The sequence below is a fragment of the Muscardinus avellanarius genome (genome assembly GCF_963383645.1).
Source record: "Muscardinus avellanarius genome assembly, chromosome: 3".
In the NCBI taxonomy this organism is placed as follows: Eukaryota; Metazoa; Chordata; class Mammalia; order Rodentia; family Gliridae; genus Muscardinus; species Muscardinus avellanarius.
In genome coordinates, this window is record NC_137788.1 from 31,157,034 (window position 1) to 31,213,763 (window position 56,730).

Here is a 56,730-nt window from a genome sequence, read left to right on the forward strand (position 1 = left end):
ATTTATCTTGTGGCTGGGTAAGGAGCTTCACAAAGATCCTTAGATTAAGCTTTGGAAAACAACCGGCAGCACTTTGTTCCTTCCTATCGCTGGGTCCCTGTGGTCCTCAGCATATTCTGCCTAAAATGAATCTGAGAAGCACTTTTATGAGATGCCGTTAATAGTCTCTAATTTTCAGCCTGGTTTAGATAACTCAAGGTTGCTGGCTGCGGCCTGAGAAATGGATCCAGAACACACATGGATGTGGGAATTTAAAGTATAATTCCAAATTGCAGATAGCTGGTTAAGCTTCAAGGAGGCTGGAGGGCCATATTAAGTCATCTCTCCAGGATCCGTGTGTTTCTTATTACACTTGATATCTATCTGGCCAATGATCCTTTTGATTTTTAAGCCGTTAGACTAAATCTTTGTGTAATTCTTTACCCCCTCATCTCCTGCCCACCTCCTCCTTTTCCCTTAGGAAAACACTTTTTAGAAATGTTAACCAGGTCCCTTGGATTGTTTCCAGAAGAATAATGTCAAGTTAAAGAATCTGAAAAGTCAACTTCTAAAACCATGTGTCCAGCAGAGCTCTGTCTAGCAGAAGGCCAGTCTTGCCCTAAGGGCAGCTTCTAGCCAGCAAGACACTGAGATTTTCCTTGACCTCCTTTATCCCTCTTGTTCCCCTGTCTGCTCTAGTCTAGACTGGAAACAAAATCTTACTTCCAAAATAGAGGCTTAGGCTAAGGTACAGAAGAAAGGTAGAGCAAATACCTCCTCAAGCAACAGAGGGAGAACTGGTCAAAGCCATATCTCTGTAGCTTTTTAGAGCCCTGAGTAGAAAAAGGTAAGTCTATCAAACTCTTATCTTTGGAAAAAGCAATCCTTCTAACACACCAGGATGGAGGGGTCTTCTAGTTGCTTTAAATACCCATTTGAGAGATTTAAGAGTTGTCCGTTTTTCTTCTAGCTATAGATGGGCAAGTTACTGGAATGCCTCATCACGGTGCCCAGGACCTGGGGCCTTGAGTTTCCGTGTGCTTTCTCCTCCCCCACATCACCAGTGCACAAAGGAAGGCATGGATCAACCCAGCACAGGGATAAGCGAACTACAACCCACTGGCTGAGTACCCGCAGCCGCCTGTTTTGATATGGCCCAAGGTCTAAGAATGGATTTTACCTTTTTATTTATTTACTTCTTTATTTTGGTGCTGGGGATGGAATCTAGGGGGATTCTGCCTCTGAGCTACACACTTGTTATTTTGAAACAGGGTCTCACTAAGTTTCGGGGGGGGGTCTTGCTAAGTTGCTGAGGCTGGCCTCAAACCGGCAATCTTCCTAGATCCGCCTCCCAAGTACTGGGATGACAGGCATATGCTATGGCACCCAGCATGACTTTGTATTTTTAAATGGTTGGGAAAGTCAAAGTAAAAATAACATTTTATGACACATGAAAGTGATATGAAATTCTAATTTCAGGGTTCATAAAGAAAGCTTTATTGGCACACAGCCACACCATTTGTTTACATGTTGGGCTTTGTCTGCTTTTGCACTATGAGAGAGATGGGCTGCTGCAACAGGTGACATATATCCCACAAAGCCTAAAATATTTAACTCTTGGCCCTTTACAGAAAAAGCTTGCACACAACCCCTGCTGCAGGGTACTGGAGTGTGTCCTGTGCATTAAATAGGTGCAAAACTATTAGAAGACTCTCTAGTTGCCATTGCTTGCTGAGAATGAACGTTGCCTATTCTAATATGGATAGTTCATTTTTTCTGCCCTGGGGAGTCAAACGAGGAGGCCCCCTGCCTGAGTATAGCTGATGCTTTAGTGGGCCAGCAGGAGCTGTCTGCGGAGAGTTTTTTTTGTTTTGTTTTGTTCATTTATATTTTATTGGAGACTGAACCAAGAGCTAGGCTGGGAAGAAAATCTTACTTCCAAAATAGAGGCTTAGGCTAAGGTACGGAAGAAAGGTAGGGCAAATACCTCCTCAAGCAGCAGAGGGAGAACTGGTCAAAACCATATCTCTGTAGCTTTTTAGAGCTCTGAGTAGAGAAAGATAAGTCTATCAAGCTCTTATCTTTGGAAAAAGCAATCCTTCTAACATAACCAGGATGGAGGGGTCTCCCAGTCAAACTTGGAGACTGAACCCGAGAGCATTCTGTCTCTGAGCTACACCCCCCAGACCTTTGTATTTTTTATTTTGAAACAGGGTCTCACCAAATTGTTGAGGGTGGCCTCGAACCCACAATCCTCCTATCTCAGCTTCTCAAGTACTGGAGTTACAGAGATGTATCACCATACCCAGCCAGAGGTTGAAATCTAATGGGAAGGGGCAGAGACAGCTATGCTAGAGAACAAATCGGGTGTTGGGGGAGCAGCACAGTCGCCAACTGGTCAGTCCCCGGCCCAAGCCCTAGGAATTTTTTTCCTGATCTCGAGAGAGAAGGGGGTTTCAAGCAGAAACCCAGAGAGCCCCTTTATCCAGGGTCCCCGTGAGCCTGGCTCTAGAGACCCTGAATCAAAGCAGTAGAAGGGAGAGACTGTCTGCTTTGCTCAATCTTATTCTGGGACATCTGGGTCTTCGAGGGCTGCACCTGGGGAGCATCCTGCGACAGGCATGTGGCCAGATGTTGTGCGCACTGTGGCGGCCACGGCCACGGTAAGGCAGTCTTGAGCAGCTGCATGAGCAGTGGATGCTGCTGAGGGGCTCAGGCAAGGCAACGGAGCCTGCTGGCAGCCCCTGTGGATGCCACGCATCATTTGTGAGCACAGGTAATTCAGTTCCTGAAATCTTTTAGCACGTTTGTGAGTGGGGAGAAGGACTGGCAGGTGTTCCTGCTTTGCCACTAGCTACGTGAAAGTGGAGTCAAACTACCTGGCTGCCCACGCTAACCTCACCATTCTGTAGCTGTGTGCCCTGCACCACATCCTTTCAGCTCTTTGTGCCTCAGTTCCCCTGTCTGTAAAATAGGCATCATAACGGTATCCACCTCACAGGGCTGTCTTGAGGCTTAAGGAAAGTGTTGCCAAGAAAGGCTTAGGATGCCAGCGCAAGTGCTCTATTAATGTCTGCCGTCGTGCCTGTGTTTCCAGCTGCACTCACAGCTTCAGGAGGCTTAGGAAAGAGCAGGGAACCAGGAACAGCCCCTGCGCTCAGGAGCCAGCATTTGGCTGGTTTTGGATACAGATCTGATGGTGTGCAGACAGGTCACAGAAATGCAAGGTCCGATTCCGGTGAGGAGGGGCTGCTTCACAGAGGCACAGGAATTCGCTCTGGGAGTTAAATATGAGAAGAAGCTCTACCGAGGAGAGCGTGGGGAAAGCACATTACTGGGGAGAGGGGACGCACAATGGCACTGAAGTGCACGGGTCCATCCGTACCAGGCACCAGGGGATCACTCTGAGCAGAAAGTAGATGGGAGTGGGGGAAGGGTGGCAGAAGATGTCCTGGAAAGCTAGGTTGACATAACCAGTAGTGACCAAATGACAGAAAGACAGAGGTCAAGTTGTTTTGGACCCAGCAGTGTTTTAATTTTTTTTTTTTTTTTTTGGTGTTAAGGATTGAACCCAGGGGCATTCTACCTCTGAAATAGACCCTCCCCCCAGCCCTATTTTTTTAAATTTTGAAACACGGTTCTGCTAAGTTGTTGAGGGTCTCACTAAGTTGCCGAGGCTGGCCTTGTACCTTTGATCAATCCCCCAAGTATTGAGACTACAGGTGTGTGCCACCGTGCCCAGCTTCTTCATTTTTTCTCTTTCTTCCTTTTTTTCTTTCTTTTTCTCTTGCAGTACTGGAGATGGAACCCAGGGGAATTCTACCTCTGAGCTACACCCCAGCCCTATTTTTTATTCTTTATTTTGAAACAGGGGCTCGCTGAGTTGCAAAGGTCCTCACTAAGTAGCTGAGGCTGTCCTCGAACCGCGATCCTCCTGTCTCAGCCTCTCGAATGCTGGGATGACAAGCGTGCGCCACCACACCCTGTTATCTATGCCCAGATTTTTCAATTATCTTTGATGCTGCCCTCATTTCTCTTTCCAGAAGGAAAAAGGAATACACACCATGAATAACTATCACCTTCACAGAGACCATTTGAGAGGAAAAAAATAAAAGAAAAAACTATTCAAGCAGGACCTTTCCATTCACTGACTTCTTTCATTCCTTCAAAACATCTTGCAAAAGGCAAACTTAATTGGCCAAAGATACAGGAGAGAAATATGAATTGAGCCAGCTATGGCCATGACGCACATACAGCTCTACTCATTAAAAGAAAAAGAGTGAGCCGGACGTGGTGGCACACACTTATAATCCCAGGATTTGGGAGGCTGTGACAGGAGGATTGCGGTTCGTGGACAGCCTCAGCTACTTAGTGAGACCCTGTTTCAAAATAAAAAATAAAATAAAGCTGGGGGTGTAGCTCGAGCAGTAGCCAGGTATGGATGGCACATGCCTGTAATCCTAGTACTTGGGAGGCTGAGACAGGAGGATCATGGGTTTGAGAACAGCCTCCTCAGCAAGTAGCAAGAATCTCAGCAACCTAGCAAGACCCTGTTTCAAAACAGACAGACAAATAAACAAATAAATAAAATAGAACTGTGGGTGTAGCTAAGAGGTAGAATGCCCCTGGGATCAATCCCTAGTACTACGGTAAAAAAAAAAAAAAAAAAAAAAAAAAAAAGAAAAGGAAAAAAAGAAAGAAAAGGAAAAAAGGAAGGTAGAGGATGGAGGTGGAGTCAGCCATAAGGCAATCAGCTGGCATGGAGAAGGCTCAGAAGGATCAGATAAAGCAGGTTTGGAAAGTAAAAGGGGGAGAGGGTTGGGAGAGGAGAAGGGTGACTGTGGGAAGGCAATGAGAATGTGTTTGTGAGAAATTGAGATGCAATGGCTGTGGACATTTTGTTGGTTTGGTGGCAGGAAAAGAATTGTAAATATGCACGGCAGGCAAATACCTCGTACAACGGAATACCTCGGGAGAGTGAATGTGGGGCAAGGGAGAAATCGAGCTGTCGATCTGCGAGGGTCCTGCCCTTGGGACGAAGGCCAAGTGTACATTCAAGGCCGTGGTTGCCAGAGTCTCCTGGCCCCCAGGATAGAGCTGAGATCTGAGCCAGATGTGTTATGTGCATCTCAACCTGGCACAAGCAGCTTTTATCGGGCTTCTCCCTCCAAAGGAGGGAGGCAGAGCTGCCCTCCTCCACGCTGAGCCCAGCCCCGGAGGTGGCTGGGATTCTAACCCGTTGGCTCTAGCTTCAGTCAGTCCCAGGAACCGCTCACCTTGGGCTTGCAGGGCTATTCGGTTGAGCGCCTCGGTGCATCAGGCCAAGAGAGTCAAGGGCAGTCTGGTGCCCTTCAGGCAGTAGAGCACATACAACCAAGTGCCTGGCTCAGTCGGAAAGCTCAATCTAATGAGTAAGATGTTCAGATTAAAATGTGGTGGTCTGAGCCGGGCGTGGTGGCGCACGCTTGTAATCCCTGTGCTTGGGAGGCGGAGACAGGAGGATCACACAGGTTCGAAGCCAGCCTCAGCTACTTGGGCTCTCAGCGACTTAGTGAGACCCTGTTTCCAAGTAAAATATAAAATAGGTCTGGGAGTATAGCCTGGAGCTTGAAAGCCTCTGGGTTCCACCCCCCCAAAAAAATGTGGCGGTCTGTCAGGCACGGTGGTGCATGTCTATAATCCCAGTGCTTAGGAGGCAAAGACAGGAGGACTACAGGTTCAAGGCCAGCCTCAGCAACTTAGCAATACCCTGTTTCAAAATAAAAATAAGAAGGTCTAAGGGTGTATCTCAGTGGTAGAGCACCTCTTCCCAGGCCAGCCCTTCAAGCCTTGCTTGGCAAGAGTGGTGACAATGAGGCCGTCACAACCCTAGGGGCCATGAGAAGTATTCTCTCAAGGATGGGGACTGGAAAGAGATAGTGATGATTGGGTGGGTGGGTCAGTGAGCTGCTGCTCAGCCAGCCCCAGGCAACACCACAAAACAAACAAAATGTTGGGTTCTGCAACAATCTTTTTTTTCTTTATTTTGCAGTTCTGGGGATGGAACCCAGGTGCATTCTACTTCCGAGCTATATCTCCAGCCCTATCTTTTATTCTTTATTTTGAAACAGGGTCTCACTGAGTTGCAAAGGGCCTCAATAAGTAGCTGGGGCTGTCCGTGAACCGCGATCCTCCTGTCTCAGCTTCCCAAAATGCTGGGATTACAAGCGTGCGCCACCACGCTGGGCTTCTGCAACAATCTTTACCCTGCTCATTCCTAAGCCTTGACTCCAAGTGGCCCCCACCCCCACCCTGGCCTCCCTATCATCCCAGGTGACACAGTGGTGTTCAAGTGCCCTAACAGCCATCCTCATTCACCCACGAGGCCTGCCTGGGGCTGGCTGAGCAGCAGCTCACTGACCCACCCACCCAATCATCACTATCTCTTTCCAGTCCCCATCCTTGAGAGAATACTTCTCATGGCCCCTAGGGTTGTGACGGCCTCATTGTCACCACTCTTGCCAAGCAAGGCTTGAAGGGCTGGCCTGGGAAGGCACTTGTGTTGTCCCTGGAGTGGCCAGCTTCTCTGACAGGCTTGGAACTGGCCTGGCTGCTCTGGCATCACCTAACCCTCTCCTCTGCCCCCCAGCTTCTGCTCTGCCTCCTCCTCACCCCCAACCCTGAGGCTACTGGCTTCTTCCTTTTGGAGATGAACTCATTGTTGATTTTAACTCACTTCGATGTTTCCCAGGGAAGCATGCTGGCGGGAAGCCCACCCCAGCTCCTTGAAGAAGACAGCCAGGCCAGGGCCAAGACTGGGTGCCAGGGGTCTTGGAACTGCCAAGATGCCTCCCATTTTATGGACTGGACTGGCTCAACTTGAAGACATTCCAAGTATTCACTCAGCAACCCGGGGTACATACTGTGTTGCAGGGAGAGCCCTCAGAAGCCAGACCTCACAGGAGACAAAATTCAGCCAGGGGAAGGAACCAGCCTTCTCCATGGAACAGGCTGATGCTCAACAGATGGGAAGAATGCGTCCCGACAGCAATAATCAATAATCAAAGGCTGGCAGCACTGGGAACTGGCCCAGGAGCCCCCAGGGGCTGGGTTCTGCCTTCTTTCCCACACCAGACTGCATCCAGCCAGGAATCCATCTCACCCACCTCCCCGCACCAAGCCCCGGGAGAGCGAACAGGCAAGGGAGGAACCATTTTTCACATACTTTCTCTTTCAAAATGTAGCTGTGTTTCGCAATTTCCTACTTAAGTTCTGGAAGGCTCTAGGGCATAACCCAAGCTACCTTCTCCAGCCATTGGCTGGAGGCTTTTTAGCATCGTAGCCACCAACTTAGTAGGCTCGGGGCACCAGAGAGAGGGGGGGGGGCTCAGATTGACCAGTTCTCCCAGCATCCCCACCAGTGCTGGCTCATCCCAGGGTCTGTTGCATGCAGGTCCCTAACTCAGTGCTGAAGAAGCCCCAGCCAAGCCTCGGGCCAAGGCCTGTTTATTCTTCCCTTGCAGTTGGTTCCTCCCTGGGAGAGCCAAAAGGAGCAGGTGCACTCAGTCCTGGGAGGTGCGCTGCGTCTCTGCATCCTCTGGGGCATCTAATCTGGTCTCCTCTACTCCCCGTGGCCAGCCTTCCGACTAGCAGCACGGGACTCTGCTGCTGCTCTTCCTTATCTTTTTCTTTCTTTCGTTTTTCTTTTCCTTCCTTCCTTCCTTCCTCTCTTTCCTTCTTTCTGTGTGGGTGTGTGAGAGAGAGAAAGAGAGAGCGCAAGAGAGAGGGAGAGAAAGAGAGTAGCTCAACTGCTGCCGCTCTTTTTAGTGAATCCATTTGGTCCTTCAAAATGGAACCTGTTAGCTGGGCATGGTAGTACATGACTGTAATCTCAGTACTTGGGAGGCTGAGAACAGGAGGATCATAGGTTCAAGGACAGACTCAGCAACTTAGAGAGACTCTCAGTGGCCTAGCAAGACCATGTTTCAAAACAAAAGAATTAAAAAGGGCTGGGGTGCAGTTTGAAGGTAGAATGGCCCTGGGTTCAATCTGCAGTGCCATAAAAAAAGGAAAAAAGAAAAGAAAAGAAAAGAAAAGAAAGAAAGAAAGAAAGAAAGAAAGAAAGAAAGAAAGAAAAGGAGAGGGAAGAAGAGGAGGAGGAGGAGCAGGAGGAGGAAACTGTTCTTTCTGGTTGTCATTCTCCTTCTACCTGTTGCCCATTTACATCTGGTCAGGACCAGAGCTGGAGTGGCCAGAGGCCAAAAGCGGGCACCTGGGGCACTGGCCCTGCATCATGGGCTCTAACCAGACCCAAGAGTTGACCCTTTGCCTAAATTCCCTTCCAGTCCTCCTAAACCAAACCAAACCAAACCAAACGAACTGGGTAAGGGTGGGGGGAATCCCCAGTTTAAAAAAAAATCCAGAAAAAAACAACCTCATCACCCAGAATAATGAAACAGAAAACAAGTCCATATTCTGGAGACTCAGTTTGAAACCTATGAGGGCTAGAAGTGGGTACGGTGGCCAGAAATGTGTTAGTCTGGGCCAGTCTGTGACCCTGTAGAGGAAAAACCTGACATTTTCCAAATAACAAGACGGGCAAATAACAACCAAATATAATCACACGATGTTTCCCTAAAACTGAGAATAAGATTAGGCAACCCTATATCTTAGCATAGACTCCCTCTTTCCAGCACGCAAACATTCCAAAAAAACACAAAGTGCAATTTCTGGACCAACGCTGGTTGCTTTCAGCCCTTATGGTCTCTGCCTCAGATGGGAAGCTTCAGGACTGTGAAAATATACCTACCCTTCACTTGGAAACCAATGCCTTCTCCAGGTCAAAAACAATAGAGTGAGAAAGGCAAGAGCAGGCCCAGGGGAAATGGTATTCAGGGATCCACAGAGTTCGCTCCTGGGGTACCGATATCAGACCACATTCTGTAGATGTGGAAGCTGAGGTGTGGAGTGTACACTGGTGATCTCAGGACTTCCTAGAACCATGTGCTCCTTCCCTGAGCTGCCCAGAGCTTTGGGAGTAGCTTCCAGGTGTTGGAGGAGGTGATTCAGAGAAGCTGGGTGGCTCAGAGCATCACCAAAGTGACCCAGGTGATTAGGAGGCCCCAGCCTATTCCAGGTTCTTATTTTGGTATTGCTTTAGAAGACAGCTCCCAGCAGCTCTTCTCAATATTGAATGCATGCATCAATGACCTGGGGGACCTTATTATGAGGCGGATTCAGATTCTTTACATGTAGATGGTCCAGGGTTTCTGCATTTTTATCAAGCCCCCAGAGGACCCAGGGTTGCTGGTCCCTGGCCACACTTGAAGTTGCCTAAGGATCTGAGAGACTGGAACAAATCTGAACTAGCAATGGCTGAGACACACGGACTGGGGGCTGGTAGTAGAGGAGCGAGAGACGACAATGTGCATCTATTGCAGCCGAAGGAACCAGAAGAAAGAGACACAGAAAGGGGCAAAGAAAGAGAGAGCAACATCAGAGATGGAAGACTGGGAGGGGGAGGGGACAGGGAGACTAGCAAAGGACAGAGCCAAGGTCAGAGAGAGGCAGGGTTCACAAGAGAGGCTAGAGCTGGTGGTGGGCTGCCTAGGATCAACCAGGCCCTAGCGTGGGCCAAGTCCTGGCCAGCGGCCAAGGGGATCACAGGGCTGGGTGGAAGGAGACCTGCAAGGTAGCAGATGCACAGACCCGAGCTCACCACCCACCAGCCTTCCCACACCTGCATCACCTTCTCGGTGTCCTTGTAGAGCTACCCCTCCCCTCTCCCAAATCTTCTACCAATTTCCCCTTCTCTCCTGTGTCTGCAGCCTCTTTTTCTTCAGTGGACCCTTCCCTGAAAGTCTTCTATATTTATTTATTTATTCATTTATTTTTGTGGTTCTGGGGATTGAAAAAGCACCCTACCTCTGAGCTATCCTCTACCCCGTTTTTTTGAAACAGGGTCATGCTTAGTTACCTTGTGCCGCCCTGGAAATTGTGCTCCTCTTTGTCTCAGCCTCACAAATACTAGGATCACAAGTGTGAGCCACAATTCCTGGCTCCCAGAAGGTATTAAGCATAATCAAGTCTTTTCTACCAAACAATAACAACAACAACAGTCATTGGGGCATGGTGGCGCACGCCTGTAATCCTATTAATTGGGAGGCTGAGACAGGAGAATTGCAGGTCCAAGCCTTAGCAAGCAGTGAGACTATCAACGACCTAGTGAGATCTTGTTTCAAAATAAGAATAAAATAGGGCTGTTGCATGGAGGTAGAATGCCCCTGGATTCAATGCCCAGTCTAAAAAAAAAAAAACCCAAAAATAAACAAAAACTTGTTCCACCCATCCTCCCCCCCCTCTCCCTCCCTCCCTCCCTCTGTCCCTCTCTCTCTCTCTCTCTAGCCCCCTGGTATTTTCTCTTCAGAGCTCAAGTTCCTAAAGAAATTGTCTACTTTCACCCACCTCCCCACACAGCTCTGCCTAAGGTAGTTGGCGGCACACGTTGTACATCCCCAGTGGCTTCCTGGGTCCCTGCCCCGCAGCGTTTGGTCCTCTCCATCCTCCCTCCTCACTGGTTCTGGGGCTGCTGTTTCAGTTTTTCTACTGCCTGCCTCTTCTCCGACTCCTTTGCCAACTGATCCTCCGTGCTCTGATTTTTGTATCTAGGGAGCCAGATACAGAGCTGGGTCCCTCGCTGCTTTCTGGTTACCCTCTTCCAAACCTGCAGCCCCAGCGATCTTCACACCAATCTGTGCTCTAGCCCGAGCCCCACTTCCTTAGGCGGAGCTCTATGGGGAAGGTGGATGAAAGTAGACAATTTCTTTAGGAACTTGAGCTGAGAAAATGCCAGGAGGCCAGAGAGAGAGAGAGAGAGAGAGAGAGAGAGAGAGAGAGAGACAGACAGACAGACAGACAGACAGACAGACAGACAGACGGTGGAGCAAGTTTTTTGTTTGTGTCCTCTAGATCAGGTTTAGGTGGGTGCCTGCTCTCTGTCTTCTCCAGGGTGTATCAAAGGTGCTTTGAACTCAGCATGGTAAAAAACAAACTCATATTCTTCCTTCCCCTCTCGGCACACACCATCTGGCTGGGTTTTTGAGTCAAAAGCAAGGATTTTTGTCCTTGATGCCTTCCTCTCCTCTCCCTCCTTCCCTTCTTCCATATCCATGGCACCAACAAACGTCACCAGCTTTATCCTCCAAATGCCTTGGACTTAGTCACCTTCTCTCTACTTCTACCACCACCGCCCTAGTCCAAACCTCCAGCATCTCTCACCTGGATGACACCAACAACCTCCTAAGCAGCCCCTCTCCTGTCTCTCTTCCATGCTGCAGATGACGCGATCTTTGCAAAATGCAAATCCTGTCATGTTAGCCTGTTGAGTGACACTTCAGCAGCCTCCCGAAGCCCTGAGCCTAAAGGGCCAACTTCAGAGCCTCTCTGGGATCATCTCATCTCACCGGCCCTCCAGATCGCCCAGCTCTGCTGGCTTTCTTTCAGTTCTTTGAAATGCCAAGCACCTTTCTGCCACAGGGCATTTGCATGTGTTGTGTCTTCTGTGTAGAACTGTGCAGTCCAATGCAGTCGCCACTAGCCTTGTGTGGCTACTGAGCACTGAAATATGGCTTCTTCAGTGAGCAACTGAAGAACTGAATTTTTAATGCTATTTACTTGATTAAAGTTAGAATTTCAAAATATTCAACTCAGTTACTGGAAAAGCTAAGTGTCTTTAAAACAACTTAGGTATGCAAATTTTCCTTTTCTTTTCTTTTCTTTTTTTTTTTTTTGTGGTACTAGGGGTGGAACCCAGAGGCTTTCTACCTCCGGGCTATACTCCCAGACCTTTTTTTAATATTTTATTTGGAAACAGGGTCTCACTAAGTTGCTGAGAGCCTCACTAAGTAGCTGAGGCTGGCTTTGAACCGTGCGATCCTCCTGTCTCAGCCTCCCAGGCGCGGGGATTACAAGCGTGCGCCACCACGCCCGGCTTGCAAATTTTCCTTTTCAATCTTAATTTTTGTGAAGTCTAAATACAGATCAAGTATTTCTGATGAAAATTTAGCATCCAAATTGTTATGCTATATGCATAAAAGTACACACAGAATGTTAAGACTTAAGCCCAGCGTGGTGGTGGACGCTTGTAATCCCAGCATTTGAGAGGCTGAGACAGGAGGGTCATGGTTCACAGACAGCCTCAGCTACTTAGTGAGGCCCTTTGCAACTCAGTGAGACCCTGTTTCAAAATGAAGAATAAAAAATAGGGCTGGGGATATAGCTCAAAGGTAGAATGCCCCTGGGTTCCATCCCCAGTACCGCAAAAAAAAAAAAAAAAAAAAGTTAAGACTTAGCTTTAAAATGGTAAGAGATCTTTCTAATAATTTTTTTTTTTTGGTGGTACTGGGGGTGGAACCCAGAGGCTTTCTACCTCCGGTCTATACTCCCAGACCTATTTTCTATTTTCTATTTTATTTGGAAACAGAGTCTCACTAAGTTGCTGAGAGCCTCACTAAGTAGCTGAGGCTGGTTTCGAACCTGCGCGATCCTCCTGTCTCAGACTCCCAAGCGCGGGGATTACAAGCGTGCGCCACCACGCCCGGCTTTCCTAATAATTTTTATGTTGGTTACATGTTTAAAAAATATTTTGAGCCAGGCACGGTGGTACGTACCTGTATTCCCAGTGCTTGGGATCTAAGACAAGAGGATCATAGATTTAAGGCCAGCCTTAGCAACGTAGCAAGACCCTCAGTACACACTCAGTACACAGTCTCCGTTACGCATAAACCTTTAAGCATAAAATTAAAATAGGCCTGGGGGCATGCAATTTAGAGGTAGAATGGCCCTTATTTCAATTCCCAGTGCCACACACACACACACACACACACACACACACACCCATAATATTTTGCATACATTTGGTTAGATAACAGATACCTGATTAGATAAAGTGTGGTTGCTAGAAATTTTTATTTTTTTAATTTTTTTTGTGGTACTGGGGATTGAACCCAGGGAAATTCTACCTCTGAGCTACATCCCCAGACCTACATTATTTTTTATTCTGAAGTGGGGTCTCACTAAGTTGTGAGAGCCTCACAAAGTTGCTGAGGCTGGCTTTTAACCCCATGATTCTCCTGTCTCAGTCTCCCAAGTACTGGGATTACAAGTGTGTGCCACCACGCTTAGCTGAAATATTTAAATTATATATGTGGCTTATTTATTTATTTATTTTTGCAGTACTAGGGCTGGAACCCAGGGGCATCTACCTCTGAGCTACACCTCCACACTAGATTTTATTCTTTATTTTGAAACAGGGTCTCACTGAGTTGCAAAGGGCCTCACTAAGTAGCTGAGGCTGTCCGCGAACTTCAATCCTCCTGTCTCAGCCTCCCGAATGCTGGGATTACAAGTGTGCGCTGCCATGCCTGGCTGTCATGTATTTAGAGTAGACACACTGGTGGTCTAGAATGCTATTTCTCCAATTTTTGTCTTAAGTGCTTCTCCTTATTTTTCAGATATATATATATATATATATATATATATATATATGTATAGTACTGCAAAAAAATCTTTCTTTGCAATATTAATGACTAGTCTTCATGGATGCTAGGAAAGCCCACTATCATCTAGATACACTCCAAGTCTACTTTTTACTTCACTGTACCACTTTCTCTCTCTCTCTCTCTCTCTCTCTCTCTCTCTCTCTCTTTCTCTCTCTCTCTTCTCTCTCTCTCTCTCTCTCTCTCTTTTTTTTTTTTGGTGGTGGTATTGGGATTAAATTTAGGAGTATTCGGGCCGGGCATGGTGGCGCATGCTTGTAATCCCCGCGCTTGGGAGGCTGAGACAGGAGGATCACGCAGGTTCGAAGCCAGCCTCAGCTACTTAGTGAGGCTCTCAGCAACTTAGTGAGACCGTGTTTCCATATAAAAAATGTAAAAAAAAAAAAAGTCTGGGAGTATAGCCCAGAGGTAGAAAGCCCCTGGGTTCCATTCCTGGTACCACTAAATAAATAAATAAATTTTAGGAGTATTCTTCTTCTGAGCTAAACTCTCATCCCTATTTTATTATTTTTAAAACAGGGTCAGGCTGGGCGTGGTGGCACACGCTTGTAATCCCAGCATTCGGGAGGCTGAGACAGGAGGATCGCAGTTCGCGGTCAGCCTCTGCTACTTACTGAGGCTTTTTGCAATTCAGTGAGACCCTGTTTCAAAATAAAAAATAAAAATAGGGCTGGGGTGTAGCTTGGAGGTAGAATGCCTCTGGGTTTCATCTCCAGTACTGCAGAAATAAAAACAACAACAACAAAACCCAAAAGAATAACAACAACAACCAAAAAAGCCCAAAAAACAAAAAACAGGGTCTCCTAAGTTGTGGAGGGCCTAAGTGGCTGAGGCTGGCCCAGAACCTGTGATCCTCCTGTGTCAGCCTTCTGGGATTACAAGAGCGTGCCACCACGCCTGGCATTCACTGCATTCACTTTCCCAGCCTTGTCCGTGCCAGTGTTTGCCTGCCTTGCTTTGCACCCTTCTGCAGTTATGCATTTGTTTCTATGGTTACTTGACGAATTCCCATCTCTCCCACCAACCTCTAAGCTCCAGGAGAGCTAGGCAGCATCTGCCTGGCTCTCACCAGAAGCCACCTGCCTATTCGTGAGCCCGGTGCGTGGCCGGCAGCCAGTGCACACCACAACGCCACACAGGCCATTCTGCCACTGCTCGGCTTTGATCTTGATCTCTCCCTCCTTCCCGAGGGCTCTAGGACTTGCTATTCACCTGTCTTAGTCCCCAACCATTTCATGGAGCCCGTGTACTTCCTTTCCCTGGACTCTGCCTCTCCCAGATGGAAAATCCTCCGTAAGGCCTGGCCCAGGGCCCTCTGTTCCTCCTTAGGGGTCATCAGAGCAGGTGCTTCTCCAGCTGGGATGTGCACGCCAACCACTGGAACCTTGTCAAAGGGCAGACTCTGCTTTTGGATCTGGGATGGGACCTGAGATTCTCATTCCTAACAAGCTGCCCAGTGTCACTGCTAGTCCACAGATCACATTCTGAGGACGAAGAACGAACAGGAGCTGGCTACACCCCTTGGGTACTCCCCAAGTTTCCCGCTTGCTCTGGACCCTCTGTCATGCAGGCTATTCAAGTCTCAAGGTCTCTGAAATTTGGCCCTGTCCTTCTCACAGGCATACCTACCAATCCTTGCACCCTGAAGAGCAAAATGGTGCCAGTGAATACTGCTGGCTTGTTTTTTTTTTTTTTTTTAATTCGAAATAAATCTTTAAGCAGTTTTCCAAGTCAGGTCAGCCCTGATACGTATCATGGATCGTAACGACAGTCTCCAATGGAAGTCACACGGCCAGCCAGGGCTGCTGACCAGGGTTAGGAGGTAAAGCTTCTCCCCTGCAGTCCTCAAACTTTGGCTCCCATCTGCTGCATTGGGCAGAGGCAATCCCAGCAGCTCTTTCAAAAAGTTCCATCCACAAATTTGGGTTTGGAGGCTGGAAAAATGTTCTCTCTGACATGTCCACTGGGCACAGTGTAAACCAAGTGTGCACCAAAGGATAGAAGTGTGTGTGTGTGTGTGTGTGTGTGTGTGTGTGTGTGTGATGTGGTGTGTGGCGTGTGTATGCGTTGCCTCCAACACCAGTTCTGGATCGTTTCCATCACACAGAGCAGCTCTGGGTTCTTCGGCCTGGACCTGGCTCTGCCTAAGTGGGCCCCGTGGATGTGGACGGCCCTGCTGTCCCGGGCTGCAACGGCTGTTGCCCCTTGCGTCTTCGAGAGCTGGAGCTGGACTCCTTCCCCTCCTTCCTGGCCAGGTTCCTATTGGTGTTCTCCCGCCGGCCCTGGCCTCCCTTCCTCCTCTTCTGCCCTGCAACAATCCCACAGAGGACAGAATCAAAAAGGATGTGCTCCAGGGCCTGGCTGAGGAGTGGTGAGGAAGCAGGGGGAGGGAGCTGGAGACTCGGCTTACCTCGAGGTCTCCTCTGACCCACAGCCACTTCAGAGGACCCTACTGAGAGCGGTTCCCAAGCCTTTCCCCCACCACCACCCAGTGCACACCAGACACCCTCCTATTCCTCCTCTCTTGGACTCTGATGGGCCTAGAATGCTCCCCGGTGTCCAGTGTAGCATTCAGGATAGGGAGGACAGCCACCGCGTAGCCAATGTGAGGCTGAGTGGCCTTGTAGGGATTGCTACATGTCTCTGGGGCTTAGCTCATCAGTCACCTGATCTCTGAGGTCCCATTTAGAGTGAATATCCAGGAGAAATGGGGAAACTGCAGGGATGGTGGCTCCAAAAGCTGCCAGTTCCTGCCACAGAGCATCCTGGGGCTCTGCTGCCAGCAGGAGCTGGTCCCCAGGGTGGACAGATGGGCCTCAGAGTTGCCATTGTTCTGGGCCCTGGGCAGGACGCAGAGGCTGCAGCTCACCCTCAGGACACGGCGTCCTCCTTACTGTGCACCTCCGGGTCTCCTTGGTGTCAGAGCAGGCGGCGGGGTCACCGCCAGGAGCGTGGAGCACCCTGCGTGTCCGCTCCTCAGAGCCCTTCCGGAAACCACAGAGCCTCTTCTTCTTGGAGCAGGGCCCCCATGGGGACCATTCACTCATTCCACATGGTGCTGGCAGGAAGAGAGAGAGAGAAGGAAGAGGAGGAGAGGACAGGATACCCCGGGGAGCCTCCCCTACCTGCCCTCTGCCTGGGCAAGTGGGTGTGCACGCCCACTTGCTCTACACAGCCCCGGGCCAGGCCTCCCACTCGACCTGGGGGCTGGGCGCTCTGCACACACTCCACAGCTTACCAGGACTGCTGCACTCCATCGTGCCGTTGGCAGCAGTGGAGCCCTCGGGACAGGCTGGATAGCAGCGGCCCTTGTGCAGGTACAAGCCCTCCTGACACCTGGTGCAGAAGTTGTGGCTGAAGCAGGCCTCGCAGTGCTCAATCTTGCATTCTGCAGACAGGACCAGATTGGGGTCTCTGACCCATCCCAGGACAGACACTTCCCCTTGCCCCCACCCGACACCCATCCACGTGGAGGCCAGAACCTCGGCTGAAAGCTGTGATTAGTGCAGACGGAGGGATGCTGGGGGCAAAGCTGGGCAAGGGCAGGACAGGGGAGCAGAAGCTCAGCGGCTGCCCTTTCTTAATTTATTTTATATGTTTTTTGTAGTACAGGGGATTGAACTCAGGGGCATTCTACCTCCAAGCAACATCCCAGCTTTATTTATTTTTATTTTGAAACAGGATATCACCAAGTTACTAAGAGTCTCACTAAGTTGCTGAAGCTGGCCTCAAACGTGCAATCCTCCTGTCTCAGCTTCCCAAGTACTAGGATAACAGGGATGCACCACTGCACCCAAAAAGTGGCTGCTCTTGAGGGCTGGTGGGCACTCTTATCTCCATCAGCAAACTCAGTCACAAGCCCTGGAACCTAAGGTGAGGTCCACAAGAGCCAGTTTCAGAGGAGGAGGGAGGCGCTCGGGGGCCGATGGGGACAGGAGAGGAGGTTTGCAGCATCTCATGGCATCCCAGGGGGTCCCCTAAGCATGGTTCCACTGACAGAACTCCCTCAGAGCAGCAGCATGGGCTCCCTGCCCCCACTGCTGGGCATCCACAGCATCCCACCCCTGGTTCTTCTGCTGTTTGGGCAAAAAGAATCTGTTCAGAGGATCAGAGAGCAATTCCAGGGCAAATTCCTCTCCCTGTGCAAGGCCCAGTTCCAGGCACTACCTTGGTTGGACGCCTGGGTCCCTCCCTGCCGCCCTCCTGCCAGTTCTCTCCCCAGTGCAGAGGGTGGGTTGTGCGGGGTTTGTCTGTGAACAGGCAGGTCTTTCACAATTTCCCCTTTCCCAATTGCGGGCAGGGCAGACTTCCTCCCCATCTGGCACCTGAAACCCAAGGCTGTTAGTTTCCGAGGAGCTGGCACAGCCAGGAGCCCCCTTCCCTCACCAACATCCTGAGGATCAAGAGGGCAGCCCCAAGGGTCCTACCTCCCTCCTGCCAAGCTCCCCACCCTCTCCACACCTCCCGGCAGCTTCAAGCTGTAGCTCAGCCGCACCCCACTCCCCATGCTCTGCTGCCTGGATTTGGTTGCCAGTAAAGAAAGAAGGAAAGCCGGGCGTGGTGGCGCACGCTTGTAATCCCAGCATTCGGGAGGCTAAGAATGGAGGATCGTGGTCCACGGACAGCCTCAGCTACTTAATGAGGCCTCTGCAACTTAGTGAGACCCTGTTTCCAAATAAAGAGTAAAAATAGGGCAGGGGGTGTAGCTCAGAGGTCGAATGCCCCTGGGTTCCATCCCCAGACCCACAAAAAAAAAAAAAAAGAAGGGAAATAACAATAGCAGCTATAGCTACTGCATACTGAGTACTAGACACAAAGACCTTTATAGGTACATCTCACAACATCCCCAGAGGGTAAAAACCGGTACTCCCACTTTAAAAATGAGGTGTTGAGAGGCTGGGATATGCTCAAGGTCATGTGATGAATAAGTAGCAGAATGGAGACCAGAACCCGGTTGGCTAGGTGGGGACCAGTCACCCCCAGCCTCTAAGTTATCATCTCTATAAAGGGTTCTATCCCTTTTGCCCTGCTTCTCTCCAGAGGGTATAAAGTTCAGCTGACACGAGTCTGGAAGCACATTCTCAACTATAAGGTGCTGTACAGAGGGGTGGGCTCCAGCATGGTTCACCCAGGTGTGTCCCCCCCGTAGGGCATAGCTGCAGGTACAGATGGGATGGAGAGAGGACAGCCCTTGCCTCCGAGCATGCGGAACTGTGGCTGGTGTGGAGAAGTGGCGAGACGGCAGGTGAAGGAGAGGATGAAGGAGCAGGCCGGCCATGCTTGGATCCCCTGCAGCCAGCGTGGAGCCCACAGTGGTTTTGCAGCAGAAGTGGGATGGGGTAGGTGTGTGTCTTGAAGCATCTTTCTGGCTGCCATGCGCAGGTTGGGTTGGGGAATCTGCAGGAGGCTGGAGGCCAGGTGGACAGGCTAATGCAGTGGGCCAGGGAAGAGGTTTGGGAACCAAGGCGGGACGGTGAGAATGAAGAGGAGATGGAGCAGCCAGTATTTGGAGAAGGGGTTCAGGTTTGGACACAGACTAGGAAGTGCAGATGGGAGGGAGACCTGGGGCCATGTCTGGCCTGAAGCTCTCTCCCTTCTTCCCAATGTCCCCTCTGCTTCCCTCATCAGCTACCACAGTCCGGCGCGCCCCTCCCAGTGTCCAGAGCCCGTCTCGCCCTCTCCGGCCCCACCCACACTCACTGATGCATTTGTTCATTTCGGGGTTGCGGGCGTCGAAGTACCCCGGCGGGCAGGATGGCAAGCAGACGCCCACCTGGCGGATGTCGTTCCTCTCCAGCAGGATGAAGAGCTTGGGCGAGCACTTGAGGCAGCCGTTGACCTCTGAGCAGAGCTCACAGCCTTTGGCGCAGGCCTGGCTTCCCTCTGCGCTGACTGTGAGGGTGGGGCGGGCGTGAGAAGGTGGCTGTAGGACGGACCCCATCTTTCCAGCTCCCTCGAGCATGGGAGCAGAGTTCCCAATGTCCTTTGACCACAGAATTGGTGCAGATACCCAGGGTAAGGGCTCCCCTCCACTCCATGCGCCCCCTGACCTGCAGGCACAGCACATGCTGGCCTGCTAGGCCTGCGTATTCTCAGACAAATGGGTGGAGTTGTACCTTTCCCAGAACGTGCCCCAGCTCTCCCCAGAGGAAGGAAAGCTCAGTCTCAGGTATGGAAGGAGGATTTTTATTTATTTATTTATTTATTTATTTATTTATTTATTTATTTTTGCGGTACTAGGGATGGAACCCAGGGGCATTCTACCTCCGAGCTACACCCCCAGCCCTGTGTTAATTCTTTATTTGGACACAGGGTCTCACCAAGTTGCACAGGGCCTCACTAAGTTGCTGAGGCTGTCCGCGAACTGCGAGCCTCCTGTCTCAGCCGCCTAAATGTCGGGATTACAAGCATGCCCTACTGGAAAGAAGACTTCAAATCCCTGATAAAGTTTTAACCACAAGAGGCGATACTGGATCACACTATCACAGAAAAGAATCATCTACCCAGAGAAACATCTAAAATAAGCTCTATCTAGGACAGTCTCTACCAGGGACAATTTTCTTGCCAGGGGACAATTGGTAAGGTCTAGAGAAGGATTCTGATCATCACAGCTGGGAAGGTGGTTCCACTGGCGTCAAGAGGCGGAGGCCAGGGATGCTGCCACGCATCCCCCAGGGCATGGGCGGCCCCTCCCAACAAAGAATTATGTGGTCCAAAATGTCAGGGGTGCTGAGATTAAAAAACTTTTCTCGTCACAGCACCGAGTCACAAAGCTTTGATCTCGTCCCCTTGTTAACACTCAGAGAGCCCCGCCCGTGTGCTCTGCACCATGCAGGCCCCTGGGACCCACAGCCAAGTAACCTGGGCCACTCTGCAAGGGAACTGGCCTTTCAGTGGAGGACACGCACAGACAGGTAAACGCCAGCAGCCACAGAGCCAAGCAGTAGTGGACCTAGGAAGAGAGGGAAGGAATTCACACAGGAGGTGCCACGGGGACCTTCTGTAAGGGTCTACTTGAAGACTCAGTAGAGATTTGTCCTTTAGGACATAGGGGTAGGATGCCAGGAGGAACAGGACCAGAGGTGAAAAACCACCCCAACGGGGACTGCACACGATCTGAGGTAGAGGCAGAAATGGGGGAGAATGTTCAAAGATAAAGTGTGCTGAGCCGGGTGTGGTGGCGCACGCTTGTAATCCCAGTATTCGGGAGGCTGAGACCGGAGGATCGCGGTTCGCGGACAGCCTCAGCTACTTTGTGAGGCCCTCTGCAACTCAGTGAGACCCTGATTCAAAATAAAGAATAAAAAATAGGACTGGGGGTGTAGCTTGGAGGTAGAATGCCTCTGGGTTCCATCCCCAGACCTGAAAAACAAAAAACAAAAAGCAACAACAACAACAAAAAAAAAACCCCAAAGATAAGATGTCCTATCTTTATATGATGCTAAGGAACTTGAACTTGATCCGGCCAAGTAGCATTTCCCAAAGAATATTCTTTGGGACAAGATTTTTCTCACTAAGTAGCTGAGGCTGTCCACGAACTGCAATCCTCCTGTCTCAGCCTCTCAAATGCCAGGATTATAAGTGTGTGCCACCATGCCTGGCCCCAACTCTTCTTATTTTTCATTTTGAAACAGGTTCTCAGCCGGGCATGATGATGTACGCTTGTAATCCCAGCACTTGGGAGACTAAGACAGGAGGATGGTGGTTTGTGGACAGCCTCAGTTACTTAGTGAGACCCTTCGCAACTCAGTGAGACCGTTTCAAAATAAAGAAAAAAAATAGGGCTGAAGGTGTAGCTTGGAGGTAGAATGCCCCTGGGTTCCATCCCCAGTACCACACACACAAAAAAAAAAATTAAACAAAAAACCCCCCAAAACCAAAAAACAGGTTTTCACTAGGTTACTGAGGCTGGCTTCAAGCCTCAGATCTTCCCTGTCTCACTCTTCCAAGTGCTGGGATTATAGGTGTGCACCACCACACCTGGCCAGTACACTTATTTTGAAGAGTTTTTCTGGACCTTTTCAGAGCTGCTTAGACAATAGGGAGCCATTGGAAAATTAACCGGGAGTGAGACTTGGTCCAATTTACAGATGGGAAAGATTCCTTTGTCAGCCAGGGTGGAGACCAGAAACCAGAGGAGTACTTGGGAAGGAGCTGGCTTGATAACCCAAGTGAGAAAGGTGAAAATATCTTAAACAAAGCTCTGCTTAGTGGAGATGGAGAGAAAATGACAGATGGAGGGATGCTTGGGGAAGACACATGGCTGATGGGCGGCGAGGAGTGGGCAGCGTCCCGGGTGAGTGCCGGGTGTCTGGCCTAGGAGGTAGGTGAACAGTGGGGCCAGGCTCTAAGAAAGGCCCACAGGAAGAGAATCCAGTTGAGAAGGATGAAGAGTAGTTAGGAGCCACTTGGGAGGACCTCAGCACTGGCATTGAGAAGCTGTCGATACAGGCTGCAGACAGAGCTGGGAAATCAGAGTAGCATGGAGGAGGTAGCTCAGCAGAGTGGACCAGCTCAGGCTGCAGACCCAGCTGGACCTGGAGCTGAGTTCCTAGTGTGTGAGCACAGGAACTGAGCCCCGCACTTCCCTTTCCACCCCTGAGAGAGGGAGGTGAGGATGTCCACTGTGGAGGGCTCCAGGAGGAGCGTGGCCCAGGAATGGCTCCAGGACGAGACAAGGAAGAGGCAGGAGAATAACAAATACAACCCTGCTCAGAACAACACAGCGATAATCATAATGCTGGAGGCTTATAACTCAGTGATAAGCACTGATGCTGCGGGGCTGTTCCTTGGGGCTTGACAAGTATTCACTCACTTAATCCCTTCGACAGCCTGCACAGCTTATGCTGTTATCATTATGAATCCTCATTTTTACAGATGAGAAAATGAAGAGGTTAAAGTCCTCAACCAAGATTTCCCAGCCAGAATGTGCTCCAGGCAGAGAGAACACAGTGTACAAAAGGCAGACAGAGGACAATATGAGGAAGCGTGGAAACGAGAATATGGCTAGATTGTTTTTTGGTTTTGGTACTGAGGATTCAACCCTGGGGCACTCCACTTCTGAGCTATACCCCAGCCCTATTTTTAATTTTACATTTATTTATTTATTTATTCATTCATTCATTCATTCATTTATTCATTATTTTTTATTTTGCAGTACTGGGGATGTAACCCAGGTGCATTCTACTTCTCAGCCACACCCCCAGCCCTATTTTTTATTCTTTATTTTGAAACGGTCTCATGGAGTTGCAAAGGGCTTCACTAAGTAGCTGAGGCTGGCTGCAAACCGTGATCCTCCTGTCTCAGCCTCCCAGATGCTGGAATTACAAGCGCGTGCCACCATGCCAGGCTCTATTTTATATTTAAATGGGGTTTCACAAACTTGCTGAGGGTGTCACTTGTTGAGGCTGGCGTCAACCCTGTGATCCTCCCGTTTCAGCCTCCCAAGCACTGGGATTACAAGTGTGTACCATCAAACCCAGGTCGATTGACTTTTCTTCTGATATAAAATTTATCTGAGCCGGGCGTGGTGGCGCACGCTTGTAATCCCCGCGCTTGGGAGGCAGAGACAGGAGGATCACGCAGGTTCGAAGCCAGCCACATGTGCTGGCTTAGGAGACCCTGTTTCCAAATAAAAATAATAATAAAATAGGTCTGGGAGTGTAGCCCAGAGGAAGAAGGGCTTCCAGGAACCCTAGTACCACCAAAAAAAAAAAAATTATCTGCATAGTCAGTGTTAATTAGTGTGTGTGTCTGTGTGGTGCTGGGGATGGAACCCAGGGACTTGCGTGTGTCAAGTAAGTGCTCTACCACTCAGCAACATCCTAGCCCCCAATTTAATTAATAATTCAAAAATTATTCTTGTTCTTGTTGGTTTAGTCACTGCATGAGCAAAATGCTCCTAATGCTCTATTGGAGTTACTGAGGGACTTTTGGGGAGTATTTTTCCACTTTGGGCCTTTATTCAGCTATATTGCAAATTGATCTCATTGGAGACGTTTGGGAGCACTTCCACTTCACAGATACCACATCCTCGGCTACTCATCGCTTTTACTTGACTCATTGTTGGGATGATGGCTCGCTCGGGATTTTGCCTTAGTTTCAATAACTGAGGGGACTCGGTGTCCACCGGCAGCCCTCTGTACCTGCGACCGTAGTCATTTGCTCTTCCTTATCACCTCCGTGAAGGACAGATTTGCAACGGCCTTCTCAGAACCCCACCGCCCACTGCAACTCCTATGTGCATTTTTCTTCGGCATGACCCATGCCATGGCAGAGAAAGTGGGCCATATTCAGGGATCCAAAATTTGTTCATCCCAGCAGGAGCATGGAGTGTTTGGATAGGAAGCTAACGGGAATCGGGGCCCAGAGGAGAAAGGGAACCCAGAGAGAGGCCTCCAGATATTATCCTCAGGCACAGAGGAATCCCTGGGGAGACCAAAACAGGAGATGCAGCCAGGTGCGGTGGTGTACACCTGTCATCCCAGTACATGCCAGGCTGAGACAGGAGGATTGCAAGTTCAGGGCCACCTTAGGCAACTTAGGGAGGTGCTCAGCAACTTAGTTGAGACTCTGTCTCAAAAAAAAAAATATTGAAAAATACTAGGAGTGTAACTTGAAGGTAGACTGCTCCTGGGTTTAATTCCTAGTACCAACAACAACAAACAAAACAAGAAAGAAAAACCAAAAACAAGATGCACAGTCTAGACTTCATTTTGGAAACATCACTGCGTAGAGCAGGGACCGCAGGAGCGGAAGCAGGGGATGCCCAACTTTGAACTCTGGGGGTGCTGGGAGAAGAGCAGAGGCCAGTGAGCTATTCGGGGAGGCAGCTATTCAGGATTGGGTGGTGGCTGGGTGCACGGTGGAGGCAGGGCCAAGCACAGGTCCAGGTGCCTTTGAGATGCTGCACCTGTGTAAGAGGGTAGCCGATCCTTTGCCAAGATGGTCCCCAGGAAGAGGAGCGGCTTTTGGTGTACTTGGCTTTAGATGTGCTGAGTTTGTGGCTCCTGGGTAGGTCCAGAGGAAGGTCTATCAGGCAGTTGGATGCTTGGGTCTAGGACTCAAGAGGAACATTGTGTCTGGAAATTGAGAGACATGGGGTGCTTAACATGAAAATAGCATAGGCCTGTGTTTGTGTGAGATGGCAAAGAGAGTGTCTAAAGCATGGGAAGAGGAGCCAGACGGAAGGATGGAGGGGGGAAAGGGGGGCAATTAAAGGCTGAGAAGGAGCCAACAGACAGGCAGGGGACACTAGGAAGCACATTGCAATCGCAAGCCAAGAAGAGTACACTGGAGCGAAGCAGGAGGTGTCTAGATGCCACCCACATGCTTCTGAGGTGTCACGTAAGCAATCAGCTATGGACGGGCTCTTGACCACCCTACTAGGGGCAGCTTCAGTGGGATGGTGGCATGGGGAACCGAGGGCAGTGGCTGAGAAGTAACAGAAGGTAAGGAAGTACAGAAGAAGTAGTGGCCGTCTCTCAAGAAGCTGGCTGTTAGCTGGGTGTGGTAGGGCAGGTCTGTAATCCCAGGACTTGGGAGCTGGAGACAGGAGGATCGCAGCTTTGAGGCTAGTGCACAGTAGCTTAGTGACACCTGCTTCAAAATAAAGAGTAAAAAAGGCTGGGGGTGTAGCTTGGAGGTAGAATGCCCCTGGGTTCAATCCCCACTACGAGAAAAGAATAGAAGGGAAAGGAAGGGAAGGAAAAAGGAGAGATGGTCAGGGCCAGGGCTGGGAAGAAGCCGTGGCCAGTGAGTCCTGAAGCAAGCCTATGAGATGTGGCCACCCTGGTCACTGGTGGGGCGATGTGGAGGTCGTTTCAGTGGACGGGGGATGAGGGCCAAACCTCAGAGACCTGAGTAGTGAGAGGGATGGAGGTGGGAATAAAGCAAGGAGAGGGACAGAAAAATCAGAGAACACAGAAAGTGGCAGAGCAGGGGGAGCAGCTGCAGTTAGAATGTGATTCCAAGGCTCAGGCGGAGTGGATTGATGGAGGAAAGTCCTAAGGAGAGGTGAGGGTCGACACGCAGAGGTCATGCCAGGAATGGCGGCGCACACCTGTAATCCCAGCTACTCCAGAGGCTAAGGCAGGAGGATGGAAAGTTCAAGGCCAGTCAGGGCACCTTAAGTGAGTCCCTGTCTTAAAATAATAAGAAACTGGTCAGGATGGAGAATATCTGTAATCCCAGGCCTTGAAAGGCTTAGACAGGAGGATCACATGTTTGAGGCTGGAATTCACTAACTTAGTGAGACCCTACTTCAAAATAAAATAAATAAATAAAAGGACTGAGGGTGTATCTCAGAAGGAGAACCCCCCTGGGTTCAATCCCTAGTACATATAATAAATAAATAAATAAATAAATAAATACAATCTTGGAGTATAGTTAAATGACAAAGCACTCTCCTAGCCTGCTGAAGGTCCTGGGTTCAATTCCTATTACTGATAAAAAAAAAAAAAAAGAAAGAAGAGGAGGAGGAGGAGGAAGGTGATGATGATGATACACAGAAGTCAGGTGGTAGGATTGGCTGGGTTAGGGGTAGGGACCAGAGAATTCCATGGAGGGTTGAGGGCTCAGAAAGGGGTGATGGCTTAGTGATGGGCAGAGGTCAGGAAAGGATGTAATAAGAAACCACCGGGCATTTTCAGCTTGCCAGGCAATAGGTGGGCTGGGAGAGGGCAGAAAGCTGTGGAGACTGGGGCTGAGTGGGCTCTGCAGGGGCCTTGAATAAAGGGTCCCAGAAAGCTGGTGAGTGCTTGGTGCATAATGATTGGAAGAAAATGGAGGTTCATTTGTTCCCCAGGTCACTGCACACTTAACAGGTGTCCAGAACTGTGAGGAGCTGTGTTTTGAGGTAGCTGAGGTCCAGCCAGGGCTGGGGACTCAGGACTGGGTAGACACTGTGGCCGGGGGGCACAGAGGAATGGCCAAGGACACTCCTGAGCCTGCAGGCTGGGAAAAAGGGCATGACAGGAGGAACAGCCTGTGCAAAGGCTCTGGGGCACTGAACAGCCTTCATCCACTGGGTGAGAGACAGGGCTCCTTCTACCACCAAGGAAAGAGACCATGGATTGGCCATTTCGAAAGCTCATTCTTGAGGGTGTGTGTGTTAATGAGGATTGAACCCAGGAGCATTCTACCTCTTAACTACACTCCCAATCCTTTTCACTGTTTATTCACTAAGTTGTAGAGGGCCTTATTAAGTTACGGAGACCAGTTTCAAACCTGCAATCCCCCTGTCTCAGTCTCCCAAGTACTGCCATTACGGGCATGTGCCACCACACCCAGCTGAAGTTTTGTATGATGGAGGCGCTGTGTGGGAGGCAGCCTAGAAGGACTCAGCGGGGAATGAGTCCTCTCTGTGACTTCTTCACGCCCCATCCTGCACAGCCAGCCTTTGCCGCTCACCACCTCTCTTTGCCAAGGACCGAATTTGCTCATGTGCGCATGCGCGACTTCTTTCCGATGTGTGTGAGGTACTGGGAATTGAACCCAGAGGCCTTCTGCCTCCAAGAGACACTACTCCCCAGCCCTTTTTATGCTTGCTTGCTTGATTTTTTGGTGGTACTGGGGGTGGAACCCAGGGGCTTTCTACCTCCGGGCTATACTCCCAGACCTATTTTATATTTTATTTGGAAACAGGGTCTCACTAAGTTGCTGAGAGCCTCACTAAGAAGCTGAGGCTGGCTTTGAACCTGTGCGATCCTCCTGTCTCAGCCTCCAAGCGCAGGGATTACAAGTGTATGCCACCACGTCTGGCGTTATGCTTTATTTTGAAACAGGGTCCTGCTAAGTTTTGAGGCTGGCCTCGAACCTGTGATCCTTCTGTCTTAGTTTTCAGAATACTGGGGTTATGGGCATGCACCACCATGCCTGGCCCCAGGGATCTCAAACCAAAAATTTGATGTTGTCACACCCCAACCCGGCCCAAAATCCATCAATGATTCCTTATCACCTACAGAATTAAGGCTCAGCACCTTCCAGCCTAAAGAGTGTTCACGAGCGAATCCTCTGTATCTCAGGTCTCAACACCGCGTGTAACTTTTTGTTTCTTCGGGCACGTGGCACCATTTCATGTCTCCGCACCTTTGTTCAAGTTGGCCCTTCTATCTGGGATGCTCTGCCTCCTTCCAAGGCCTCAGTACTAAAGTTACCTCTTCCAGGATATCTTCCCTGACCTCACCCCCCCGCAAGTGTCTGGGTAGAATACTGACTCCTCTGTGTTCCCAAGTCCCCAGTACCTGAATCCATCATGGCAGACATCACCTTATATTATTATTATCAGCTACTATGACTTTTTCTCCCACTAACAACAGCTTTGGAGGGCAGAATCTGTCTTACTGTTTCAGTTAGCCCAATGAAGGGTTGAAGTTCCTAAGGGGAGTCTCTACACCCTGGGGGTGTAGAGCTGAGGACTGAGGCCTGGTAAGTGTTTTGTGTGTTTTTTTTTAAAGGCTTAAGGAGGGGAATGGGATGTGCTTAGATTCTGGTGAGTATTCTAGTTCAGGGAAGGGGCTTGGACAGGAATGTGGGGCCGGGGGTAGGTTGGGCCAGGATCAAGGGGGGATGGAGAGAACAGGCCATGACTCAAGGAGAGATGACTGGTTGTGGGGTGGAATCTAGCCTTGGGGACCTGAGTCAAGTTGGTGAGGGAGGAAGACAGGGAGCAGGCCTCCGGGGGAGACTGAGGCAGGTAGGTGAGGGCAGCTCTCAGGAGATGCAGCTGTCCTCTCCTGGGCTTTCCTGGTACCCAGGGTCATCTGCTGCACATTCAGTAAGCCCTGGGAATTTCCTTGGGAAGACACAGGGTATTTTTTTTTTCAATGCTAGGGATTGGACACAAGGCCTCACACATAACTCAGTGATAAAGCACTTGCCCAGTCCTCAGGATTCATTTTTGTTTTTATAGTACTCTGGATTACGCCCAATGGTAGGCATTCTACCTGAGGTCCACTCCTAGCCCTATTTTATTTTTATTCTGAAACAGGGTCTTGCTAGGTTGGTAAATACTACTTGCTGAGGCTGTCCTCGATCCTGCATTCCTCCTGTCTATGCTTCCCAAGTACTAGGATTACAGGCCTGTGCCACCCAGCCTGGCTCAGCCTTTTTTACTTTAAAACAGGGTCTTGCTAAGTTGCTGAGACTGACTTCGGACCTGCGATCCCCTTGCTAAGTTGCTGAGGCTGGCTTCGAACCTGTGATCCTCCTGTCTTAGCCTCCCAAGTATGGGGATTATAGGTGTGGACCACTGTACCTGTTTTTTAACTCAACTGTGAAATTAGTTTTATCTTAGAGCATCATTTTTTTCTACCTGGATCAAGACTGCCCTTTAGGTAACCTCTCTGCTTTCCCTTATCCCTCCCTTCCCCTTTACTACAGCCAGACCTTATGCCCCCAGATTGCAATCTCTCAGTGGCTCCTTATAATCCACAGCTCAAGTCAGGACAGGTCCAAACACCTCAGACTGGCAAGTACAAAGAGCTCCATGGTTGATCTGAGCCCTGCCCGATTCTGCAGCATGGACTTCCCAGGACCCTCAGCTCAGGCCCAGGCAGTATGTGGTCCTCTATCTAATGGGTGCCGGGCTTCCTGCTTCTGCAGCAGACTGCTTCTTTCTACCAGCAAAGATCCCCACGTGAATCCCAGATGTGAGCTCAGCTGCTCCAGGTAAAACCCCGGGGCTCCCTGGAACCCCATTTACAGATCACTTCCTCAACCACTCCTAATTGCACCCACCTCCCAAACACTCTAGCCCCAGCCCCAGCTCCTCTGGGCTCTCCACCCCAGGGCTCCTGTCTCTACAGTCAGACAGAGGACTGAGTGGTCTTTCCTCATCACTGTGAGCTCCTCTGGGTTCATCTCTGTGATCCCAGGCCCGGCTATGCTGTTGTCAATGAGCACTTGCTGAAGGACCCAAGGAAGAAGGGCTCCAGGACTGGTCAGTGTGGGAGGGGCGCAAGCTCCAGGGGGAGAAGGGCACCCCAGCTTCCAGGGGAGTCAGGCTCAAGGAGGGAATGGGGGCCTTCGTGAGAGCCAAGACTGAGTGGAGGAGCCCAGGGATCGGATAGAAGGCCTCAGTAAGGGAGTGCTGGGTGCAGGGATGGGGAGGGCATGAAGATGGAGTGATGGCCAGCAAGAAGAAGAGCTCCCCACATGACGAGGGCTCAGGAGGAGGGCCTGGCGCCTCCCAAGCCATGGCCAAAGGGAAGCCCTCGCTCAACCTCTCAGACTCCAAAATTAGACATTCCTGGGTCCAAAGCTGGTGTAAGGCTCAGGATGAGAGTTCCATCTGGTGGCTTCTGATGGCCCTCCTGACCCGCAGTCCAGGCAGGTGGGACACATTGAATAGCCCCAAGGCTCCGCATCCTCACGGTACCCTTCTGCACTGTGGAGGGCAGCCACATGCAGGTGTCTGGGGCTTCCTTCTTCCCTCCTCTTGCTTCCCCAGGTGCCCTAGGGCAACATGGTCCATACATTGTTTGGTTAGGGATGGGACCTTTCAAAGGGGACTAGGTCATTAAGGCACGGTCCTAGTGATTAGCGCCCTCACAGAAGATTCCTGGGGAGCTTTTTTTTTTTTTTTTTTTTGTGTCTTCCACCATTTAACACAAAGAGAGGCTAACTATTAAAAAACAGACCTCACCAGCTGCTGAGGCTGCTGGATGAGGCTGTATCAAGAGTTTCTGCATCTGATTGGCCAGCTGGGAGCGGGCCCTACTGACGCTCAGTCCAACAGACTTGAACCCAGGTCGGCGGGCCCTGGTTAGGTGGGGGTGTGGCCCCACACATGTGAGCGCGGGCAGGACCACTTGTGCAGAGTGTGTGAGCATTGCTGGCTTCTCTGTCTCTCTCCCATTTCGGAAATGGAGGAGACTGATTATAAACTACTGACTCTGCCAGCTCTTTGTCTTGGACTTACAAGACTCTGGAACAGTGAACAATAAATTCCTATTATTCATAAATTCCCCAGTCTATGCCATCATATTATAGTGTCCCTAATGGACTAAAACAGCTTTCCCCTCACTGACACTTTACCAACACATTACTAAACGCAACAGTTCCTGGTACCAGTTATCTGGTACATCATATTGAGCTAGGAAAATATATCAAGATGCATACATACTAAGAGGCCAGAACCGCAGTAGCTGCCGGTAAGTATTCTCAGGAGTAAACGGGAGATGGGTCAACCATGGCTTGCATCCTGAAGACTGCACGGAGTTTGATATTTTGCAAAGGTTGTTGTTAAGTGAATATGTAAGGTTGGGTATGGTCTGGGGTAGAATGTCGCCTAGCCTGCCTACACTTACATCATCACACGTAAGTCTTGTGACGCTTCTATACAACTTCATTTCAGTCTTATGGTTGTGATCTTTCTCTGTGTGTGGTCCCGGGGATTGAGCCCAGGGGTGCTCTACCTCTGAGCTACACACTGACCCTATTTTATTTTTAAATTTTGATACAAGGTCTCACTAAGTTGCTGAGGCTGGCTTCAAACCTGTGATGCTCCTGTCTCAGCCTCCCAAGTACTGGGATTACAAGCACGGCATGTACCACCATTGACGGCTTGATGGTGATTTTTATGACTGTTATGTAACAAGTGTTGCTGGATGCACACACACCATCAGGCCTCCCTCAGCCTCCATCCATTCTGGACCCTCCCTGCAGCCTGAGTCCCACCCCCTTGACTCTTACCATGCAGGCTTGGTTACTTACATCATTCTACCTAATGGTTTGCTTTACATGCTGCTGAGGCTGCTGCATGAGGCTGTATCAAGAGTTGAGGCCTGTGATTGGCCAGCTGGGAGCGGGCCCTACTGACGCTCAGTCCCACGGACTTGAACCCAGGTCGGTGGGCCCCCGGTGTAGGTGGGGATATGGCCCTGCACGTGTGAGCGTGGGCAGAACCACTTGTGCACAGTGCGTGAGTGTTGCTGGCTTCTCCGTCTCTCTCTCTCTCTCCCATTTCGGAAATGGGGGAGACTGATTATAAACCACTAAACCGCATCTGGCCCGTGGAGTCCAAAATACTGGCCACAACACAGGAGCAGGGAGGAAAATCAAGGCCGTGCTGCTGATTAAACCTAACCGTCTCTAATTGTTTGTTAAGCCGGGGATTTTCAGCTTCACCAGTTCTCTGAGCTTCTCTCCCTGGGCTGAGTTCTGGCCCTGGCTGCTCCCGTGGAGACCCAGCAAAACCCCACTGCCTTTCAGCCTTTCCTGGTGGGCGTCAGTCCGAAGGGAAAAGAGAAGCAAGAGGAACTTGGGCGAGGCTTCAGGAAGACTTCCCGCCGGCGGGCGTGACATCTCTATGGGCATGTTGAAAGAGAGATGGGCCAAGGAGTCCAGAGGTCCCCAGCCTGCTGCCGAGCGTGGGCACTCACACAGGGCCACTCCCAAGACATGACGGCCCTGTCACTGGAGTGGGGGATGCCATGCGTGTGTGCATGGATGTGGCGTCTGACACATTAATCTTGAGCTTTATCAAGGTGAGTATGTGTGTGTGTGTGTGTGTGTGTGTGTGTGCGCGCGCACGTGTGTGCGAGTATTACTGGTGATTGAACCCAGTGATGTTCTACCTCCAAACTACATCCCCATCCCTTTTTATTTACTTTTAAAATTTTGAAACAGGGTCCCCTAGCTTGCCAAGGATCTAAGTTGCTGAAGCTGGCCTCAAACCTGTGATCCTCCTGTCTCAGCCTCCCAAGTACTGCGATTACAGGTATGTGCCACCAGGCCTGGCTTATCAAGCTCTTTTAAGAAAACCGAGCTCATCTGGAGACCTGGGCTCCAATACTGGCTGTGTGCCCTCAGGCCATCTCCTCCCCCATTTCTAGCGTCTGTACGGTGATTGGACTTGCTTTTCCTTTTAAGCTCGGATCCCTTTGTTCCAATGACATCTCACATAGAAGCTCATCATGGAAGGAAGGTGGGCATAGCAGGGCTGCTCAGGTGTCCATGGGGAGGTCCTGAGCCCTGCCCACTTGCCCACCGGCTTCCTTGAGTCCTGCTGGGTCCAGTTAGAAAGCCCCAGGATGGGAGAGTCTCAGGACCCTCCCTCCTCCACTGCCCCTGCTCTAATACATTGGGAAACCTTATTGCACACTCCCCAGGTGTGCAGTCCCTAGCCCAAAGGGCCTGCGCTCCAGCATCACACAAGCAAGGAGCCCTGAACCTGAGACCCCCGGCATCTCCATGGATACCACACAAAGCTGGTTCCATCAAAGGGCATCATTCACAAAGGTATAAAGCACAAACTGCAGCCCCCAAGAGGGCTCAATCCAGAAAGCAGAGTACCAAGGGGAAAGAGACAAAGTGAATCGTCTACAGAGCAGATAATCTCAGCACACCAACCCACCAGCTCCATCATCCACTGTTGGAATGATCTTCTACGAAATCTACAAAGTCAAAATCTGCCCCAGTCATCACAGAAGGAAAGGCGCCAAGACCCCCAGGCCTGGGTGCTCCCCCTCCGCCCAGCCCCTGTCCCCACGTAGCTACTCACTCCGTCTCTGCCGCTTCCCCTTGATTCCCCGGCTGCCCACGGTGAGGTGCATCCAGCTCAGAACCAGGGCCACTGCACACAGCCCCAGCCGCATAGTCACAGGCCAGCCCCAGGCCCCCGGCAGGAGGGGTGGTCTCGGGGCTGGACGGCTGGCCGCGCAGGGCTCTTGCTAACGCCTCTGGGGCTGGGTCAGCAGCAGGAGGCCCAGACCTGGGCCATAGCCCAAATCCACCATAATCTCAGCTGGGGACAGAGAGGGTGTGGGCAGCTCTCTTCTCCATTGGTCCTCAAAGGAAGCGTTCCTCAGAGCCACCTTGGGGTGTCACACGGGGTCTCTGTCGTTGCAGCCAGGACCAGCCAAAACCAACCTGTGGGGAAGGAGCGAGAAGGGTTAATTGTGCACCACCCTAGGGCCTCCAGCCTAGGCCCCTTCCCTTCCCACATGTGTCCACGATGACTCAATGTCTGGACCTTCCAAGTACCCACCTGGCACCGCTGGAGAAGCAATCGCCCCTCTTCCTGCCTCGCAGAATTCTCTAACCCGACGCTGGAGCTGAGTAGCTGAATATGGCGAACGCTCAAACCCAACTTGCGATTGCTCACTGGCGATTTCTCAAGAGTGGGAACCAGCGGGCTCCACCCAGGATTAATAGGGGCCAGCTCTAACTGGAAGTCCCTCTTTCAGTCTACCCTACAGACCTCATGCTGCGGCAACAGCCTGTCATTTGAAGAGGGGCTCTCTTTGTCCTCTGTCCATCTCAGTGACCCCTCAGTCGTCCCTTCTCAGTGCTGAGTCACCCACGTGATTTTCACCTGTCAGGGAGCTAGAGCAGTGACCCCCCGGCAGGCTGGCAGACTCTGCGTGGCCCTCTGGGCTTGGCGGGAGAAAAGGAAGGCTTCCCCGGGCCACAGAAACTCTGACACAGCAGGCCCGGCGGGCCTGGCCTTTGTCAGAGGATAAAAGAGGCAGCAATGCCCGCCCTGGCCAGAGACACAGAGAATGGCGATAATCCCCCAGCCGTGAGCCAGGGCTCCGGACCCGGGGGCTGGGGTGATGGGGGCAGGGGAGCTGGTCCCTCCCGTCATGCCTGGGGAGCCTCAGAGCCCAACCTGGGGGCAGGATGAAGCCCTGCTTCCTGCTCACTCAGGCCCTCCCAGCGGGTGCTCACAACATGGACCAAGGATGCGGTGGCCTGCGGCAGAGGGAGCCCGTGGGCGCCTTCCCCACCCCTGCTCAGTTGCTTTTCCAGAGTCATTTCGCCTCTCTGAACCTCAGTCTTTTCATCTATAAAATGGGGATAAACCTGACTCCTTCACAGGCTTGCTTGGAGTGTGGGCTGAGGTTTGGCTTACTAAGAAGGGAATCTGAGTTGCTGGCTTGAAGGTGCCCCTCCGCCCCCTGCCCCAGTCTCCCCCCTCTCAGCTCCTCAGTACCCCGCTCACCCCCTTGCCTCGCCTCGCAGGGAGGCCCCCGCAGAGCCCACCTGCACAGGAGATAAATCATTATCCCCCAAGGGAGTCCAGCACCTCCCTCCCCAGCCTCTCCCACCAGCTTTGAAGGCCAGACGCGCTCAAGTGGTTAAGCCGCCCGTGAGAGGTGTTTACATGAGGCTGATGGATCCCACCTGGTGCTAAGGCTGGGGCCAGCACAGATGCCCCCAGCCACCCCCATGCCCCATCGACTGCCAACCCCTGCCCGGCCTGCCTAAGCTCCCACCTTCCGCAGTCCCTACCACGCACCCCCCCACCCACAGACGGTGGGTGTCTAGCAGAGTTTACCAATCGGGGTCCCAAGTACAGACTCAGAGGCTGGGCGCACAGTGTGACAGCCCGGCCACAAGGGGCTGTGCACGCCACCACCCTGCTGCTCGCTAGCTGTGTTACCTGGGGTTAGTTGCTTAGCTGGTCAGAGCCTGTTTTCTTATCTGCAAGAGAGCTATTATTTCTTTGTACCTTAAAGGAGTTAATGTATGAAGTACTCAGAATGGTGCTGGCAGGTAGGGAGGTCTACATTCTTAGGGCCATTTGAAAAGTAATAAGAACACTTTCTGTATCGTCAGGATAGCAACCGCAGCCCTGAGCACCGACCTGCACTTTGCTGTCTGGCAGAGTGCCTGGGCACCAAAGTGACCACTTGGGGGTGACAGGATTTACTTCTGAGTGCAGCTTTGTCAGACTGAGGTGTGGGGACCCCTGGCTGGGGCCCTGCAGAGCAAGTGCAGCTCCCTGGCTCTTCTTGTCTAGTCCCCCCAATCCTCCCAGCTTTCAGCCTGGCCCTTGTCATGCTCACCGGGTTCCTACCTGGGCAATTCTCAGGTTCACTCTCCGAGTCACGAGGGGACCACAATCTCAACTGGGAAATGGAGAGGGCGTCCAGGTACCAGTTTCACCAGAGCAAGCGACACTGGCTTCCCTCACATCTGGGATGGGAAGAGTTACAAGCACTTTTGGGGGGGCATACTTTAGAATCGACCCCGCACACCAGGGTGTAAAGCATCAGGCATGAGCAGAGTGGGCGGGAGTGGCAAGCTGGAGGGCAGATGCCCCAGCTAGTGGGAGCAAGCTCTGGAGGAGGGGGCACAGAGGTCCCTCTTCCAGCTCCCCCCGGCCCCACGTGGACAACCTGGGACTTTATTTTAAGTAGCTGCCTTATTTCTATCAGTGCAGCCATCTGATGTCCTTGGGGCCTTCGGCTATGTGGCTCCAGCAGTTTGGTTTAAGGGCTCATAACCCCACCCAGATAGGAGGGGGACTGCAGTGGCACTGAGGGTCCCAGGTGCTGGGTGAGGAGGGGCATTCTTCTCTGACAGGGTGGGGGAGGGAGTCACACTATCGGCTGCCTTCTACTGCCTGCCATGCCTAGGTCCTTACTCCACCACAAGGGGAGGGAGGAGGTGGAACCATTCCCACTTTACAGAGGAAGGAACATGGCTCTGAGGTTAAGGGTCCAGTGGTTATCAACCAGGTGTGGTGGTACATACTTGTAATCCTGAGGCGGGAGGGTAACAGTTTCGAAGAAAGTCTCAGCTACTTAGCAAGACTCTTTTTCCTTCCTTCTTCCCTTCTTTCCTCGTGTGTGTGTGTGTGTGTGTGTGTGTGTGTGTGTGTTCGCGCCTGTGTGTGTTACTGAGGACCAAACTCAGGGGACATTCTATTTCTGAGGTTTTTTTCTTTTCTTTTTTCTTCTTTTTTCTTTTTCTTTTTTGGTGGTACTGGGGGTGGAACCCAGAAGCTTTCTACCTCCGGGCTATACTCCCAGACCTTTTTTATATTTTATTTGGAAACAGGGTCTCACTAAGTTGCTGAGAGCCTCACTAAGTAGCTGAGGCTGGCTTCGAACCCGTGCGATCCTCCTGTCTCAGCCTCCCAAGCGCGGGGATTACAAGCGTGCGCCACCACGCCCGGCTGAGTTATTTTATTTTATTTATTATTATTATTATTATTATTATTATTATTATTATTATTTTGGTGGTACTGGGGTTCCTGGAAGCCCTTCTATCTCCGGGCTACACTCCCAGACCTATTTTTTACATTTTTATTTGGAAACAGGGTCTCCTAAGCCAGCGCGCGCGGCTGGCTTCGAACCTGCGTGATCCTCCTGTCTCAGCCTCCCAAGCGCGGGGATGACAAGCGTGCGCCCCCACGCCCGGCCTATTTTATTTTTTGAAACAGAGTCTCACTTCATTGCAGATGACCTCACTAAGTTATTGAGGTTGACCGGGAACCTGCGATCCTCCTGTCTCAGCCTCCTAAATCCTGGGATTACAAGTTTATGGGCCACCATGCACACCTTAAAAAGAAAACGAAAAAGAGCTGGGGTTTTAGCTTGGAGGTAGAATGCCCCTGGGTTCAATCCTCAATACCAAAAAGTGTGTGTGTGTGTGTGTGTGTGTGTGTGTGTGTGTGTGTGTGTGTTGGGGTGCCCAGTAGATACAGACCTAGTTTGATGCCCAAGATTGGGTGCTGCGGGGTGGGTGGGCCAAGTACAGGGAGCTGCAGAGGGCGCAGCCCCCCGCCCCCTGGAATGGACCCTCCGCAGGTGGAAAAGAGGCTGGGGGCAGAGGCAGAGGCCCAGCGGGCAGGAGACCAAAGAGAGAGTCCAGAGGGGGCACACCCGCTGGGAAGGGGGGCCTAGCTGGAGGTGGAGCCGAGGGCGGAGGGGGACTCAGTCTCAACAGAGGGCTGGAATAACTTTCACCTTCTTGCCTGCAATACTATCAGGATAAATTAGTACGTCGTCCGGGGCCGATAGGAACCCAAAAATGTAAACCATCCAGATAATTTCTCATTAGCCCTCTCCGGGACCGGCTACAGGCTGGAGAGTCTTGGCGGTGGAACCCGCGGGCGGGCAGGAGGCAGAATTGCTGGGCTGGGGGCGGGACCAAGTACGTGCCTGCCGACCTGTCGGGATTAGCTTGTCCGCCGGAGCTAAGCCAGGTGCTGGGGCCAGTCCCCCGCCCCCAAAATCAAGGGCAGCGGAGAAAGGCCAGTTCACTCCCCTCCATCACGACCAAGGCTCACGCTCATCTCCATCACCCCTGAGAGACCCCAACAGGTGCCGGGGAGAGACCAACCTGAAGTCCCCTCCGGCTGCCCCCCAAGATCCAGGAGAGCTCCCTGAGTCTAAGAAACCCCTGCCCCCAGGCGCCCGCGGCCGGACCCGCCCTGCTCTGCACAGCCCCCGCCTCGCCCCAGCCCAGCGCTGCCATCCTCGGCGCCCACCCGGCGGCCACGGCGCCGCGCCACCTCGCGCGAAGCCGCCTGCCACGTCGGACCCGGGCCGGGCTGCGGGGCTGGACGGGGCCAGCACGCCCAGGGCAGGGGGCTTCCGGAGCAAGAGCCTCTGGGTGGCACGGCCCGTGGGATGTGGCTGGTGGACCTAGGAGCTGAGGACTGCGAGGGACCGGGCTGAGGACTGGGGAACCTGAGGCAGCGGGCGGGATGGGGCTGCCCCCTGGGTGGAGGGATGGCCGGGCAGGGCTCGTCGGAGGGGTCCGGGAGGTGCCTTCGCTGGGTGCCCGGGGCTAAGTCGGGCTCCCTTCTCTGTCTCGCCCCCAGACTCGGACCCAGCTCAGCTAAAGCCCCGACGGGAGGGCGCCCGGGTCCCGGGGCAGCGGAAGGGGACTCACCTCCGCGCGGCGGGCTGCGGCGGGGACAGACCCCCGAGGGCCGAGGGCGAGGGCGAGGCCCGCTGCCCGCCGTGGCGGGACTGTCCGGGGCGCCCGGCTCGCCTGCGCGCCGCCCGCCGGTTCCCAAGTTGCTCAATCTGCGGGCGGCTCACGCCCTTGGGGGCCAGCGCCCCACCCGGCGCATGGGTCCTGGGGCGGCGGGGGCGGCCCGACTCGCAGTGGAGCGCGGTTCTAATGCCGGTGCTGCCCGAGGCGCCCCGCTCTCCGCCCGCGCTCGCGCTCTCCGTCGCGCCTCCGTTCGGCCGGAGCTCCCGGCCGGGAGAGGGGCCAGTCCTCCGCTGCACGAGGGAGGGAATCCCCCCCTTCGCGGTCCCACCCCGAGCCGGCCCCCCTTCCTGGGATCCGCAAGAAAAAACGGACTGGAGCGCCGGGCCGGGAGTCCGCAGCCCCCTCCCGCACGCCCCGAGCGCAGAAGGACAAATCCCCCACCCGATCCCCGACGCAGACCCTCTGCCCCCTTGCTCCAGCCCGCACCCGCAACCGGAGGGATTCCAACAGCCGGGGCTGCCGTGGCGGCTCAGCACCCCCGGGGCTCTAAATAGGACCCGGGACCTTCGCCAAACCCCAGTTGTCCCCATCGCGAAACCTGGAAAGTGATAAGAAGACTGGACCAAGCCTCGTGGTCCTCGCCACACCTTCCCTCCCAGTCAGGGTCAAAATCTTCAGGGTAGCTTCCCAGTTCAGAAGAAATACCAAGTCTATCAGAACCCAGCACCCACTGAGGACAGCTGCACTCTCCTCGGTTCAGGACAGGCTGGGTGATCAATCGCAGAGCACAGCCTGCAGCTGGCCCTGACCAGCTGTGTGGCCAGGCCTAAGGCCCCTTGCCTCTCGGGGCCTCAGGGACCTCATCCATTTGGAGGGTCTGGTGAAATGAAGGATGCTGAACTCTGGCTAAGGAGGGATTCTGTCAGTGTCTGCAGATGGGCATTGAAGGCCCAGACACCTGCAGTGACCCCCCATGATCATAGAGCCGCCAGAGGGAGGAAGGGAAGGAGGGAGACACTTCTCAGGGTGGCAAACAGCTGTTCCGCTCCTTCCTTCCTGGGCAAAGGGGACCCAGTGAATGCCTTAGTGAGCTGCAGTGGAGTGGAGCAGAAGAGATGGACTGATTGTGCGTGGGGAGGGTGAGTAATCAAGACAGGCTGTGGAATCTCCTTCTAGGAGAGAGAGGGAGCCCTGGCTGTTGGGGGGAGGGCACTGGGTCGTTCAGGACAGCTGAGAAGTGGGTGGAATGGCCTCTGTGGTGTCCCGCCACCCAGGGGACAGGATGGTACATAGCCCCAGAAAGCGAAGCCCTGAGACCCCAGATGCCCAGCGTCTGGACGCAGGCAGCCAGAGGGTTGCCAAGTTTGCAGGAGGCAAATAGCTGTTTCCGAGTTGGTTCAGGGGCCCCCTCCCACACTCCTCCCCTCCCCTCTGCCTTGAGCCTCCCCACCCACCCCAAGCAGCCCTTGGCTCTGCTCTGCGCCTAATCAAACAGCCCCAAATGCCGAAAACTCAGTGTTTATTTTATTTTATTTTTTTACACACTTGCATAACTCACTGACAAGCCACGCCAGGAGTTTGGGCTTTTGTTTGGTTTTATTTTGTTGCATTTAGGGGAGAGAGAGAGAGAGAGAGAGAAAGAGAGAGAGAGAGAGAGAGAGAGAGAGAGAGAGAGAATAGAGGGGAAGAAATAACACAAACCACTCAGCCCGAAAAGCTGTCTTAGGCCAGGCAGTGGGCTCGGGTTTCCTGCCTGAGGAAAAGTCTCTGGGAGTCGAGGGGCCTGCTGTGAGGCTCAGGAATGAGTGAGAAGGGGAGAGAGCCGCCTGGGTCAGAGAAAGTAGGAATTAGAACCATGTGACCATAGGAGCGAATAATAAACAGTGTTTCTTGTGCACCTAATATATGCCAAGTGCTGTGTTTTGCATATATATTTTGTTACCCAATTTCACAACCATTTTAGTTTTTTCCTTTTCCCTTTCTTGTTTATTTTCTTCTCTGCTTTCTTTCTTTCTTTCCTTCCTTCTTTCTTTTTTCTTCTTTTGGCTCTAGGGATTGAACCCAGGTCCATTCTACCGCTGAGTTACATTACCAGACCAAGTTTTACTTTGAGTTACGGCATCACTAAGTTACAGGGGCTGGCCTCGAACTTTCTATCCTCCTGCCTCAGCCTTCTGAAGAGTTGGGATTACAAGTATGTGCCACTATACCTGGCTTCCCCCCGATTTACTTTCTTTCTTTCTTTCTTTCTTTCTTTCTTTCTTTCTTTCTTTCTTTCTTTCTTTTGTACTAGGAATTGAACCCAAGGGCATCCTACCTCCAAGCTACATCACTGGCCCTTTTTATTTTTAATTTGGAAACAGGGTCTTGCCAAATTGCTGTGGCTGGCCTTGAACCCACAATCCTCCTATCTCAGCCTCAGCCTCCCACATACTGGGGTTACAGACATGTACCACTATGCCCAGCTTCAGCCCATTTTCTTCTACACATGGGTACTGAGCCTCTGGGACATCTAGTGACTTGCTCATACGTACACCCTGCAAAGTGGCCAGAGCGGTTCAGGTTGTGCCATGACTTGTAGTTTCCCTAATAACATTGCTGCTCAAGTTTGCATATTCTGTTGATTCTGCCTAGAAACATCCTCCCTGGCCCTTCTCATGTTGCCCTTCAAAACAGCTCTGTGAGCTAGGCGTGGTGGCACACGCTTGTAATCCCCGCGCTTGGGAGGCTGAGACAGGAGGGTCGCACAGGTTCGAAGCCAGCCTCAGCTACTTAGTGAGGCTCTCAGCAACTTAGTGAGACCCTATTTCCAAATAAAGTATAAAATAGGTCTGGGAGTATAGCCTGGAGGTAGAAAAGCCCCTGGGTTCCACCCCCAGTACCACCAAAAAAATAAAAATAAAAAAATAAAAACAGCTCTGTGAAGTTGTATCTGGCCACTTCGCAAGACAGCCTACAGGCCTGGTGTGGGCTCACTCATCTCTGGCTTTTGACTGTCTATTCCGCTGCCCTGTGAGTCCCTTTGGGGCAGAGACTGCGTCTGATTCATCCTCTGATCCCAGCACCATGGGAATGCAAGGATGTTTGGTGACTTGAACCCAAGACAGCCAGGACCACACCTTTTGTAGTCCTACAGCCTCCCTCAGATGACGTCCTGGGTCACTGTCACCTCTCACCCGAGCCTACGTCATTACTCTCGTTAGATAACGAAGAGCGAGCGGACCTGGGTCAACCGTAGCTCTCAGTGATTAACACATTTCCTAATACTTTGAGCCATTTTGTTTTTACCAGGCAAAGACATTTTACCAACTATGTTATCACAGTATCATAATACTTTCAGCTATAAGCAATAAAAGACCAACTCAAAACAGCTCAGACAATATATTTATTGCCTATTTATTATCTCGTGTGTCAAGAAGGGCAGATGTAGAAATGAATCAGTAACTCAAATATCCCATCAAGAATTGGGTTTTGCTGGGCGTGGTGGTGCACACCTGTCACCCCAGTACTTGGGAGGCTGAGACATGAGCATTTCGGGTATGAGGCCAGCTTTGGTAACTGAATGAGACCCTATTTTGAAATAAAAAAAGGCTTGGGATATAGCTCAGTGGTAGAGTGCTTGCCAGGCATGCACAGGGTCTGGATTCAACCCCTAGCACTGCCACACACACGTCAGATCTCCTTCTTTCTTTCTTTCTTTCTTTCTTTCTTTCTTTCTTTCTTTCATTTGGGTTAGACTCAGGGGCATTATACCTCCAAACTATACCCCCAGACCTATTTTTTTTTTTAATTTTAAAACAGGCTCTTGCTAAGTTGCTGAGGGTCTGGCTAAATTGCTGAGGCTGGTCTTAAACCAGCAATCTTCCTGTCTCAGCCTCCCAAGTACTGGGATTACAAGCATGTGCCCACCACACCTGGCTTCCCAGATTCTCTTTCTGTATTTCTCAGTGTGTTGGCTACTGCCTTTATGAGCACAGCGTGGCTGCAATTCCAGACACCACATCTTTATTTTCCAAGTCTGGCAACAAGTCTGGCACATGCTTTTTCTCTCTTTTCCTCTCTGTTTTTTGAAGACAGGCTCTCCCTATGTTGCCTAGGCTGATCTCTAAAGGGGTTCAATTCGAGCCGGGCGTGGTGGCTCATGCTTATAATCCCAGCATTCGGGAGGCTGAGACAGGAGGACCGTGGTTAATAGCCAGCCTCAGCTACTACTTAGTGAGGCGCTTTGTAACTCAGAGAGATCCTGTTTCAAAATAAAGAATAAAAAAATAGGGTTGGGGGGTGTAGCTAAAAGGTAGAATGCCCCTTGGTTCCATTCCCAGTACTGCAATAAATACATAAATAAATAAATAAATAAATGCACACACATACATAAATACATAAATAAATACATAAATAAATAAATGGGCTCAACTAATCCTCCCACCTCAGCCTCCCTAGTAGATGGAATTATAGGCCCATACCACCACTCCCTGCTAGCTGTCTCTTTTTAAGAGTTAATGGAGCTGGATGTGTTGCTGGATGCCTGTAATCACAATGTTTGGGAGTCTGAGACAGTAGGATCGAAGGTTTGTGACCAGCCTCAGCAACTTAGTGAAGCCCTTCACAAGTTAGTGAGAACTTGTTTCAAAATAAAAAAATAAAACAGGACTGGGGATGTGGCTCAGAGGTAGAATGCCTCCGGATTCAATCTCCAGTACAAAAAAAAAAAAAAAAAAAAAAAACACCAAAGTTCATGGGCTCCGCTAATGAACCAATCATAGACAAGAGGGATGCTGCTGTGGAAATTTGTTTTGAGCCATCAAAACTTACCTCAGGTACCTGGGGCAGAGTGTTCACAGACAGAGCAGAGCTGTGCTAGCCCCAAGGCAGGCTGTTACGTGGGCCACCCACAGCACCGGTGAGCATCACCGTGACTCCAAGAAAAGCCCACTTTGCTGCCAATGATTTGTGCTAGATGCCCTGCAAACCCGGGTCTCCCTGATCTTCAGAGCCTGAGGTCCTGCCATCCTTTCATCCAGGGAGGCAAGACAGCACAGCGGCCAAGTGGCCTGGAATTCGCTCTGAGTTTGAAGCCACAAACTGCTCCGAGCTACCACGAACTAGCTTAGCATCCTTGGCAAATCACCTTCCCGAGCCTCGGTTTCCTCATCTGTAAGGTGGGAGCACAGTAACGCTACCTCGCCACAGCTCTCATGAAGATAACATAGCATAATGGGTTTTAAAAGCTTACCGCAGTGCTAGGAATTGTTATTATTATTAGTTTGGTATTGGGAATCGAACCCTCAGCCCTTTCTATTTATTTTTTTTTTATTTTGAAACGGGATCTCACGAAATTGCCACAGCTGATCTCAAATCTATGATCCTCCTGTCTCAGCCTCCAGTACTGGGGATTACAGGTGTGCGCTATTGTACCCAGTTATTTATTTATGTTTTACTTATTTTTGGTGGTACTAAATTGAACCCAGGGCCTCGCCTATGCTAGGCAGGTGCTCCCCTACTGTGCTATCTCCCAGCCCTACAGGACTAGGAATTATAAAAAGTACCGAGTACAAGGTGCTTCTTCTTATTAGCTATAATTTTGTCTGTCCATTCATTAAATATTAACACAGTGCCCTTGCATCCAGGCCCCGGCTGGAATGAAGAATAGAGGAATTAACTTTATTGTGCTCAGGAGCCTGGCCTACTGGGAAGGCAGACTCCTGAAAGCCAGAGACACAGGTAGATGACAGACCGTAATGGCCAAAGGCAAGTGACCCGACTCCTCCAGGACCCAGAGGAGGCTTCCTTAAGGAGGAGACACTGGAGAGATTTGTTGGCAGTTTCTAGGTGTAGGAGATTTTTTAAAAGCATTCCTGAAAGAGGAAATAGCCTATGCAAAGGCCTAGCATTGTGGTGCCCATAGAGCAATCAGTTCTGCTTTGTGGATGTTTAGGATGAGAGCGGTGGCAGGACAGCGGAAGAGGGCCTTCCAGAAGGGTCTATGCTCCAGGCTAAGGAGCGGGCTTACCCCGGAGGGAACCGGGCCAGCCTGAGGGCTCATGAGATAAGGAGAGCCGGACTGGAGTTGTGTTTTAGAAGGAGAGCCTGAGGGCGTGGTGACGCAAGCTTGTAATCCCAGTACTTGGGAGGCTGAGACAGGAGGATTTGCAGCCAGCCTTAGATACTTAGTGAGGCCCTCTGCAACTCAGTGAGACCCTGTTTCAAAATAAAGAATAAAAAATAGGGCTGGGGGTGTAGCTTGGAGGTAGAATGCCCCTGGGTTCAGTCTCCAGTATCAGAAAGAGAGAGAGGAAGGAAGGAAGGAAGGAAGGAAAAGAGAGAGAGAAAGAGAAAGAGAAAGAAAGAGAGGGGAGAGAGAGAGAGAGAAAGAGAGAGAAAGAAAAGAGGAAGAGGAGGGGGAGGAGAGTTAGCAGCTCTTGCAAAGCCAGAATTTGTTGTTGTTATTACTGTAGATTGAACCCAGGGCCTCGCATATGCGAGGCAAGTGCTCTACCACTGAAATACATCTCCAGCCCATTTTATTTTTTATTTTGAGACTGGCCTTGCCATCCTCCTGTCTCAGCCTCCCTCTCCCATGGCCGCCCCCTCTTGGCCTCACCCAGACTGCCCCGAACCCTCCCAGGCCCTCTGCCTGCTCCCATCTCTCCCTCTGTCCTCCTAATTCAGATTCCTGGCATCTCGCCTGCCCCATGGCAGAGCCCACACTGGCTTCACCTCAACATCTCACCTGCCTGGAAACCCTCTGTCAACTCCTGCAGAGGGTCAGGGCCTGGGAGGGATGCCTCAGCAAGTTAGCCAGCCAGCCTCAGTCTGCAGGGTCCCCTGAAGGCCCCCTCAGGCCGCCCAGGCCCCCTCACACCCAGTCCTTCTTCGTTCTCAACACGGCTGATGTGACTCTTCCAATTTTCTTTTCTTTTTTTTTAGGGGGAGGGGTTGGAACCCAGGGGCATTCTACCTCCAAGCTACACCCCTAGCCCTATTTTTTATTCTCTATTTTGAAACAGAGTCTCACTGAGTTGCAAAGAGCCTCAATAACTGAGCCTGTCCACGAACCGCACTCCTCTGGTCTCAACCTCCCAAATGCTGGGATTACAAGCATGTGCCACCATGCCCGGCTAGATCCAAGCACTATTTTATATTTTATTTTTAAACAGGATCTCGCTAAACTACCCTTGTGCTGACCTGTGTTCCTCTTGTCTCAGCCTCCCAGTCCTGGAATTACAGGTGTGTACCACAATGCTGGCCTGATTTTTATTTTGAAACAGCGCCTCACTAAGCAGCTAAGGGTCTCGATACATTGCTGAGGGTCTCAATAAGTTGCAAAGGCTAGCCTCAAAGCTGTAAACCTCCCGTCTCAGTCTCCTAAGCACCGAGGTTACAGGCGTGTGCCTCAGCACATGGCCTAAAACTACCCTCTTGGTCCCTGGGGAGAACCTCTTTCTCCTAAATTTTCCTATTTTGGGGGAAACAGCAATGAACCTGATAGAGCAGGAAACTGGAGAGTGGCTTTTCATTCTTTTTCCTCTCATCTCCCGTGTCTACTCCAGTGGCAAATTCTGTAGGACCTACCCCATCACCTTTCCCAAACCTGTCTCCTCTCATTGCTACAGTGGCTAGCCATCTTCCCTGCATATCTGCATGATCGCGAGCACCCCCAGCTCCCCCCCAACACAGACACATACGCCGGCCAGAGCAAACTGTAAGAATCCTGCAGTAGATCCCACCACCCACTCCCCTGCCTGGTCCTTCCAGTGATTTTCCATCACCCTTGGAGTTCAGTCCAAGCACCGGCCCTTATAAGGCCACATCCCTCCAGCTCCAGCTTCATATTCTCCCTCTCTCTCTCTCTCTCTCTCTCTCTCTCTCTCTCTCTCTCTCTCTCTCTCTCTCTCTCTCTCTCCTTCAGCCTCATGGGCTTCATTTAATTCTGCCATCATTTCCAAAATCTTTCTTGCCTCAGGGCCTTTGCACAGGACCCTGCGGGCTGGCCCTGCCCTTAGCCCTTCTCTTGGGCTGCTGGTCTTCTCCCGTCCAACTTCAGTCTGTTAGGACTGTGTTTCCTGACCTTTCCCCTCTATGGAGCTCGCTCCTGTACGACTTGGAGTCACAGCTTCCTTCCTGCTTTACTGTGCAGTGTGGTTTGTAATCACTGACTTGCACAGCCCCCTGCTAGACTCCTGTGGCCAGTTCCTGTGTGTGGAGGAGTCTCTTCCTTCCCACAGGCCGCAGTCTCCCTGTGCTCACTGGGCAGGTCACCAGCAACCCCGGGACAATTATCTCCCTTCTCTCTCTGCAGCTGTTGATACCTTTTCTTTTTTTTTGGGGGGGGGTGCCTCTCTCTGCTGTCCTGGCTCCTGATCCTTGTCCTTCTGTCCAGTTCTCTGCCCGGCCTTTCTTTTCAACTATCGACTAATAAAGACACCACATATAATACCTGCTAGTAAGAAAAGTAAACATGGTCATGCGTGGTGGTGCACGCTTGTAATCCCAGTACTTGGGAGGCTGAGACAGGAAGATTGCAGGTTTGTGGCCAGCCTCAGCTACTTAGTGAGTCTCTTTACAACTCAGTGAGACCCTGTTTCAAAATAAAGAATAAAATATAGGGCTTGGAGGTAGAACACCCCTGGGCTCCATCGCCAGTACTGAAAAAAAAAAAAAAAGAAAGAAAAGAAAAGAAAAAATAAAAAGAAAAGAAAAGAAAAAGAAAAGGGACTAGAGGTGTAGCTTGGAGGAAGAATCCCACCCATATTCAATTCTCAGTACATAACCAAACAAACAAAACACACACACACACACACACACACACACACACACACACACACACACACATTATCTTACAGTTCTAGAGTCCAGGAGTCTGAAATGGGTTTTCATCCGGCCTTTCCTTTGGCCCCTGGGGAAAGTCCCTGTCCTGCCTCCTGGGAGCTGCCTGTGTACCGTGGCTCATGGCCCCTGCCTTGCACTGGGACCTTCTGTCTCCCTCCCCAACTCTGACCCCAAGTGGGAGTCCTGTGGTGTCGCTGAGCCTACCTGGATGAGCTAAGATCATTTCCCATCTCAAGACCCTTAACTTAATAGCGCCCGCAAAATCCTTTTACTAAACAAGGTAACGTTGGCAGCTTTCGGGGACTGAGGTGGAGACAACTTTGGGCGGCTGTCCACCAGCGTGCCCTTAGATCCTCCCCGTGCTTCCCCTCGCACTGGGGATTAAACCAGATGCCTCACCCGCTCCCCGCTCCCTGGGCCTGCCCTGCTCACCCTGCACCACCGCACCTGGCCCTGCCTCTAAGTCTTCCTTTTGCTTTTCTTTCTGTGTCGGGTGCTCCTGCCGCAGACTGGTACAAAGCCTTCTCCTTGCGTCGCTTAGGTCCCTTGTCAACCGTCATCTCCTCAAAAGGCCTCTCTCTAGTCTCTAGTAGCCCTAGTAAATCATTTGAGTTTCTTTCTTTCTCTACTTTTTTTTGCTTTTTTGTGGTACTGGGGGTTGAACACAGGGGCATTCTAGGTCCAAGCTACACCCTCGGCCTTTTTTATATTTTGTTTTGAAACAAGGTTTGTCTAGCTAGGTTGCTGAGTCTTGCTAAGTTGCTGAAGCTTATCTTGGACCGTGTGTGTGTGTGTGTGTGTGTGTGTGTGTGTGTGTGTGTGGTACTGGGGTTCCTGGAAGCCCTTCTACCTCCGAGCTACACTCCCAGACCTATTTTTTTATTTTTGGAAACAGGGTCTCCTAAGCCAGCACGGCTGGCTTCGAACCTGCGCCATCCTCCTGTCTCCGCCTCTGAAGCCCGGGGATTACAAGCGTGCGCCACCACGCCCGGCTTATCTTGGACCTTTAACCCTCCTGTCTCCGCCTCCCAAGTACTGGGATGACATAGTCATGCACCACCATGGCCAGCTCAGCTCTTTTTTCTTTGGTACTGGGGATTGAACCCAGGAGCTACAACCTCGACCCTTTTTATTTTTTTATTTTTAAAACAGGATCTTGCTGAGCCGGGCGTGGTGGCGCATGCTTGCAATCCCAGCATTTGGGAGGCTGAGGCTGGAGGATCGCGGTTTGCAGACAGCCTCAGCTACTTAGTGAGGCCCTTCTCAACTCAGTGAGACCCTGTTTCAAAATAAAGAATGAGAAATAGGGCAGGGGGTGTAGTTTGGAGGTCAAATGCCTCTGGGTTCCATTCCCAGACCCGCAAAATAAATAAATAAATAAATAAATAAATAAATAAATAAATAAATAAGGATCTTGCTAAGTTGCAGCCTACTATGGTCCTGTCTCAGTCTCCCAAGTACTGGGGTTACAGGTGTGCACCACTGTGCCCAGTCTCCTATTATTTTATTCATTGCACTTTATCTCTACCTGGTATGAGAAAATACAAGAAGGCCAGGCACAGTGGCGCACGCTTGTAATCTCTGTGCTTCGGAGGCTGAGACAGGAGGATCGCACAGGTTCAAAGCCAGCCTCAGCTACTTAGTGAGGCTCTCAGCAACTTAGTGAGACCCTGTTTCCAAATAACATATTAAAAAATAGGTCTGAGTATAGCCTGGAGGTAGAAAGCCCCTGGGTTCCACCTCCAGTAACACACACACACACACACACACACACACACACACACACACACACAAAGAAAATACAAGAAAGTCTGTTGTGCTCTGTTTGGTGTCCACCTCTTTTGCTTGTTGTCTCAGCACCTTCGAAGCTGAGAGTTCTCTCTCCTGTAACCCTAGCGATGCATCCAACCCACAAGTTTGAGTGTGTCCATGAGCCTCAGTTCCCTCATTGTTCTAGTGAGTAGAATACCTCTGCCTCCTTGGGTTACTTTGAGAAAGGAATGAGATTATAACAGCTGCAATTTTCAGTTGTCAATAATGAGTCAAGCGGGGCATGGTGGCACACGCTTGTAATTCCCCGCGCTTGGGAGGCGGAGACAGGAGGATCACGCAGGTTCGAAGCCAGTTGCACTGACTTAAGAGACCCTGTTTCCAAATTTTAAAAAATATAAAAATAGGTCTGGGAGTGTAGCTCAGAGGTAGAAGGGCTTCCAGGAACCCCAGTACTACTACTACTACTACTACTACTACTACTAATAATAATAATAATAATGAGTCAAGCTCTGTACCAGGAACTTTAAACTTAAGACGTGTTGTTCAAACAGGGTATGGTGGTACACACCTATTATCCCATACTTGGGAGGCGGAGATAAGAGGATCACAGGTTTGAGGCTAGCCTTGGCAATTTAGTGAGACTCCCCCAAACCATTTCAAAATAAAAAATAAGCCGGGTGTGGTGGCGCACGCTTGTAATCCCAGCATTCGGGAGGCTGAGACCCGGAGGATCGCGGTTTGCGGACAGCCTCAGCTACTTAGTGAGGCCTCTGCAACTCAGTGAGACCCGGTTTCAAAATAAAGAATAAAAAATAGGGCAGGGGGTGTAGCTCGAAGGTCAAATGCCTCAGGGTTCCATCTCCAGACCCGCAAAATAAAAATAAAAATAAAAAATAAAAAATAAAAATAAAAGGGCTGGTAGTGTAGCTCAGAGGTAAAACGCCCCTGGGTTCAATCCTCTGTACCCTTGCCCAAAAAAAAGAAGTGCTGCTCATATTCAAGGTCTTGGTCGCAAGGCACAGAAACCCTCTTGAGCCAGCTCAGGAAAAGGAGGTTGATTGTTAAGATTACAGTGGACAGTCCCATGAGCATCCAGGAGAGGGTAAATGCAGGAAGGCAAGCCGCTCCGTGGGCTTCATGAAGGTGCCGGCTCGCCGCTCTGCACCTCTCCCCTCAGGGCCTCTTGGTCCCTCATCGCCCCTTCTCTCTGTGCAGCTGGGCTTTCTCTCTGAAGACTAACCTGTCTGCTCACACAAGGCCACTCCTGGCCCAGTGTGGTCTCTGCTTCCTGGCCACCAGGAGAGGTGTGGCTTTTCCTCTACCATGGCCGAAAGCCCTGCTGCAACCAGGTGGTTTCTGCCTTGGAGCTGGGTCACCGTGGACTGGAGCCTCTGAAACTCTGAGCCAATAAACCGTCCTTCCTCTAAGTTGCGCGTATCAGGCATTTTGGTCAGAGGCAAAACAAAAAGAGTAAATGTAAACAAGATCCCTATCCTCCTGTCCCCTCTCCTTCTTGTTAACCTTCTTCCCAAGGGTTCTACTCATCACAAATCGGCAGTGAGCACGCTCTGATCTCCCATGGTAAGGCAGACAAGATGGCTAACGTAAGGCTTGGAGTACAAGCCTGGGTTCAAGTTCCAGCCCAGCCTTTTAATATTGTGACCTTCTGGCCAGGCGTGGTGGCGCACGCTTGTAATCCTAGTACTTGGGAGGCTGAGACAGGAGGATGGCACAGGATCGAAGCCAGCCTCAGCTAGTTAGTGAGGCTCTCAGCAACTTAGTGAGACCGTTTCCAAGTAAAAATCTAAAATAGGTCTGGGAGTATAGCCCGGAGGTAGAAAGCCCCTGGGTTCCACCCCCAGTACCACACACACATAAAAATATTGTGACCTGCAAATCTCTTGAACATGATGAGTTCAGTTTCCTCATATGTAAAATGGTGATATTTACAGTTTCTGCTTTATAGGATTGTTTTGAGAACTAACATAAAGCATGCAAATACATATTTTCCAATGATTGATTGATTGATTATATTCCATCAATGTGCCAGGGAAAAAAAAGATAAGCCAGGTATGGTCCCTGGCTTTAAGAATTTCCTTGACAGATCTGTGTTATTATAATAACCTTTTTTTTTTTTTTTTGGTACTAGGGGTGGAACCCAGGGGCTTTATACCTCCAGGCTACACTCCCAGACCTATTTTATATTTTCTCTGAAAACAGGGTTTCATTAAGTTGCTGAGAGCCTCACTAAGTAGCTGAGGCTGGCTTTGAACCTGCACGATCCTCCTGTTTCAGCCTCCCAAGTGCTGGGATTACAAGCGTGCGCCAGCATGCCTGGCTTATAATAACCCTTTTAAAAAACAATTATTAAGCTGGGCATGGTGGTGCACACTTGTAATCTCAGCACTTGGGAGGCTGAGACAGAAGGATCATGGTTTGAGGATAGCTTCAGCTACTTAGTGAGGCCCTCCACAATTTAGTGAGACTTTGTTTCAAAATAAAGAATAAAAAATAGGGCTGGAGGTATACCACAGAGGTAGAATGCCCCTGGGTTCAATCCCCAGTACTGAAAAATAAATAAATAAACTATTTTGTGTGTGTGTGTGTGGTACAGGGGATTGAACCCAGGGACATTCTACCTCCTAGCTTCACTCCCAGCCCTATTTTTATTTTTTATTTTGAAACAGGATTTCACTAAGTAGCTGAGGCTGGCTTCGAACCTGCCATCCTCCTGTCTCAGCCTCCTAAGTACTGGGCTTACAAGCATGCACCACCAATGCTGGACAATATTTTAATTGTATGTATTTATGGGGTACAGTGTAATAATTTGATACATGAATACAAAATGTAATGATTACAATTGCCTTTTTACTCCTTGCCCAACAAGTCCCTTCTGGCATTACATTATTATAATTAATGGATAATTATATCATGTAACATTAATTACATATAACCATGTATTATCTGTAATATGTAATTATGTCTAATTAGTTTCCAATTATAAGAGTGATTTATGATTCTTTAGAAACACAGAGGAGGCCTGGAATGGCCCTTCATCCTCAGTTGCAGTAGCACTTCCAGGTAGGCTACTTTGCAATGGTTATGTCACAAGTCATATGCTTTCTCTATCAAATGTTATTTTGCAAGCTTTCAGCTATGTCACTGAAGATCCTTTGAAGGGTCATACTGCATGTACTGAATGGTCTGTCCTGGGGAAGGGGGCAAAAGGTACTGAGGACCTCACTGGGTGAAGAGTAATGTCTGGTAAACATCGATATTTCACAGTCCCTGCCACTCCTGGGGATTCATTTCTTTGTGTGTGTGTGTGTGTGTGTGTGTGTGTGTGTGTGTGTGTGTGGTACTGGGGTTGGAACCCAGTGGCATTCTACATTCGAGCTATATCCCCAGCCCTATTATTTATTTATTTTTTATTTTTTTGAAACAGGGTCTCACTGAGTTGCAAAGGGCCTCACTAAGTAGCTGGGGCTGGGTGTGAACCCGGATCCTCCTGTCTCCGCCTCCCGAATACTGGATTTATAAGTGTGCGTCACCATGCCCAGCTGGGGATTCATTTCAATTCTGGTTTTAGACCTGTTGCTTCACTGAAGTTCAAGCAACACTGAGGACTGGGTTTTATCATCCCCTCTGCAGACAAGGAGACGGAGGGCTGAGCGGAGCCTGCGATCCTCCTGTGTCAGCCTCCCAGGTGCAGGCATTACAAGGGTGTACCACCGTACCCGCAAGGGAGCATTTTTAAAGCTTCCTGTTCATACAGCTAGCATGTTTTGCAGCCCCTGTAACAGTCCTGGCATGTAAGTATGTACCTGATAAATATCAAGTTTGATAAATGAAGATGTATGAGGTTGTCTCTCACTGTTCTCACTATGATATGACCAAACCTGTGTATTTTCACTAAAGAAAAAAAGACTTCGCAAATTTGACTGGCAAGTCATCATTTAATTAGCATTTCCTTAATTTTTTTTTTTAGTACTAGGGATTGAACCATGGGAACTCTACCACCAAGGCACCCTCAACCCTTTTTTTTTACTATTTTATTTTGAGACAGGGTCTTACTGAGTTGCCCAGGCTGGCATCAAACTTGCAATCCTCCTGGCTCATGTGACCTGCTAGCCAGGTGTAGTAGCGTATTCCTGTAATCTTAATATTTGGGAGACTGAGACAGGAGGATCGCAATTTCCAGGCCAGTTTTAGCAACTCAGTGAAATCCTGTTTAAAAAAAAAAAAAAGGCTGGGGTGTAGCTGGGAGGTAGAATGCCCCTGAATTCAATCCCTGTACCCACCCCTGGACTCACCAAGCTTGTTCCTACTCCCTGCAGCTCCCTCTGTACCCCAGTCCCACCCAGCCACACCAGGCTGAACAGTGATTTCCAGTTTCTTGGTCCAGGCTTTCTAGGGCCCTGTACTGTCTGTAAAGAGTTGGATCCTAGATGAGACAGGACCGGGTCCCTGAGGCAGAAACCAATGAGGTTCATGTGTATACACAAGAACCTGATGGAGAGACGTGTTTCTATATGTGGAAGCCCACACAGGTAATACCGAGTCACAAGGACACCTAAGAACTTCTACGTGTGACAGTGGATGGGTGGACAATGTGCCTCACCGTGTGACACTCCCACAGCAGGGCACGTGCGTGCACACGCAGGGTGGCTGTGCTCATCTGAGATCGAGTAGATCAACAGAGCTTTGCGGCCAGGCAGGCCTGGCTCTACCGCTTACCTGGCTCTGCGCCCTCGAGCAAGCCGCCTAATAGAGATGGTGAGCATAACTATTTGACATGTATTTTTGGAGTGCCTACCATGAGCCAGGGCTGCAGCGAACCAAACAGGAAAGCCTCTGCCTTTCTGGAGTTACACTGTGGTGCACACATGGGAATACGTGCATTGCTCCGAAGCCATTGGCACGCAGGAGGTGCTCAGTAAGTACTTACTTCTTGCCCTTCCTTCCGCCTGATAGTATTTCCCTGGGCAAGAAGCCAGGCAGAAGCCCATCTCCTTCCCTCTGTACTCCAGCCCCAGTACCTCACAGAAGTATCTGGCTCCTCCTTCAAGGCCTTGTAAGAAGGGAGGGGTGCACAGCTGCAGACACTGAAGATGTTTAATAGTTAAACGCTTTGCAGTAGCAACCGCTGCCCTTGGCCTTAGGTAGGGAGGGGAGAAGGGCTTATGTCCTGACTGCCCTCCTTGTGGGTGTAAGGAGGGAGCCCTGTGGGAGGAGCACCAGGCCAACCAGGAATCACCAAGTCACCATCTGCCACTCAGAGCCACCCCTCCTTCTGTGAGTGCCCTGTGGTCCTGGGGATGCTGGGATTTGACAGGAAAACTGGAGGTGCCCAGGAAGGCACTAGGATGGTATCTGGTCTTAAGGGAGATGCTACCCCACTGAGGTGGAGGCCAGGGGGGAGTGTTTGCTGAAAGAGGGTCCTCTTGAGGTGTAGCCTGCCCTGGAGGAGGGACAGACCACCTCGCCTGGGGGCTGGGTCATCAAGCCCACACTAGGCCCCCGCTGTCGCCCCAGCGGGTCTTTTCCACAGAGCCTCCAGCTGCCCATTTTGCAGGGGAGCAAACCAAAGCTCAGGGGGGTTAAATGCTCCCAAACCACGGAGTAAGCCAAGCACATCTGTTCTGTCTGACTCTAAGACCAGTGCTGACCCCAAGGCAGAAGAGAGAAAGAGGACGGGCCCCAGTGTGCCTAAGAGCCCTGGCCCAAGCAGATGGAGGAAAGGGAGCTGGGGGAGACATGGGGTTCCAGCTCTGCTCCCCCAACACACACATGCTGAGCTGACTAGTGGGGGAGGGCTTTCCCCTGCTGCTCTGGACTCATTGATATATTACATAAGGAAATCCTTCCCACCCACTTTGGGGTTCTAGGCTAGGAAAGCAGGGGCTGCCACTCCCAGACAGCCAAGGGGGAAGTGGAGAGAGGCAAGATGAGCCCCAAAGGCCCCCACCTTGATGTCCATCCTGGTGGAGCCCAGAGACCTGCCAAGGGACCAGCTCAGCCCACCTGCAGCACCCGGCTAGGGAGGTCCTGGGCGAGTCTGGCTGATCTGCGACAGAAGCCACCTGTGGTTGGTGGAAACTGGGGAGCTGGGAGCCAGTGAGACAGGTGTCTGTCATGGCCCAGATCTGGGAACTGGGGGTGGCACACAGGAGGCAACACCTCAACCCCTCATGCTCCTGCAGCTCCCGCCATAGTCTCCCATGCCTTTTTTTTTTTTTTTTTTTTTTTTTTTTTTTTTTTTGTGGTACTGAAAATGAAATTCAGGGGCATTCTACCTCTGAGTTACATCCCCAGTCCTATTATGTATTTTATTTTGAAACAGGCTCTCACTGAGTAACTGAGGGCCTTACTAAATTGCTGAAGCTGGTCTCAAACCTGCGATCCTTCTGCCTCAGCCTGCCAAGTACTGGGATTACAGGTGTATGCCACCATGCCTGCCTCGGTTTTCCCTTTTACCCCAAGCTTTCACTCAGAGCCACTCCAAGTTCCTTTAGACGTGGGGTGACCAGGGTGGGCACAGCCAGGACAAGGAATTATCATTCCCCCACCTCCAACCCAGGCCCCAGAGTTGGGTGAGGGTCGTCTCCCCTATAGTAAGGCACCCCTTCCTGCTCAGATGATGGGGAGCAGTTGGCTCCCTCCCCAGCCCCACCCCCAGCCTGTCCAGCCTGGCCCCATGAACCCAGGCCCACTGCAGCCCCAGCCTTCCCAGAGCCTTCCAGTGGGAATGTGCGAGTGAGCGGAGAGAAGGAGAGCGTGGGTGCAAGTGTGCACTGTGTGTGTAAATATGTGCACACTGAGCATGCATGTGCCTTTGCTTGTGTGTGTGTGTGTGTGTGTGTGTGTGTGTGTGTGTGTGTGTGGCTGAGCATGCGTGCATGGGCAGGTGTACACATCTGTTGAGGGGATCAAGAATCACAGGACCTGAAAGTCCCCAGAAACCCTAGAGGTCTTTCAGCCTTTGCACCCCCACGTAGGAGCAGCATGAGTGGGTGCGTGTCTGTGCAAAGGTGAAGGGGGAAAACAGTCAGCAGGGACCGTTCTCAGGCTTCCTGGGCACCAGCTCCCCACCAGGCTTTAACCCGCACAACAGCCCCATGGGGTGCGAGGGGTGATGACCCGCGATGTAGCCTAGACTGGAACCCAGGGCTGGATCCAGGCACCCCGGCACTGTGACCCCACTGTGACCCGGGGAGGTGTGTGCAAGGTCCCGGAGGGGCCAGGCGTGGGAGGCCGAGCAGAAGCCGCGTCAGGTGGATGGGTGGGGAGCGCCTGGCGGGAGCTGTGTCGGGTGGGCTGAGCAGGGGGGAGGGTGCCGTGGGGCGCTGGGGGAGGGGACAAGGGGAGGCCAGAGTCTGTGGGCATCTGAGTGAGGGTGTATGAAATGCATCGAGTTTTTCCCTTTTTTCTTTCTCTGCTCTGCCTTCAACCAGGAACAGATGTCTGAGCAGGCTGACGAATTGGAAACATCTGAAACAACTGTCCGAGCCGAATATAATAAATAGACCTTTCATCGCGTTCTCTAGAAGGGGGTCGCTGGGTACAGGCTCCAGGGAGCATTTAGAGGGGCAGGGGGTTGAGAGCGGCCAGAGGATGGGTGAGTTGAAGGACAGACAGACTGGCTTGGAGAGGAGGAAGACAGACCTGCAGCCAGCCCCTCCTGGTATCCCCCAGGCCTTGCTTTCCTTATCTGTGTAGTGGGTTTGGCCTGCATTCTGGGGTCTGAGGCTTGGCACCCTAAGGAAGAAGCAGTTTTCACTTGGAAACAGGCTGACAGTTGGCCCCAAAACAGGGCTGTGAGCCACAGGCCAGGCCCTGCCCCTGCCCCTGCCCCCGGGCACAAACAGGCGGCCCCTTCAGTCGCCAGAGCTTACTTCAATTAAATTTTCCTAAGCAAGATGCACTATCCTTG

The 56,730-nt window shown here is 51.1% G+C and overlaps 1 protein-coding gene across 1 annotated transcript; it reads right to left on the reverse strand.

Annotated features, from left to right (window-relative positions):
* Positions 1-15,658: 15,658 nt before the first annotated feature.
* RSPO1 (R-spondin 1) lies at positions 15,659-33,112 on the reverse strand (the record flags this gene model as incomplete). The annotated part of the gene is made up of 5 exons (XM_080693007.1): positions 15,659-15,822; positions 16,384-16,572; positions 16,753-16,902; positions 19,215-19,406; positions 33,019-33,112. The coding sequence occupies 5 exons, from the start codon at positions 33,110-33,112 to the stop codon at positions 15,659-15,661; spliced, it is 789 nt and encodes a 262-aa protein (XP_080549133.1).
* Positions 33,113-56,730: the final 23,618 nt, after the last annotated feature.